Source organism: Python bivittatus, unplaced genomic scaffold (assembly GCF_059951505.1).
Source record: "Python bivittatus isolate LINGU-HERP-01145 unplaced genomic scaffold, Pbiv_v1 ctg000700_np1212, whole genome shotgun sequence".
Lineage (NCBI taxonomy): Eukaryota > Metazoa > Chordata > Lepidosauria > Squamata > Pythonidae > Python > Python bivittatus.
Window position 1 is genome coordinate 12,647,709 of NW_028277098.1, and position 72,089 is coordinate 12,719,797.

The window sequence follows — 72,089 nt, forward strand, 5'->3', positions numbered from 1 at the left end:
AAACAGGCTCCCCCCCACCCCCAGTCAACTGGAAACTTTAATTTTTCTTCCATGCTTCTCTTCTATCAGCAATGCCATCTAGAGAAAATTTCCTCTGATGTTAATGTTGAAGAAAGGGAGCTGGAAATTACACATTTTCATCAGATTTGGTTTCAGTTCAGAAGTAAAAGGCTGTTTGCATACGACAGGAGAAAATTGCAGGCAACAAAGTTGGAAAAGGGGATTTGTAGATTGTCTTTGCAGCAGTAAATTGCTAAGTTGAGTTTAGTAAAATGTAGGGTTTCCTGTTTTTTTTTTTTTTTTACTTTACAGAGTTTTTTAAAGAAACAACTTAAACATAAAGTTTAAACATTAACATTTTTGGATCAGGAAAGAACATAAACATACAGCACATAAAGTTGTATAATGTGAGGAAATAAACTAATGTCTGTTTTGTTTTGTTTTTTTAAAGAATTTGTAGGTACGTTACACGTAATGATGAAGATAATAAGCATGGAATTACACCTCATGCCTGTTTACACTGCATTTACTACATTTACAGATTTGAAGCCCCTTGTCTTCTGCATGACTTACCCCCTTCAGTTACTCATAGCCCTCCATCAGTCTTCTCATGGCTAAATATATCTATTTTCCTAAGTAATTCTGCACATTGGTAACCATAGAATTCATAATAGTTTTGAATAGATGCCTAAGGTGGCTTTCTAGTAAAAGGAACAAGCTATCAGAATGATATATAGCGTCCACCTTCCCTTAAGCTTCCAGAGAAGGGAAATAAACTTGTTACATTATGTCATGCTCCCATGTATGGGGTAAAAGGAACAATTTTACAACACAGGAAAAATAAATCATAACTCTGTCATCTGAATGTGTGAATTTAAACTCAGCTCCTCATTCTGCCTCAAAAGTAGGTTTTACTTCTATGAAGACACAAACTATGGCATTTACTAGTTTTAGCACAGTATTATAAACACTTAAAGCCAAGGCGAGAGAAGGAAAAAACAGTATAACGAATTGGGAAAATAAAGAAAAGGAACCTCTCCATATAGGTAACATAACTAATTTTTGTAATTTGATGGGAAATTTTGACAAAAGATACATACCTAATGGAGATTGAGCAGGGGAGAAAGTTGAATGTCATGGGACTTTAAGCAATGATGAGATTTCATATGCCCATGAAATTAGTTAGAACCACATCAGAGGCATAACTTCAGTTATAATGAACTTATTTGGAAAGAATATAATGCATTTTCTTATTTTTCCGTAGCCATGAAGAGATATGAGAACGAGCTTGATCGTGAATCCAGAGACTCACTGTCTTTTCATTGTGTATATTCATTTTTGAAGAAAGATGTAAGGCAAAGGCCAGGATAAGCCAATAGATTTGCATAGACTTTTATTAGTACTGGGGATGTGGTAGCAACGAAGAATGAAGAGGGTTTTCCCACAAAATAAGCTAACTTATCCTGATTGGCTTTGCTTTTGGCATTTCTAGTTATATGTGTGTATATGCATATAAATATGGTATTTTGATGGCTAATTTATGTGGACTGAATTGGCATATGAAATTTATATGTGCATTTGTATGGGTTCGCATAAAATAATCCATGCATTCAGTTCATCAATAGTGCTTATACTATTGATCCTGGAACTGCTGGAGAAAGCAAGAAGCAGACTTTTTTGCCTCCCAGATGTGCCAATCTCTGCAATATCTAGTTTTACCTTACTGAAACAAGTAGCAGAGGTTGATTGCTGCTTGTCAATACTTTGTTGATTGCTGCTTGTCAATACTGGATCTAATTTAGGCAGAATGAAGCATTTATTATTGTACCTCAGGAAGCAAAATACTTGGGGCCATCTCTGCCTAAAGATATGGAAGAAGAAAAGGCCCAAATAAAGATGAAGTTTATACCTTTTGGGTTTAGATTTTCTTCTATTATGTTCCACAGACATAAAAGATGTTACGATCAACTTCAGATGAGCCTTTGATGGTTTGCCCCTACTCAACCAGGTGTAGCACATGCCTTCTGAGAAGATCTTATCAGTGATGGCATCTAATATGGGAAATGCTAGAACTTTCAAGCACTGGATGAAGACATTGTTACTTTTCCTTGGTTTCAAATGTTTAGGTTCTTAACCAATAAATAACTGCCATACTTTTCACATCTATTTAGTCTTTTGCTAGAGTTATTGTTGTAACACTTTAAGATATTGTGTTACATTTTGTATTTTATGGTTTTAAGTTATGCATTGGGAATAGTGTAGTGCTCATCAGATTTTTTTAAGGAATGTATATGACACTTTTAATGAGTTTGATCATTTTTAATTTTCTGCCTAGGAACTCATACTGTTTGTGATATGTATTATATATGTGTATCAATGTGTGTAATGGGAAAATAAGCATATATACTCTGCTATAAAATAGTGGGGAAGGCAGACAGATTCTTTTGAGAGTTCAAGATGTAAATTTATAAACCTCTGCCAACTCCGTAGCTGAATTTAGCAGTAACTCTTGATCTATGTCAAATTATTATTTTTTTTAAAGAGAGATTTCAGAAATACATGACATTTTGCCACCACTACTGTCCACTACCATATGCCAGGCACAACATTATCCAAACAATAGTAAGAATATGTCTGCCTAAAGTATGATCATACAGTATGTTAGAGTACTTTGACTCAATCTGAACCATTATAATTATTTTAAAATGTATTATCTGCTTGTGTATCATACATTCTCTGAGTTAGTGGTAATTGTTCTTTACAGGAATTGCATTCCATACAGAATGATTTATGAGGTACAAAACCTAACTTAGAGAGAGAGAGAGAGAGAGAGAGAGATGTGAGTTGTGCATTTTCTAAGTGCTCAGCCTTCAATATGAATTTCATACTGTTTGAAAGAAAATACTGGTGCCCTTGATCTTTGTATCCTATGAATGTCCTTTTGAAGAAGTACATGTAAGAACATAATGAAATGGTTACCAATTATAATAAAACACAATATTCTATCTGGATAAAGCTGTCCTTGAACAGTAATCAACAGGGAAGGCATTCAGGCTCATCCCCTACCATCCACCCTCTCACATCGGATAAAATGGCTAACAACTTCCATATTACATATGCACTGCTGCATGTTAGAGTAAGATCTACAGAACACCAAAAAGAAGTGAAAAGTCAGTGCTGTGACCTTGCTATTGGTAAGCAATGTGCCTGTAATAAATAATGGATGTTAAAAATATAGTTCGTGGCCTTATGGTTTTTTTCTACTTTTATTTTTAATGCTCCCTGCAAAAGGCACTTTCCGTATTTCCAGCATAAAAGCTAATCTGCAAAATCATCCGACTTCCTGTTTAATGAAAGTTCCAAAGATAATCTCTCCTATTAAATCAAATAATGTCCAAACAATAAATGCCTGCATCTTTGATTAGGCTCTTGGGCAGCCTTCTAAATAAATGCCTCTGAATTTGTAATAAGTAAGAAGTTTTCCGAGCCTATCTTTCCACTGATACCATTCTTTGTGCTACATTAATGCCTTGGAAACATATAACGAACTAATTTTCCTTCGCTGCTTGCTCATGTGGAAACAGAGTATTTACTTGCCAGAGATTATTAGGCTAGATAGAGACTGTTCCAAAACAGTTGAATGGTTATTTTTGAGACATGTTATTTTTGAGATATATTATAGGAAACTTACTGCTAGTTCTTACTGCAAGGTAGATGTTATATTTTTAGATGATGATGATGATGATGATGATGATGATGATGATGATGATGATGATGATGTACACATCAACCTGAAATCACAGCTACCAGTTCTTTAGCTGGTGTCGGCCTTCATTCGCATCAAGTTCTTCCCAAGAACCTAAGATGTCATAATGTTTCGGCATAGTATGTGTGGATCCAAGCAGTGTGGCCTTTTGTAATTGACAGATGGAAATTTTGTCAATGTGCAGAATTTCTGAGTGTTGTTCAAAGCGTTTTGTTATGGCTACCAGTGTACCAATAACCACTGGGAGCATCACTGCTGGTTTATGCCATAATCTTTCTACTTCAATTTTCAGATCCTGATACTTCGTGATCTTCTCCAATTCTTTGTCTTCTATTCTACTATCCCCTGGTATTGCCACATGAATTATCCACACTTTCTTCTTTTCATCCACAGTTAAATCTGGTTTGTTATGTGCCAAGTGTAAGGTTTGCCCCGTTCGACAGAGAAACTCTCGTGACACGTGTGGTTCACAAAGAAGGTTTACTCATGCATAACGTAGTAGTCACAAGCAAAGCCAGGACTGGCTTGGTACAATTGCATCACTTGTTATATTCCCCCCTTCCCGCGCTTTTTTCCCGCCCCGCGATCACGTTGCAGCTGCGGATTATGGGCCCCCAATAATCCCCCTTGATTGTTCATGATGGCAGGATCGGTCAGGGTCTATTGTCCTTGATTGCCAGTCCCCCTCTGGCTGGGTTGGTTCCTCCCCGTTACGTGCAAGCCCGCGGGTTCTGTGCTGCGTTGCGATCTTGTTTCGCTGCCTGCGGCCCCGTTCATTGCTGGCGCGCGCCGTTATCAGTTTATAGTTAAAAGCTTCCGCTGCGGTTTTCCGGTTTGGCTGGGCGCAGGTGGCCCGTTAATTAGCGGCGCTTTCAGTTCCTCTTTTCCCCGCTAGCTACCGCCGGTGGATTCCGCGTGGTCTGGCTGCGAGCTTCCCTGAAGCCCCGTGCTTCCCTGAAGCCCCGTGCTGACCGAACCTGACATACCGCCCCCCTGAAGACAATTCCCCTCGGCTCTATTTCGGCTTCCCGGGGTATTTCTTGTAAAAGTCCCGCACTAGGTCCGGTGCCCTTATGTGGGTTTTACTCACCCATTCGCTGTGGGACTTGGGAAAATGTTTCCATTGCACTAGGAGCTGGGTCTGCCCCTTGTGCCTCCGGGCGTCCAGTATCTGGTTGATCTCGAAATGCTGCTCCCCCCCGACCATGATGGGTGGTGGCACTCCCTCTGTCTTGTGCCAGGCGTTCCCCGGCTGGTGCAGCTTTAGCAGGCTGCAATGAAACACCGGGTGGATCTTTCCGAGGCTTTTCGGGAGCGTCAGCCTGACGGTTACTGGATTGATGACCTCTGCAATGGGGAACGGCCCCACAAACCTCGGGCTGAGTTTTTTCGATGCCTGGTGCGTTTTTAGGTTTTTGGTTGACAGATACACCTGGTCCCCCACTTTCCACTGCTCCTCGGGGAGCCTCTTGTGGTCCGCGTGTTTCTTGTAGTCGGCTTTGGCTCTTTGCAATGCCGCGTGCGCCGCTCGCCGGGTCGCGTCGATTTGGGCGAACCAGGCGTCCAGGGAGTTCATCTGGGATTCCGGCTGAGGCAACTCCGGCATGGGGACGAAGTCTCTCCCGGTGGCTACTTTGAACGGAGAGAACCCGGTACTCTTGTGGATGGCGTTGTTGTATGCCACTTCCGCGAATGGTAGTAGCTCTGCCCAATCGTCCTGTTGGTGCCCCACGTAGCAGCGCAGGTACTGTTCGAGCCCCCCGTTCCGTGGCTCCGTCCGTCTGCGGATGCGCCGCGGAAGAAAGGGCTTGTTTCGTCCCCACCCGCTTCAGGAACTCCTTCCAGAACCGCGCGATGAAGTTGCCGCCCCGATCACTGACGACCCATCGGGGTGCGCCGTGGAGCCGGTAAACATGTTGCACGAACAGTCTCGCCAACCCCTCTGCCGTGGGGACTCGCCGGCACGCTACAAAGTGCGCTTGTTTAGAGAATAAGTCCGTAACCACCCAAATGGCGGTCTTCCCCTTACTCTCCGGGAGCTCTACTATGAAGTCCATGGTGACCTCTTGCCATGGGCCATCGGGTTCCGCTACCGACTGGAGTAGCCCTCTAGGTTTGCCTTTGGCCCCTTTCGCCGTCGCGCACACCGGGCAACCCCCCGAGTACGCCTCCACGTCCTTACGGAGCGTGGGCCACCAAAATTGCCGCCGGATTAAGTGGAGCGTCTTTACGAAGCCGTAATGCCCCGCGCTCCGGCTGTCGTGGGCTCTTTCCATGACCTCCCGTCGGCAACCCTCGGGCACGTACAGCTTTCCTTCGTGCCACCACAACCCCTCTTGGCTGGTTAGCGCCTCTCGGTTCTGCTTGAGCCAAGCGTCCCGCTCCGCCGCCTCCGCAAACCCTTGCCTTACTTCAGGCGCCGTGTCCTGTCGCTCCCCCTTGGTCTGGCTTCGGGTCACCGCCTTTGCAGCCAGTCTGCTGGCAGGGATGATGGAGTCCACGATCTCCTCCTGTAGGCTGGCGTGCTGGGGCATGCGAGACAGTCCATCTGCTAGGAAGTTGCGCTTCCCGGGGATGTGTTTTAGTGTGAACCTGAACCTCCCGAAGTACTGGGACCACCGCGCCTGTTTGGGGGATAGCTTACGCGGGGTCTTCAGGGCCTCGAGGTTCTTATGGTCCGTCCACACCTCGAACGGTTCAGCTGCCCCCTCCAGTAGATGCCTCCACGTGGCCAGTGTCCACTTGACTGCGTACGCCTCTTTCTCCAACACCATCCACCTTCTCTCCGTCTCGGTGAATTTGCGGGAGGCGTAGGCGCATGGGTGGATGGCCCCCTCCGGGCTGGGCTGGAGCAGGACTGCCCCCATTGCCACGTCTGACGCATCTACTTGGATTATAAGCCACCGATCTGGGTCAGGATGGCGCAGGATCGGCTCCGCTGTGAACCGCCGTTTTAGCTCCTCAAATGCCCCCTGGCATTCTGCAGTCCACGCAAGTGCCATGCTGGGCTTGGGGGGTTTCCCAGTGCCCTTGGTCTTCAGCAGGTCGGTTAGGGGAAGGGCGATTTGGGCGAAGTTCGGGATAAACTGTCTATAGAAGTTCGCAAACCCTAGGAAGCTTTGGAGTTGCCTCCAGGTTCGCGGCGCTTCCCAGCCCAGGACATCCTTTACTTTCGCCGGGTCCATCTCAATTCCCCGGCTGGATATTCGGTAGCCGAGGTAGTCTAGTTGCTCTCGATGGAACTCGCATTTCGATAGCTTCGCGTACAGCTGTGCCTTCAGCAGTCTCTGGAGCACCGTGCGCACCAGGCTCACGTGCTCCGCCAGGGTTTCGGTGTAGATGAGGATGTCGTCCAGGTAGACCAGGATGCCCCGATAGAGTAGGTCATGCAGCACCTCATTTATTAGCTGCATAAATACCCCCGGGGCCCCTTTTAATCCGAACGGCATCACGGAAAACTGGTAGTTTCCGAGCGGCGTGTTGAACGCCGTCTTCCACTCATCTTTTGCGCGGATCCTGACTCTGAAGTAAGCTTCGCGCAAGTCCAGTTTTGTGAACACCCTCCCCTTAGACAGATGCGACATCAAGTCCTTCATCAGGGGGAGGGGGTATTTGTACTCCGTGCTGATTGCGTTCAGCCCCCGGTAGTCCACGCACATTCGAAGCGAGCCATCCTTCTTCTCCCGGAATAGTACCGGGGCCGCTAATGGTGACTTCGCAGGTTGGATGAATCCCCGCGCCAGGTTCTTGTCTATGAACTCCCGCAGAGCCCCCATCTCTCTCCTTGACAGGGAGTACATTTTCGGCTTAGGCAGGGTCGCCCCTGGCTCTAACTCGATGGCGCAATCACTGGGCCGGTGTGGTGGGAGCTGGTTGGACTCCTTCTCCCCGAACGCTGCCGCCAGGTCTCGATACTGCCTCGGGATTCCGCCGCCCATCGTGGGTTCCCCGGGCCCGGCCTCTCTCTTTGCGGTTGTCTCGCCAGTCGCCGCTGCCTCCCCACGCCTCGGGATCGTTGCGGGTCTCCAGGGTCCCGGCGCTGCTGCTGCTGCTGTTGCCGGCCGGGTCTCAGGCTCTGTCTGCTCTCGCCCCGTCTCCCGGTGTCCCGGACCCTCCACTTGCCCGTCTGTGGTTGCGGCCGCACCCGTCTCCACGGCTTGGTCCCCTCGGCTTTCGCACTTCGCCGGCCTGTCGACCCCGAACCGCACTGCCTCCGCCGTCCAGTCGACCCGTGGGTTCCATCGTCGTAGCCACGCCAAGCCGAGTACCACCGCGTAGTCGGCCACCGGGACCACCACAAATCTCAGTTCTTCCCGGTGACTCCCGATCGTCATCTGGACCGGCTTGGTGTAATACTGAGCTGGCCCCCCCCCGCCAGCGTGCCGTCTAGCTGGCTGAATGCAATGGGCTCCCGGAGGCGCCTCAGCTGTAGTCCGAGCCCCGAGACCACAGCTGGGTGCATCAAGCAGTGGGTGCAGCCTGAATCCAGTAGCGCCCGCAGCTGTGCCTCCCCTCCGGATTTCACCCCCCGGATGTGTATTCTCACCCGGAACGGAGGGCAGTCCTCATCTCCTATTGGGTCCGCGCGCCTCGACTCCCCTGCTCGCACTGGGACACCGTTCAGTGCGAGCGCGGCTCGTTTCCCGCCGGCTCCGAGTCCTCTCCGGAGGACGCCGTCTCCGGGGTCGACCACCCCCCGCGTCCTTTCTCGGTCACCGCCGCCACTGCCCCCTTCCGCGGTCGGTCGCCGGCCCTTTTCCCGGTCGCACGCGGGGGCTTGACTTCAGGCCGTGGTGAGGCTCCTTCCCGCTCCGTCGGGCACTGCGCCGCTTGGTGGCCTCTGCCTCTGCACCGGAAGCACAGGTTCGGGGCTCTGGTCGCCTCTCGCACCCCGGTGGACTGCCGCCGACTGCTCCGCCTTTCCTCGGGGGTTCTCTCCCTCGCTGGTCCCTCATCTGGTCCCGTCGCCTCGCGCTCTGTTGGATCTGCCGCCATGCCGATTCCGCCGTTCCGGCCAGCCAGATCCAATCTTTCACTGTGGACGGGTCGTCCCGCCCCAGTGCCCGCTCCAGGATCTCTGGATTGAGCCCCCTCTTAAAATACTTCACCCTCAGGGACTCCGGCCAGTCCGTGAGCTTCTCTGCCAATCTCCGGAACTCCAGGGCGTACTCTGATACCGACTTGCCCCGCTGTCTGAACTGCAGGATGTCATCCTCTGCCCACTTGGCGCTCAATGTGTCCTCGAATCTGTCCCGGAGCGCCTGCATGAAGTCCAGGAAACTCCGTAGTTCCGCCGCATTGGCATCGTATAGTCCGATCACCCAGCTAGCTGCTTGACCATCTAGCAGCTCGGCCACGTAGGATACTCTATCCTCGTCCCTAGCGAATAGGTGACCACCCCTCTGCATGAACCCCCTAACGTGCGTCAAAAAGTGCGGCAGCTGTTCAGGGTCCCCTGAGAACTTCCCAGTGATACCTCGAAGTCTCAGGGCGTCTGCCGCCCGTCGGTCCACCGACCGGGGCATCGTGGGCGGTGCCGGCTGAGGTGCCGGACCGCCACCCCTGTTGCTCGCCCCCTCGCTCACCGCAGGTGGTCCCACTCTCTGTAGCAGGGTCTGGAGCATCGCCTCCATGGCGTCTAGGCGCCGCTCGACTCTCTCCTCTAGTCGGGTGAACTTCTCGTCCCACTCGCAGTTCCGGGACCCTGAACCTCGGGTCATCGTGACGCCTGAACCGTCTGGCCCTTGGTTCACACCCATCGACCACCGCTCGGCTGGAGGGCGCCCGGTCCTGGCCGCTGTCCCGTCGCTCCCGGGTGGCTCCGACTGTCCCTCCTCGAGCCTGGGTTCCTCGTGCTCCAGCTGACCCACGGATTCCTCGTCGCTGGTCATGCCTGTATTGGAAAAGGAAACGCTCCTCGGTGGTACTGGGTAGCGCTAACGGTGAGTCCTGGCTTTAGGTAAGGTTTGCCCCGTTCGACAGAGAAACTCTCGTGACACGTGTGGTTCACAAAGAAGGTTTACTCATGCGTAACGTAGTAGTCACAAGCAAAGCCAGGACTGGCTTGGTACAATTGCATCACTTGTTATATTCCCCCCTTCCCGCGCTTTTTTCCCACCCCGCGATCACGTTGCAGCTGCGGATTATGGGCCCCCAATAATCCCCCTTGATTGTTCATGATGGCAGGATCGGTCAGGGTCTATTGTCCTTGATTGCCAGTCCCCCTCTGGCTGGGTTGGTTCCTCCCCGTTACGTGCAAGCCCGCGGGTTCTGTGCTGCGTTGCGATCTTGTTTCGCTGCCTGCGGCCCCGTTCATTGCTGGCGCGCGCCGTTATCAGTTTATAGTTAAAAGCTTCCGCTGCGGTTTTCCGGTTTGGCTGGGCGCAGGTGGCCCGTTAATTAGCGGCGCTTTCAGTTCCTCTTTTCCCCGCTAGCTACCGCCGGTGGATTCCGCGTGGTCTGGCTGCGAGCTTCCCTGAAGCCCCGTGCTGACCGAACCTGACACCAAGACTTTATTAGTTTGTATTCAGAAATCCCACAATATTTTAAGCTATTCATTTTGGACTACTTTTTCAACTATATGTTCCCACCAATTTTCCATTACTGGGACATGATTATTATTATGGTTGGTCGCACAGTCAGCCAGATATTTAGGTTGGATTTGGCATTTTTATCCATCTATCAAGTCCTTCCCAAGGACGTGGGATTTTTATTATTATTATTATTATTATTATTATTATTATTATTAAACAAGAGTTGGGCAAATCATTTCTGTTTTAATCTGTAGTGTAAAAAAAATATTCTTAAAAAAGTGTTCCACAAATATGCATTTTTCCAATCAAAATATAGAATGAAATGTGCACTTTGTTATGCTTATGTTTTTAAGCTCTCTACTGCAACACTGAGAGAAATGAGAAACCAGAATTTATTGTTATCTGGTGATAACTATGATCCAACCCAAACGTTTAACCAGAAAGTGCAAAGCCTATAATATCTTCCCAAATTTACCTTTCAGGACTCTATAAATCTTCACTACAGGCCATTCTTTAAGCACCCCCAGCTAACATAGGGAGGGAGGTGGTCACAAAAACAGAGTTTTTCAGTTATAAATCTTTAACTGTGAGTGCTTTTTCCACAAAGGACGGTCAGGGTCTTTGAGAACCAGTTGAAAGCCATTTTACTTTTACAGGTTTAAAATAAAACAAAGCATAGTGTTTTGGGATGTGTTTTGCTACTGTTTTATATTGTCAATTTATTATGCATTATTGTTATTTTTATAGCTGCTAATTTTTTATGCATATTGTGCTATTTTCTGTGCTGGCTTTTCTGTGGTTTTTATATTGACTTCTGATAATATGTCCTAAATGTTCTAAATTCTATATCAAGAATGCCTGTTACTGGTACTATAGCTAGATAAATTTCACAGAGGAACTTAACAAAAACAATTTCCTAAAACATCCCTTAACAATGAAAATTAACATGAAATTCAATTTATTTCCCATTCCAATAGATAGCAAAAAAAGGATCACTAATGTCATGAAAGGTGATTGTATAATGAGGAATTCTGAATGGAAAATGGCAGATGATGGAGCCATCATTTCTATAAAAGGAAATATAACAAAGGTCAGTGAGATAACAGCCCAAGTTTTATTAATTTAGGACAGGATCCAATAAAACCCAAAACACCCTTAGAAATGATCAAGCCACTAGGTCCACAACAGCTCATTCAGAAAACTAAGTACAATGGGCAGAATTTCTATATCACTAAAACCAGTCTTGTCAATGAAAAATACATTTGGCTGTGAGCAGATGAGCAATGCATTTATAGTCCCTAAGGTGACTATTTCATACGTGTTCTTTCTTTTTTTAACAAGAAGCAATACAAATGAGAACAAATCCTACACAGTCACTATATCCTCAGTTCTTGATTTAATGAGGAATCCAGCAACACATAAAGTCTTATCTTCTAGTTCCACATGGGAAAGACTCAAAATAAATTGACTAACCATTAATGACCACAACTCCTTAATATATCCTTGTAAACCATCTGCTCTTGAAAGTGGAGGAAAGGCAATCTGTCATCTTCCATGCATTGAATGATAAGGCAATATAGAAGTGATGCCACAATTAATTATCCAACTTCTGCTTTTATAAGAGATGCTGCTGTGATTAGGACATTGATCTCACTAGCTTATTGGCAATCACACCAAGCTTTTCCTTCCATATAAAGTTATATTATTGTTGAACTCTGAGGATTTTATTATTGTTGTTCTCTTGCTATCTTGGGTTTTTATGTTTTATTTTCTTCTGTTTTTCTGCTTTTTTATTTATGTTTGTTTTATGGTTTTTACTGTTTTTATGTATTATACGCTGTCCAGAGTAATGTTTTGTGAAATGGGTGGCTATATAAATTTGCTAAATAAATAAATGAATAACCAGATAAGGGATGGGAAATATTTTATCTTGACGACATGGCAATGACTAAACCCTGAAATATAAGATGAATATTGATTATGGTAAATATATACTTTGTCTAGGTTATCACAAATATTTCAAATTTTCTAATAGCTATTAATACTGTTAGTATTAAAATTTGGTGTCCATTTTTATACAGGTAGTCCCTGGGTTAAGAATGCCCAGTTAACAGATAACCCATAGTTAAGAATGGAGCCTACTGTAACAAAATTTGAATTAAATACACAATGATTAGAGTTAAATACACAAAGGTTTGAGTTCAGTACCCAATACTACTTATGCAATATTATACAATAATACCGTTCTGGCTTACATACAAATTCAGCTTAAGCACAGACCTTAGGAATGGAACTCGTCCTTAAACTGGGGATACCTATAAATGGAATTCCATAAAGGTTAATAAAGTACATATTGGAATAATATACTGACAAATCTCTTACTTAGTATAGGCAATCTAAATGATTTTAAACCCAATCTTGATAATTGCAAAATAACTTTTCTCTATGGATTTTGCAACTACTAGTTGTGCTAGCTAGGGATTGTGGGACTTGAAGTCCAACATATCTGGATGACAATTGCATGGGGGAGGAACTGATATGCTAGTTGTTGCTGACCCCCCATATGCTTCCTTTCCTTACCAGGAGATATGTAACTTCCAATCAAATTATCCAACTTTGGACAAAGTATGTAAAGAACAACTGGCTCTTTAGAGAAAGCTCTAATGCTGGGAAAGGTGGAAGGAAAGAGAAGAAGAGGATGACCAGCAGCAAGGTGGACAGACTCAGTTATAGTGGGGATGAGTGCACTATTGGGAGACCTGAAAAAACAGAGTAGGGATAGATAATCATGGGGAATATCTATCTATGTGGAGTCAAAAATGACTTGATTGCTCATAATCAATCAATCAACCATATAAATATTAGGTCTGTGTGGCACTACTTCACTTTGCAGAGCACTTTGAGCATAATTGCTGAAGCTAAGTGGCACCATGAGATGGGAAAAGCAAGATGTTGTGCCTTCCTGACATGGCTTTGCAGAGCTGCATCAAAGGGATGTTTCATCGGACACTCAATCAAAACAAGACATCCCTTTGAGGCTTCACTCAGGTCTAATATATATGTCTGTCATTATACCAATGACACAATGGTGGCTTCCTGAAGCAATAAAAAAAAACAGTAGGGGTGGCATCAATGTTTTTCATAGTGGTATTTTGATATTAAAGTCTGCTGGTGACTTTATCTCATCACAGCTTCATCCTTGGGCTTTAAACAGTAAGGCTTGTAGTTTTGACAGGAGATGATAGGTTTTCATATCCATGGTATATTTCAGTAATTTTTATATGAGTAATGTGATCTCTTCATACTAGGAACAGGAAAAGAACCTCCCAGGGCTTGTATAAATTTGTCTTGCCATCAGAATGTGGCATTATAAAGTCATGACATGGTCTCTGAGGAAACAAAGTGACACAAGTCTGTTTCCTCTTGACCTGTTACATGTAGCCAATTTTGAACTTGGTTTGCCATGCTCGTGATTTACATAACTGCGAAGTTTAGGAAGAAATAGGGGAATAAGTGTTAGAGGGTGGCCTGAGAGGGAGGAAATTATTAGTATACATTCTGTGAGATGGGTGGCTATATAAATGTGAGGAATCAATCAGTCAGTCTTTGGGTATGCTTACCAATTATTTCGGAAGAGGAAGCCAATTTTTTTTCTTTGCTTTTAGATCTAAATTGCACAAAGAAGTCTGTAAAAGCTGTCATTCTGAATTTATGAAAGATTTCTGAGAAATCCATCCAAGTGAGAAGATCTCCCAATTTGTCCACTTCATTGATATTTCCCCACAATATTTATCTGTCCGTCCATCCATCCATCCATCCAAGCACTGAATGAGACTCTCTTAGTTCACAAGGGATACAATCAGGCACTGCCCTGCATAATGCATCATATAATAGAGCTAGAACAGAAGGTAGAAATGGATATGCTGGTGCATCTCAAGAGCTTTCTAACACATCTGGAAGCATTTGTGACTTTAGATTTCTTTTTTTAAAACAAAAGCAAGAAAAAAGTAACTCTGCCTATAAGGTACTAAGTCTTCTTCAAGACAAGCTTGATTTATAGTGATCTCATGGCTGCACACATCCAGATTCCTTGGCAGCAATATGGAAGAGGTTTGCCACTGCCTTCTTCCAGCATGTTTCTTCAACTACTCCATCTAGTCAATAGCCCTGAGGTTTTTGGATGGTCTCCTATCCATGTACTTTACAGATCTAATACTGCTTAACTTTCCAAGGTTACTTAGATTGGTGAAATTATACTGCCAAAATAATGAGAAACTGGGTGTAAACTGGGTGTAAACAGGAATCAAATATTTCATAAAAGGGTTCCATTCATTTCTGGAATGCAAATTCCTGAGCTAGAATTATTTGATTCAAAGTGTACATCCTTTTTTCTGCACCTCGTGGATTTGAGAACTTCTTGTTGTTGTTGTTTTAAAGTGAGTTAATCCCTGCTTGGAACTCATCTCAGAATCTTTCACATGTCTCAAGACAGGAAAGTCCATTTGTACGAGGTTCTCTTCAGCAAACACCGTGCTGTGCTAATATGTGATAACATTTTATCTATGGCTTATTTATTAATCTCATTTTGATTGCTTCTACTACTATGTTTTGTTTTGTTTTTTAAATCAGGTTTGAGGGTCTTGGCAAGGCCTTATTTCCAAGTGACCTATTCATTCCACTTTAGTAACTTTCTCTATTCTCTTTTCCTTGAACAACTGAGTTATATAATGAATCATTTTATTTGCAAAGATGTATTGTGTTTAACTCTACTTTTCTTCTAGCTACTCAGAGCAGGAGAGGCAATTCTCTCTTCCCCTTCATTTTATTTATTTCCCTGAGAATAACACTGAGGTAAGGTGGACTGGAGTGGGAGGAGATAAGGAAGCACTTTGGTGCAAGCTTTGTTAGAACTAAATTTCAAAGGAATTGGTGGAAAACACAGCCTAGTCCCTTTCAGCGATTCATTAATTATCTGAAAACTTGTACCAATTTCTCTTTATTTGGTTGTGGTAGATCTGCTTGGTCAGGCCAATCATGAATTTCCTTGTGACTTTCTAATGGCAGCTGGCCACCTTCTTCAGATTAGCTCACTTGGCTGGAGAAAGAACGCTGCTCACATCACCACATGGCACATGTAGGCTTTTCCATTCTTTAGGGCTCTTTCACAAACTTATGTGGTAAGCTGACTCCAGATTGAGGAGGAAATAGAACTACCCCAACCACAAACAGTGCACAGTCACTGAAGCAAGCTTTGAATAGTCTGTGGGTAGCATTCATGTCCAGTGGGACAATCTCCACAGAGATTGTAAAAAACCATGCAGAACAGAGATACCAGCATAAGCTACTAACATTTACATCACTTTATGGACATGTACAAACATGTACATGTGCACGTAAAGCATATACCTACTTCTCTTTTGGAGGCCACATGCCTTAACCCGCCTACATGCTATCCAACTTATCCACAGGACCGTTTACATACAAACATGTCTATGTATGCTATGAGTGCATGTGAGCTCCAAGGAGTGCATTCTTCTTGACTTAACTGAGTCAGGAATACAGCCCACAACTATCATTGGCTGTACATGCATGATGATAGATATAACAGGGGTTGAGGGAGGGTGGGGATTTTTTTTGGGGGGGGGGAATGTTTGGTGCAAGGATCAGATAAACTTACATGGAGTCTCTTCCAGTGTGTGCCTCTCTCAATGCTTACTCTGGAATTGAAAGAGACAGCCAGGTGAACCATGTGGAGAGTAGAGGGCATAAGAAAGGCTTCCTCCAGTGTGCATCTCTCAGAAGGCATGAGTCAGGGGCTCTTCCCAGTATGATTTACTCCATATTGTGATCTAGTGAATGGGGTCTTAGGCACTTGCCCCTCACCATTGACTATATTTGGGCAGTATACAAACTATTGCCAGTGAAAGAGCTAGCATGCAGTTAGTCACCAGTGGCAGGTCAGGGAAGTCCAGCAAAGGGAGGTTCATCTTAAAAATGGCAAGTTGCTCTACCAATCACTATATCATCTTTCTTGAAAAACACTTTCTCACTTGGGATGCTGGTGGATGAACAAGAGTCACAATGCTGGTTAGCGATTGCCAGGTCTAGCCAGACCTTGGCACTGATTGCCCCAAACTGTCATCAGTTCCCTTACCTTCCATGGCTTTGTTTAGCTAGCACAGAACAGAGCATTGTGCACTGCTGGCCAAGCCAACAAACAACCTCTTTCCTCTTTTACAAGATGCCAAGATGAGGATGGTGCTCTTGGGTCTGCCAGAACAAAACTGAGGTCCTGGTTCCTGCTGCTGCTGCTACTTCTGCTGGGGAGAAGCATCTGAGGGAGAGACTGTCCCCTTCTTCCAGGCAGCAGCCCAGGTTTTGCCCTTCACTTGGACTATTTCCACAACCAGGAGCAATCTCCTTCACTCATGGGTCACACAGTTTTTCAAGCACAAATGCTTTGCTCAGAACCTAAGGGTTTAGGCTACTGCACCTACTCCAGCCTGACTTAAAGAGAATTTGAGTGCAGTGGTTTAAGTGCTTTTAACTTTAGCTATTAAGGTGATTTATATCAACAAAGTGTTCCCTGTGTAGAAGAAAGTGTTTATATTAACTTTTTTTTTTTTACTGTGCAACAGAAAAAAAAAATGACTAAAGAAAACAGATATTTCCAGTATAATGGTTGTAAGTGACATGACTGTTAAACTGTCTGCAGAAATTAGACTAAGTAAAAGGCATGACAGGGAAATGAATATGCATTTGGAGCAATTTTCAAGCTTTTTTTTTTTCCTCGCTCTTGTTCAAATGGAGAGAAGCTTCACGAGCCACAGAGCAGCCGTGAGGAGAGCACTGAAAGCAAAGAAATGAGCATCATGTCATCTGCCTGCACATTTCTTTCAGCAACTTCCACCTCATAAATATATACTGTCGGTGTTGGTGAAGAATTCAAAGGGAAGGCCAAAAAGGAAAATGGCAGCAAGAAAAAAATGCCATTTACAGGCAACTCATTTCGACATCCCTAAATTAACCCAAGAAATATGGCCAAATGGTGGTCCCCTGATATTAGATAGAATTGTCTCCTGATGTGCTATTTAAAGTTGACAATCGGGGTGGGCTGATCTGGGGGCAAGGCCAGATTGGGCAATCTTCTGCCCTCATCACAATGCTCTCTCCTACCCAAAGATTGCCAGGACAGAAGAAGCACCATTCACTGTCCTCTTGTTTACTTTTATTTTTTTCAAGTAAGAAATTGATTCTTCGTTATAGCCAAAGGCCAACAAGTCAAAATAGCTTACCGCATTAAAACAGCCAGGAAATAAGCAGCACGTTCTAAACCAGATAATAACACAAAAACAGGAAGAGATTATTTGCTGCAACTATTGAGGAAGCTGGATTATGTTTACTGCTCCTTGCTTGCCACCACACACCACATTGAAGTGCTACCTTAGAGGCTCCAGCTGACTGCCTGTCCGCAATAGAAGGGTGAGTAGGAATTCATCTGAGTGGCCTGGAAAGTTTGCTAACAGGGACATCATAAGTTTATGCTGTAGGTCCCTATAATGTTTGCCTTGTTAAGAGGCCATGCCTGACTTTTCCAGCCAACTGTGCTCCATGTGGACAGGTGGGCTCCTCATAAGGAGTTCTATTAAATCTGCCTTCCAGCAGAGTAGATGGAAGAACATTCAGTGAGGCCTAAGCAAAGTCCCTGCAATAACTAGCCAGTTCCGAGATAGTGAGAGAGTTGGATGGCTGCAGCTTCAGCTTCAGATTACAATACATTTCTAGGGCTTCCAAACCAAACCAAATCAAACCAACATCCAAAAGCCTCAAACTGTTCACAATGGGCAACAATTTCTTTGGACTAGCCTAGATAAAACATATGGCAAAAGAAGGGACAGGCTTTGAGTCTTTTAGATCTGAAATTTTCCAACCTCACCCTGCTCTTCTCCCAGCATACAATCCACCCCTTCCAAAAAAAACAACAACAGCAAAAAAAAAAAAAAAAAGCCTTTCTGGGATTAGGATTTCCTGATCTTGAAGATGATCATAAATAAATGGGTTGCATGTAATTGTATTGAGGCCCTGTCTATATATTTTTATCTATGATAAAAAGAACCCAGCATAAACATTTTGCGTTATCATTTATTTTTAGATTTTCTGAAGAATCTTGTATATCACCTGGTTACTATAATATCTGCATCTGCAACTCTACATGTATCTATTATCTACCTCTACCTCTACCTCTACCTCTACCTCTGTATGTATGTATGTATGCATGTATCAATCTGTCTGTCTGTCTGTCCGTCTCTCTCTCTCTCTCTCTCTCTCTCTCTCTCTCATCTAAAATCTGTTCTAAAATAAGATGAGCATAACTGAAATTATTTGCAGCCATTGGTTTGGATTGAAGTACATTCTCACTTCAGACCTAATGGGAAAAGTGGCAAAGTCTGAAAGGGTCTAGATGGGGGTTGGAGCAGGTGGGTGAGGGAAGGCTCAGGCAAGACAAAGTGGCTGTTGATTCAGAAGCTTACTGATTGCTGTGCTGTATCAATGTTGACCCCCAGTGGGGTTATGAGAAAGCAGGCTGACAACCCGGGGGTTCTTCTGAACTCCTACTAGAAGAGCAGGTGAGGCCCTGGCCAGAAGAGCTTTTACCAAGATGTAGCCTTATCTGGAAGAGAAAGCTTGAAGACATTCATTTATGCCCATGCAATCTCCTACCTTGAAAGACTGATTATGTCCCATCAAGTCGGTGTCAACCCTTAGCAATCACATAGATGAATTTTCTTCATAATGATCTGTCCCTAACCTGGTCTTTCAAGCCTTCTAATGGTGCACCCATTGGCACTGTAACTGAGTCCATCCACCTTGCTGCTAATCATCCTCTTCTTCTCTTTCCTTCCAACTTTCCCAGCATTAAAGCCTTCTCCTAAGCTGTATAAATTACTATAATTCAATTAATTCTACAGGAAGCTGCTGGTCCAAAGTGGAGCACCCTGCATGTTTACCAATCTCATAACTGCTATGGTAGCTGTATGGCTGAATGTCATGCTTCCAAGTGTAGTTCAAGTTGATAGTCACTACCTTTAATGCCTTATGGGACTCATGGGTCAGATAGCTAAGTGACTACCTTCTCATCTAGTTGCTGCCCACCCAACCTGGATAGTTAGCCAGTACTTCCTAAAGGTCCTTTCCTACCAGACGGTATAGCAGGAAGGGGGATGATGACAGGCATATTCTGTGAGGGGATCTTTTCCTATAGAACAGCCTTCTCCCAAAGCAAGGATGTCCCCCACTCTCCTGGCCTTCTTGAAGCTGGTAAAAATCTGACTTCCAGAAGACCTTTGAGACTGATTGAGGAACCATTAATATCAATATTAGTTTTTTTTTTCACTTATTTATTGTACTACTTGGAATTGTTGTTGTTGTTGTTGTTGTTGGTCCCACAATCAGCCAGATGTTTAGACTGGATTTAGCATTTTTATCTACCTATCGAGTCCTTCCCAAGGACCTAGGATAGGCAGATATTGTTGTTTGATGATGTTAGAGGTATTGTCGCAGGATATTAGATGTTCCAAGTAAAGTTGCCTTTTGTAATTTACTGATGCTGATTTTATCAGTGCCGATTGTCTTCAAGTGGTGCACCAGGTGTTTTGGGATTGCATCTAAGGCACCTATAACACTGGTACTATATTTGCTTTCTTTTGCCATAGTTGTCGTACTTCTATTTGCAGGTCTTTATATTTTGTGATTTTTTTTTCCAATTCTTTCTCCTCTATTCTGCTGTCTCCAGGTATTGCAATGTCCACTATCCAGACTTTTTGGTCTTTCTTATCAACAATTGTTAAGTCTGGTATTTGTGTGGCAGGTATTTGTCTGTTTGAATTCTAAAGTTCCAGAGCACTTTAGCTTCTTCATTTTCTATTACTTGGTCTGTTTTGTGGTCCCACCGGTGGATGGGTGGATGGACAGATGGATAATGAACTTTGCTTTTGCTTGCTGTTTCTTGGTTTGTTCTCTTTTGATGAGAGCAAGCTTCATTTTTTGTCCCACACCTGGCAACTTTTTCACCTTCTTTTTGTGTTCTCCCTTTAGATTTATTACTTAAAGAAGGGTTTCTTCATGTCCTCACATAAACAATGTCAAAGCAATTTAACAATGGCTGTTTAACCTTGGTCACTCATTTTAATTGCTATGCAGTACCTTGAGACCTATTAACAATCTCTTTCCTCTCAAGCCATCTGCTGGCTGACAGTGTGTGTGTGGCATACAGCTCAGAAAGGATACTTTCCATACAGCTAGGTCATTCTGACATGATGTTTTATTGCCTTCTCAAACCTCTGTACACACAGCAACTGTCCTTTGCTACCTAAAGATTAGAAATTATCTTAAGAAAAATCTAAATTTATAGGACAGGTTCTGATATGGAAATGCTGAAATAAGTACCATGCATTCTTCATATCTGGGCATTCAAAAAACAAAAACAAAACTTAAAATCTTTGGAAGTCAGATTATATGAAAATGGAAAGTTTCTTTCCAATGTTCATTTGATAGATCCATTTTTATAAACAAGTAGTATTAAGAATGTTAAGCATTTCTGACAGATCCTGCCTGTTCATTGATATTAAATACAGTTGTTCTTGGATTCTTAATACAAACAAAAATTGGCCATAAACGTAAAATAATTTGGAGCAATATAAATCAGTAGTACTGGCCTTGTTAAATTAGGTTGTGTTTCATAAATAATTTTTACTTCATGACCTCATGATTTGCAGGCCAGAGCTACTGACATCTGCAAAAGTTTCATAAATATTCTCAAGGCTACCAGCAGGAAGTCCATATCTTCAAATTTTCATATTTAAATACATTTTCAAATGCAAATTTTCCTCCCATTAAAAAATAAATCACACATTCATATGAAAACAGAAAAGAATATAGTTGTGAGATTCATAACTGTATAAATACTCTTAGATCACCTTCCCCAATATAGCTCCCTCCAAATGTGTTAGAATTACAATTCTCATAATTCAAAACTTGCTTCTCTTTTCCCTCCCCCATATGGTTTTAGAGATCTTTTGCAGTTCGCCTCATTAGATCACTGCATCATGCATCCCATCATGATTTAAAATGTTCTGTTTGGGGGATTTATAACAAAAATAAAACAGGGAGATGGTGAAAGTGACAGGAGTGAATTAAAGAGGAACAACAGGCCAGTACAATATTACCATATGTGGTGCTTATCTATGGTGAAGACATGATTTTAAAGGGAAAGGGGCATAAGTTTGATGTAGCCTTGCACTTTTTGTGGCAGATTTCCTTACAAAACATTTCTCCCAAATGGGGCTTTATAGAAATGGTTTGGTTGAATTATACGTTTTTGGGACAAGGAGATAAAACCTGAAAAGACAGGGTGGGAGAGAAACCCTCAGCTCCTCTCCCCTATGCATGCCCCCTTTGCTTTAAAATCAATCTAGTTTGGCCCTTAAAAGTACGTTTGAAATTTTCAGTTACCCTCCATATTAGGGCTCTCTACTGCAACAAGAATGCAAGTTTTCACTTCATGGTGGTAAACATTGATTGATTGATTGATTGATTGATTGATTGATTGATTATGTGCCATCAAGTTGTTGTTGAGTCTTAGTTACTACATATATAGATTTTCTCTGTGATGATCTGTCTCTAACCTGGTCTTTCAGCTCTTCCAAAGGTGCACTGTAACTAAGTCCATCCACTTTGCTGCTGGTCATCCTCTTCTTCTCTTTCCTTCCACCTTTCCCAACATTAGAGCCTCTCCAGAAAGCTAAGTCTTTGCAGAATGTGTCCAAAGTAGGATAATTTGAGCTTGGTCACTTGTGCCTTGAGTGATAACTCTGGGTTGATTTGTTTGATCATCCATTGGTTTGTTTCCTTGGCTGTCCATAGTATTCTCAGGAGACTTCTCCAACACCAAAGGTCAAAAGTGTCAATATTCTACCTATCCTGCTTCTTCAAAGTCCAGGTAAACATTAGCATATGCTGATTACAGGAATGGAGACTGCTGTTCAAAGGCATCATTTCAGAGATTTTCTGATGAAAAGTTGGTAACTGATTATGATTCATATGAAAGACTGCTGTGGAAACAACTTAATGTATTCTAGGGGCCACATATGGAAGAACTAAAGACACTAAAGGATAGCTTTAAAGTTGTGGCAAAAGCTGCTACAACTGCTTAATCAAACTGGCCACCCCATCCCCAAAGCTGCCTAATACTTAGAAGGTTGCTAGACCAGATTGTAGCTAACATCAAGTAATCAGTTTATTAGAGAGTTTAGCCACTGACAAAGTTAAAACCAGGTTGGAAAGAAGGAAGTCCCTATACTTTGGAGGGAAACTAGAAGGAAAGGGACAATAGGCTGAGAAGGCTGTGTACAAAAAGATAAGCTGAAGTTGCTTTAATAAATAAGTCTATTATGTGGCCTCAATACCTGTTTTTCATCTTTGTGTATTCTGCATAACACATCTCTAACCTGTATAGACTTCATACCTTTGAGCCAAATGGCTATTTGAAGTAGAGCGTGCCCAAGAACTCTTGCAGCTGATGTTAAAAACCTGACCTTATGGTTGGTAAATGAGCCAGTTGTTCTAATAAAGGTGATTAGTAGTCTTCACCTGCAACAGTACAAGTAGGGAGACTCCTAAGACAGTGTGGTGCAATATAATGCTTTAGATTTAGAATGTCACTTTTTCATGCTAACCTCCAGCTGAAAAGAAAGCTGTGCCACAAAACAAAACTAAACACTTCCCTATATACTTGTCAAAGATGTAAAGAACATTTTTCACAGATAGGTTTTACCTTGAAATTTTGTCACCCACCAAAGTCAAGTTGCCCAAAACATAGAAGATGGCCACAGTGAGATGAAATTATTGGCACCCACTGTTCTTGCCAAGGAAAGTTTAGGTTCTAGGTTAGATAGATGTTATTTAATGATATGTATTTGTCTGGCTCCCTGCTCCCCAAATCCCAATATTCTATATGCTGGTCATTTGATCATGGCCCTAAACTAAGCTATGTCTAGAAAAACTCATTCAGACTAACTTACATTTAAGAAACTTGTGTACATTTGCATTCGTTGTGTGTGTGTGTGTGTATTTTAGTATTAGTGTTAACACTAGTGTGCGTGTTTTAGTGTTAACTAGTGTTTAACTGAAATTTACAAAAAGGAGATTATATTTTGGAAAGAAGGGCAAAGTAGAGAAGGTTGTCATGAAGACAGTATAAAATAGAAATAGTTATGTAAGAGGGGAAGTATATTCCTGTAGTGACAGAAGTGAGCTGGAAACATACATCTATTGAAAAAAGACATGTTCAATCTATGTGCAAACGCAACTGCAGATTTTTCAGTTGTTTGTTTTTTCATGTTTGGCTGAGAAATTAAAGGGAATGGAAATATATGTGACCATTTACATGCTTTTTTGACAAAGGAAGGATATACATTGGTCCTCAGATCCCTAAAATCTTGGACAGTATAGAAAAGGGCAGATCTCTCAATTAATTCCAATAATCTGCTGGCATTTTTTAATTACAAAAGGAAGCAATAAAAAGGAAGTCTAGTCCAACTGCAGTGTCAAATGGTATCTTTTTTTTCTTTTTTTCATTTTGTGAGTCAGTCACAGTCCCCCCATCCCATTCTTTTGCATGTGTAGATTTAGCAAAAAATATAATCTACAGAGAGTAGCACTGCTCTGATTGCATTGGCTTCTATGCTGCTTTCTTTCTTTCTTTCTTTCTTTCTTTCTTTCTTTCTTTCTTTCTTTCTTTCTTTCTTTCTTTCTTTTTCTTTCTTTTTTTTTTTGGGGGGGGGTCACTGGATAAGATTATATGTAACATCAGCAATATAACAGCAGGATAACCATGCTGTTCCAACAGGTGCCTGCAGGATGATTTAATGCGGGGAACCTACACTTGTGTTGCTCTTGACTTTAGATTGATGTGACCTCCTAAATGAGATTAAAATGTAGACAGTATTTATTCCAAATAAGAATTTATTTCGATCACTTTCAAGTTCTTGCAAAGGTGAGAGAACCCATTACTGAAACATACTTACACCACTTTTAAAGTAATTCCATTCTTCAGTTTCCTTGTCCCTTAATCTGATTGTTTTTTTTTTTCTTTTTGCTTGCTGTATTCTTGGTCTTCACATGCTGTGTGTGTATATGTCTAATCACTGAAGAATGCTTCTGCTGTTGAGAAGATTTGAGGCCCTTAGCAGATTTCACTTTCTATTAGAAAGCTTGACTATGCACCTGTTTATTGATTTCCAGATACATTAAGGAGTAAGAGGTTAACGGGCATATGTAGCTGAACTAAAGAGATTTCTCTATGTTGAATAGAGAATACTTCTGTATTCTGTAATGTTTAAAGCAGTAATTCTCAGATTGTGGTCTGTGAACTTTAGGTAGTCTTCAACTTACAACCACAATTGAGACCAGACTTTCCACTGCACTTAGCCTTGCTAGGGTGACAAGCAGCCTCACAATGTGGTCATAAAGCAAGACGTCATGTGACTGTATCACTTAGTGATGGCAATCCCAGCACTCCCCATTGCCGTCATTAAATGAATTCCACTGGTCATTAGCCGAGGACCCACTTCAATGCAAGCCATTCCGGGCTTGGTCCCTCCCAGTCTTGAGCCTCAGTTAGGTAAGGGACTACCTCAAACTCCCCCCACCCACCTATCTCCCCCCCATCTCTACCCTTTTGGCCACCCTGCACCCTGCCTTGCAGAGTGGCAAGCAGCCTCAGAATCATACAGCTCTGGGGCTGCTTGCCACACTGCAGCTCAGGGGCTTCTTGGCCCTCCTTCCCTTTTGGTCACTTGCATGCACCATGCCTTCCTTCTTTCCTTTGCTCACTCGCATGCACCAGCACCCCTTCTTCCCCCATAGTTTGCTCCCATGCACCAGTGCCCTCCTTCCCCCTTCACTCGCTCACACACACACACACACACACACACCATGCTCTCCTTCCCTTCTTTGCTCACTCAAGGACTCTCCAGGGGTGCTTAAAGCACTGAAAGAGTGCTCCAGGAGTGCTTCTGTGTGCTGAAGGACTCTCCAAGGGTGCTTCTGGCATGCACTCTACAACTCATGTTGGAAGCTGCTGGCCATTTGTGAGGCTTTCTCTTTCCTCCTGCAAAGCCCCAAAGCCGCACCTAAGAATGAAGGAGGTGCAGTGCATGTGTGTGTGAGTGAGGGAAGGATGGCGCAGTAGGTGCGTGCAAGTTGAGCGAACAGGCAAGGAAGGTGCTGGTGCATGCAAGTGAGCAAACGAGGGAAGGAAGGCATGGTGTGTGCATGCGAGTGAGCAAAGGGGGAAGGAGGGTGCAGTACGTGCAAGCAAAGAAAGGCCAGGGTGGGTGGGGGAGACTTACCTGAGCAACTTGCAACCTCCCCTGCTGGCTTCCCCATTGACTTTGCATGTGGGAACCCGGCAGGGAAGGTTGCAAATGGTGATCACTTGAATCTGGGATACTTGGCAACCAGACATAAGTGCGAACAGGTTTGCCAAGTGCCCAGATTATGATCACATGACATGGGGGCACTGCAACAGCCATAACTTTGGGGACCAGTCATAAGTCCATTTTTTTTTTAGCACTGTCATAACTTTGTAGTTGCTGAATGAATGGTCATAACTTGAGGACTACCTGTATTGGTGAGATGTGGAGATCCACCGCAATCTCCCTGAATTCACTGCCAGTTAGATGGCCATGCCAGAACCCACTCCCTTAGTCTGTTCTTCCCAACATTCATTAACATTCATTTGGTTCACAAAAAGAGATCAGAGCCTGAAGACTGGTTCACTAAAGTGTACAAATAGAAATATGAAAAAAAAAATAAAATCTGATAATAGTAAACAGGTCTCAACACAGTTACAGTTTGCAAGCCCACATGCACTACATTAGGTGAAACTGTAATTTCATGCAATCCACCCAAAAGCAAAAGTGCAGTAAAGAAATATGATGATGAATATCTAAAAATAGGATTAGAGTGGGTTGGAGAGTCAAAGAACCTTAATCACTTAGGTCTCAGAGATCTCTTTGGAGGAACTTTCTTGACCAGTAACTTGGTGCTAAGATTTATTGTTCTTGTATCAAGAATACTGTAATGGAATGTGAGAATGATGCTGGAAGATGGGAAGAGATTCTGCCTAGGGAATGATCAGATAAAAGAGGGAGAAGCCTGCAACTGAGTAACGGGCAGAGATAGAAACTTAGAAAGAACCCGCTTTCACTGATCAGGTAGTGAAAAGAGATGACAGGAGATTTGCACTTTCAGACTTGCAAGATTGATGTCAGCTTCCCAAGTAGACCAGTCAGGAAATGCAATAAGATGAGCTAATTCTACTTTATTGTAAGGCTACACTAAAAAAAATTATTCATCAAAAATGTGAATCCCACAATCTTAAGGACAAAAATAAAAAGAGGGGGCTGTTCTTTTCATTAGCTAGTCTCTGCATTTTCTGAATGTTTATTTAGTGCCCCATGATTACTAGAAATTTGAAAAACATTTGTTTAGAGGCATATGATGCTGAATTGGAGGAAGATGTAAGGTTACAAAGAAGTTGAGCCAAAAGTAGCTGTGTCTGTACTGCTTTGAATCTCTCAGAGAAAGGATAGACTAGAATGGTAAATAATAAGTAAAATCAAATATTGTAGAAAAATAGGCAAATGATATGCCTGAATGCATGCATCAGTCAGGCACATTAGCAGTGTAAAATTATTTATAACATGAAATATTTTAGGCACATATTTTGAAAATGTGATATACAAAGTTTTAGATAATCATACAAGATAAATAACATAATTAAAATAGCATGTCCATGTTATTAACTTTTTTTTTTCAACCTCTTGCTGTGTATTGTTAACCACCTAATACTGGAGTGTAAATCTTTCACCTCTTATATGTTTAAACACTCAAAGCTAAATCTTTCCTCTTTGTACAACGTAAATCTCCTTCACTTGACCCAATAAAAGATATGTCTTGTCTGTGATCTGTTCTCAGCCTTCTTATGTATGCTTCTGAAATATTATGTCTTCTAATATACTATGCAGAGCAGAGCTTCTGCTATTTACTCATACTTCCTCACGAATATTACTGAATTAAAGTCTCAGCCACAAAGGTAGTCATTTTCCCCAGGCTGCTTTGTATAGTATTCATAAGGGCTACTATGCTCTTGAATACAGATTGGCAAATTACCAATCTAAGAGGCAGATGTAAAGTGATCCTTGTGCACAATTGGGTGGGAAGGGGGGGGAGACACATCTGTTTCCACTTTGTGCTTTACGTTTGGTAAAGGTTGTGTGCAGAATTATAAAAGCAGGATGGTAGCATGTAGTGGGGAAATGTGCTGGTGGAAAATAAACAGTTGAACAATTGCTTTAGGTCTGTAATGGTATGTGGGAAAGACCTTGGGAGACTAGGCAAAGAGATGCTGCCAAGGGAACAGTTAGATAAGAGACAGCATAGCCCACAGCTGGATAGTGGGTGGGACAAGAGGCTCAGAAGAGACCATCCCTAGTTTCTTGGACTGTATAGGAGATGGGGGGGAGGGAGGAATTCAGACTTGCAAGATTGATGTCAGCCTTGTGGGGTAAACCAGATAGGAATCACAACCAAATAAGCTAATTCTACTTTATTATAAAGCTACATTGATAGAATCTTGCAAGTCTGAAAGTACAATTCTCCCCCTCCCCGCCAACTCCTATACAGTCCAAAAAACTAGGGAAGATCTCTTCTAAGCCTCTTGTCCCACCCACTATCCAGCTGTGGGCTATGCTGTCTCTTAACTGACCATTCCCTTGACAGTAACTCTTTGTCCAGTCTCCCAAGGTCTTTCCCACATACCATTACATCATCTCTCTTTGTGGAAAGGTAGAGCTGCATCTTGTTATATCAAAGCATAACAATCTAAGCATTACAAAAATTAGATCAAAGTAGAGGATTGGTCAAATTCTTTATCAACAGGACAGAGGGGATCTCTAGATACAATGTCCCTTTAATATCCCTAGCACAAACCTAAGTCATTTAACTAACTAGTGATTGTCTAGACATTCCAAATTAACAGGAGATTGGTAGCTTCTCTGGAAGCATCTGTCAAGTATTAGGGGCTCCAGACAACAGGCAGTACAAGAACCAAGGGTGGATCAAGTTAATATCTACAACATTCCTGACTTCCCTGAAAGTGTCTAGGTTCCCATCTGTGAATGTCATATCATGATGAGCTTCAGAAGACCAACATTTCAGGCTATTCTAAGAAGTACACTGATTGGACAATTGTGTGATGAGGATTTTTTAATGTTTGGAAGGGGAGGTGTTACATCTGATATGTAAAAGTCCACTCCTGTCTCTTACCTTTTTATGTCTTTTCTACAAGTTTACAAAAAAAAAGGGGGGGGATATTTAGGGAGACCCCTCAGATCTCCCATTGGGAACTAAACATGCTTAAACAGCATGGAATGCTGACTTTTCAGTGCAGGAGAAAGCCATGAAAGGAAAGGAAAGGAAAGGAAAGGAAAGGAAAGGAAAGGAAAGGAAAGGAAAGGAAAGGAAAGGAAAGGAAAGGAAAGGAAAGGAAAGGAAAGGAAAGGAAAGGAAAGGAAAGGAAAGGAAAGGAAAGGAAAGGAAAGGAAAGGAATCCTGAGATAGGACATGACTGAATCTGAGCACTCTGTATTTCAACATTTTGTTGCAGATTTCATTGGCTTCCTACAATTGTTGCCCTATGAAATGTCTCCAGTTACACAGAATTATGCATCAATATTTAAATGTTATGAGATACATCAGTGAATCCAATGATTTCTATGCCCACTGATTTGCCTGTAAAATAAAGTGCGTGCTTAGGAGCTAATGGAATTACTAGAGAACCTGACCCATGGCATAGCCACTTATTTAATAAATTCCCTATTCAGTTCTATTAACCCTGTGACAAAAGGACTACTAAATAAATGTCCAATTATTTTCATCATCGGAGACAGTGATTTAGTATATACAATGTTAGCCTTCAACGTACTGTGATGCTATGCCATTATAGTTACTTACACCTTTTGAGCCATTTCTGTCAGGGTCATTTAACTATTCTTGTCACTGACCAGTTTCACTGAGAAACTGACCTCGGTCTTTACATCCAGTTATATATCACTATAATTAAACTGTTGATAAAATACAGACTTAAACAGAGTTGGCAGCCAGGCTGGTGACTGCAGCTAGATTGAGTTCAATGTTTAGTTTGCTCGATACTAAAGCTTTGAGATGAACAGTCTCTCTATCTCTCCCCTATCATCTCTCTCTTTCTCTCTCTCTCTCTCTGTCATCTATCACCTAACACCTACCTACCTACCTATCCACCTACCTTTCAAAACTGTTAACCTAATTTGTAACTAAACAGAAACTGATGCAGTTTTCTAATAACTTAGAGATCCCTAAGAATGTTATTATTTGGAGAACACTTCATTAGGAATTACAGAACAGCCCTGGATGCTATCCTTTGTTGTTATGTTGTGTTATGTTGTGTTGTGTTATGTTATGTTATTTATTTTATAGCAGATATAGAATGAGAAAAAAACACCTCATAGTAGTTAATCAATTTCTTGTGGTGTTAACAATGGATCTATTCTTTTTGTCCAAATTCTGCCATTCATTTCAATCTGTTCTAAATAATGACCAACATTTTCTTTCAATCACCATTGTTGTAAAGGTACACAACAAATTCTTCCCATTCTCCATTAAAATTGCAAACATTCATTATTTTGTGTTATCTTCAGAGTGGGGTAAAACTGCAAGCATCCACAGTAATGTGGAAATCTTCAGAGCTGATAGCAGCATTTGGAAATGGCTTTAGCATACTGAACAAATAGCAGCTTATCCCCTTCAGTGCACAGAAGGCACAGAAATTAAAGGTGTCCCCCCCCCCCTCTTCAAGTCAGTGTTGATTCCTGGTGACTGCCTGGACAAGTTCCTGCAGTTTTCCTGGCAAGATTTTGGAAGTGGCTTACCATTGTCTGATTCCTAGGGCTGAGAGAGAGTGACTGGCCCAAAGTCACCCAGCTGGCTTTGTGCCTAGGGCAAGACTAGAACTCATCGTCTTCCAGTTCCTAGCCTGGTGTCTTAACTATTACAGCAAACTGGCTCTCAATACACCAAACTATCTCTAACTGTATATCTATCTATATCTATAACTTTCACTGAAAATGAATTCAGTAAGAGCTCACAGTGAGGCTACATTGAGATAGGACTAGGCTGAAAAGGAGACACTTTTCACACAAAAAGCAGCATCAGAAAGTTTCATCCTTTTTTGGGGATGGTTGGTTAAAAGTGGCCAAACAGATTTTCCACTAGATGGAAGGCAAGGCTTTTTGAATTATGTATTTTATTTCACTTATTCATGTCATCATGTAACAAATATGGATGGACACTGTGGTTGGCATTTTCCTATTCAATGGGTTCTTTCTCATGGTTCACTAATCATGCTAAACATTTCAGAAATACATTAAAGGATGGCATCATCTTCTACTTACTCATGACTCATTGCAATGGCAGTCTGTACTTATCTATTCTTGTTTCATTCTTAAAGTTCTATTCTCCACCTGCTGCTGACTCAACCTTGACACTAGGACTATCTTACCTTCTTGTACTGAGCATCTGAGGCTGCTGAGGGCATACCTCTATCTCTGGAACCTTTTGGCAGCTGAAGAGTCTGATGTCTCCTGCTGTACCAAAGGGCCATCTATCCCATTTCTCCTGCCAGATCTCACAGCCTATTCCCAGGCTTCCATGTTTTTTAAGGGATGGCAAGTGAAATTGGGGGGAGGGGGGAACCACCATTCTCCTATCTACAGAAGTATTCTGTGGTAACGTAGAACTGTCAGGGGAAGATAAGTGAGGAGGAAACAGCCCTTTGGACAGACCTAGCCTCGGCAGAGCAGATACAAAAGTAGCAGGGCTGTGTGTGTGCATTTTTTGACATTTGTCCAGTGTTTTCCAGAAGATCAATGGACATGTGTTAAAAATGCACTAGCACTATGGTGTGGACAACTTTACATGGAAGGAAGGAGAGAATGGTTCTAGTGCTGCCAGATCTCCAATCCTATGGAGAGATCCATGGAATTGGAGAGCTGACACCAAAATAATAAATGAGCAGATCATTTATTATGATCATGAACAGATCCTAAAATTATCATCCATGGGCTGCCAGTAATGGGCACCAAAGGAGGTTTTTCCCACCCTGTCTCTCTCCTCTGCTCTACTTGTTGTGTGGATAGAAGGAAGAAAAGGGGTGAGACTTCATACAGAATATTTAAATCCAGGATACTTTCCTGCCCACTAATTTACTTTGGAAAAACACTTCAGCATTGCAGTTTGGAAGTCTTCTATGTCTAATACCCAATCCACTAGGATAAACAACATGATTGTTCAAGGGAAGTATTGTCCTTACTCCCAGTTGGCTTCATTTTCTTTCACAGATGTTTAATAGTAATATCTAATTGGCTCTATAGCATTCTCATTATTTTTTCCCCATTTGTTATGTGATCCCTAAAATTTTGAGATTTCTGATGAATGGAAGATGATAAACTAATGGAAAGGGGAGAAAATGGTGCTCCCATAGCAATTGCAGTTAACAATGGCAGCAAACAGGCTGTCAAAAAGCACAAATGTTCCCATAAGTCAGATATTGGATAACAGTATTTCAGCATCAAAACTAAATACATAGTTCAGTTGGAAACACCAGAATATGAATTCAGCAAACCAAAGAAATGAAAAAAATAAAAACCTGAATTGAAAATGCTCATCTAAAAAATGCCACAATATATCTGCGGGCAACAAAGGTCTTCAGGAGTAGTTGGGCTGACTTTGCTTACCTGTCAGATGTTTTAACAACTTACTTTTTTTCACATAAACATTAAAGATTCTAGCCATACCAAAAATCAGACCAGAATCAAATAGCACAGAATCCTAACATTTAAAAAACATAAACACCCAGTCATTTGTACACATACTACCATCAAAATGACATTCTCAAGTGGCTATAAGTAGGCTGATGTTTAAATGATAAATGAAATTGCAGTAAAATAAGGTAATGAAGCAACAGCACCAGTAGTTAGAAATGTTTCAGATTTAAATATACTTCGATTTTTGTCATGCCTCAAGGGAGGCTGGTTCTTCCCTCCTCTCACAATGCTTCAATAATCAGAGTGATCTGCTCATTTCATTTTATAATAATTGTGTTTCACAGAAACATTCAAGTTATTCAGCTGCTTCCAACCTATCTGATATATCAAAACAGGAAACGGGAAGGGTATTGTTTCAGTGTGCTTGAAAGGGTTTAAACTGGACAATATCATGTCAACTTAAAGGAGGACTCAGATGATGTCCCTTGCTCCCCAAATTGTGCATACTGGGTATCAGGAAAGGTGATGTTAGCCTAAACTAGTCCTTGACTAAAAGGAAAGGAGACTTCCTATGACAAAAAGCACTTGGACAATGGAACCAATTACCCAGAGAGGCATTCCCTGCAATGATGGTGATAACAATTTGGTCAGATATCAAAGTTGTAGAGATCTATCTAATAAACCAGGCTGCTATACATTCTTACGAAATGCAAAAACCATTTTTAAAAATAAACAAAAGCCTGGAAAAATACATTGTTCATGTGTGGATCTTCCACATATTTTTCTGTAATTTTGAAAATTTTGTATGCCTTCTATGATTGCATGTATATTTCGTTCTGTATAAAGTTCCCCCCCAAATATTTTTCCTTATGCAGCGCTCTCTCTCTCTCTCTCTCTCCCTCCCTTCCTCCCTCTCTCTATACACACACACACACACACATACATACAAACATACAAACACACACACATACACATATGTACATACATAAACACATACACATACATACACATATACATACAGTACATACATACAGACATACTGTAGTTTCTATGACACAGTATAATTCCCACAGAGATTGTATGGGAGAAAAGAAAATGAAAGTTAGTTAGCTTTCCTAGCTTGCCTCCGAATGGAGCTGTAGAGATAGAAAAGAGCCCAGTGTTGTGAAGCAATTTCTCCCATCAATAAAAAATATAACAAAATAATAATAATAGAATCCATTGTTTTTGTGGAGAACTCAGCTTTTATAACACAGATCAGTGAAATTCATTATTCCATTTATGTCCAATGTTTCATTTACAGAGTGTGAGATGACACTTGTGGGATAATCTCGCCTTGTATTCAAATTAGTTTCTTGATGTAGTATATGTTGAGAGATAACTGAGTTTACCATTACATTAAGCTGTGATTTTAAGTATGGCTTTTGGAACAACCCACACCCACCTGGTTCATAAATAATACTCATCTATAAACCATGTTAATAGATAAACCTTGGCTGTGGTCACCTATCATACTGTCAAAACCTACCAGATGACAGTATTGATTACCATAATATATGAATCTAGATGATGACTGGCCTGAAACACCCCTGGTTTGAATGTTAAGGATCTAATCTAATCTAATCTAATCTAATCTAATCTAATCTAATCTAATCTAATCTAATCTAATCTAATCTAATCTAATCTTTATTGGCTCTAAATCAAGACTTCAAAATGGCCTTCTGAAAGGGTGTTAAGACCTAGCTCTACCAACCTGCATGGGGACCCAATGGGGGCTTGCAGCCATGGGGGTGGCTGGTAGCGTGAGGATACCCTCTCCACTTTTTAGTTTGCATTGTAGTTTTAACTTTTCAGCTTAATTTTAACCTTTTGTAGTTTTTAACTTCTATATTTTTTTCTAGGATTTTTTAGTTTTTTATTTGTAATGCCACCTAGAGTCACTTGTATAGTGAGATGGATGGTATATATAAATTTGAAAAATAGATAGATAGATAGATAGATAGATAGATAGATAGATAGATAGATAGATAGATAGATAGATAGATAGATAAAAAAAATAGTAAACCATCAAATAAAATGTAGCCCACCAGCAATGTATTCTGACTACCCCTCTGCCCCAAGGAATTGAAGTCTAGATGTTTGACTTTCTCTCCAAGCACCAAATAGATGCTATAAACTTTTCCTAACAACTGCATGCAACCTGATGTCATTTAGCTGTAGGAAATGTAGTCCAAAATATTACAGTTTGAAACAAACTTTCATTTTCCTTTACATCTGGAAACATCAATCTGTGCCCTTCCAGATGTCTTTGGAGTGTAAGTAGTATCATTCCAATCCATTGATCATGCTGGCTGAGGTTGTTGGGAAGTGAAGTTCAGCAACATCTTCAATGGGTGTTTTGCATCCTGAGTTTCTTAACTGCAATTTTAATGCTTTATTCTGATAATTTGCATAAAAATATTTGATAATTATAGTTCTGTCTTTTTATTAACCCTCTTCTATGGTGCATAATGTGTTCAGTTAACTCCTAGTGTTTAGGCTGTTGATGTATATTTGCTGCATGGCACTTTTTTCTTACCCCATTCCCCTCCCCTCTCCCCCTTGCCTCTGGTCTCTGTTAATGTGATTCTTTTTGCAACAAATGTGCTGAGTCTTTCAGGTTATGAAAGTTATTTGATGAATAATTTTAAAGGCTTATTTTAATATCTATTCATCTTATCCTGATAATGGCTTAGCAGATGGTGTATTAAATCTGTTATCTGCTGACCATTGTTGCTTTGCACATCTCACACCTGTTTTCAGACTAGACCTTCTTTCAAGTTGGCTCTATTGCTCACGCACTGCCACAAGACTGATTTTATGCAACTGAAAAGTGGTGCAATCGTTTTCTTCCTTCATGTAGGAATGAAATATACATCAGTTGAAAATGATAACCTTATTTATGTATAATAGACACTTATAGTCAAGGGCCTTTTAACGTCATGTGGCTGATTTAGATTTTCTTATAAGCACAAACTGCAGACTGAAAAATGCTTCTACATGGGCAATGCAATTAAACTAATATATGTCACCAGTTTCCCAGATAACTCAGCAGATTTTCTGTCTTTTCAGATCTGGACTGTATCTTGCCCCAATGTGCTTTTGTGTCCTTCTTTTTGTCATCCTAACTTTTTAAGATGATGACTGTACAGCTACTACAACTTAAGGGACAATCCAGCAGTGGGTTCCATTGTAACAAATCAAAACAGTGAATGGTATAGAAAAGGGCACCAGTCTTGCAAAGGTGATCTTCTGTGAATTAACTACAACAAAAGTGATGTTCAGGTGTTCAGATGCTGATCATTGTTACAGTTCTTCATGTGGTTGGACTTAGGAAGAGTTCTAGAAATATGAAGAGATCACTTGAACTTTTCTCAGGTAGTTCCTCAATTTGTATAAATGGTCTGGGCATATAGCTTTTCCCAATTCATTCCCACTCTGAAGCATTATTCAGGAAAACTAGAGTTCTATCCTCTCCTTATCTAGCAAGGGAAGAAAGGCTTCTTGGCAGATATCACTTTTTGATATTGTATAAGAATGGGGCAGCATATGCTAGAAAGGTAGAATAATATAAAGGGCGAAAAACTCCCACTTTTCATAGAATACAGTGAATGGGTCTTGAAATTATATTATTTTATACCTGGATAATAAAGGTATCCATAGCATTTTTGCTGTTCACCAGAAGGGGATGAGATCAGTTGGAAAGCATGACAGATACAAGGAATAAAATGTGTTCAACTTATGTGATCTTTTGACCTTAGAAACTGCTTGTTCAGGCTGGTTATATTCCCAGTAACTTTGCCAGGGCAGTTTGAATGAGACTTTTCTGCCAGTACTCACTCTCTCCAGTGACACAGTTTAATATACTCATGCATATGCATAACACATATGCTCACATGCACATATCCATATATCTGTAGGGCTAAATGTGACAAGGATGTGGAATACTGTTTACAGAGACCAAAGGCAGAAAGCCAGATGCATGCTATGTTACATAATTAAAATATTGAAATTAATAAGTAATACATGATTTGTTGGAAGGTTAAAAATGTGAGAGGAAATTAAGTTAAAAACGATTACAACCCAAAAAAATTATTATTTTTAAACACAAATAATTATTTTCTATAAATTTAGACTATATTGAAAGAAGAATAGAGGGAAGGATGGATGGGAAAGAAGATGAATGGAAATTAGATAAATAGATTAACAGAATGATGTCAAGTGAGAATGGGAATGTTATTGAAAAAACTAAATGGATTTTCATCAGAAGAGGACACTGCCACACATACTGTCAGAGAACATATTAGAAAAATACAATTCATTAAGCCTTTCTAGTTGGGCCAGACACAAAGCACATTAAAAGAACAACTTATAAGCCATCTTGGTTGCATCAGCCAGAGTTAATATAGCACTGTTTCTTGGAAGAAATGACATCTCTGAGCATGGCTGTTTACAAAGTAGAACTCCTACATGCTTCTCAAGATAAAGGTCTCCAGGAGGGAAACCCACCTCTGAAGCTATTAGGGATAAATCCCATGGTAGAAGGCTTCTTACTCTTACTATCCCCACACCCAAATCTTGCTAATAATGTGTGTCAATCAAACCCAGAAAAGGACAAATAGAATTCACACAAACATACATATACACACACATATACATGCACACACAGGAAAGATAGAGAGACGCTTGCAGAAATGAAACAGCCCCTTCTTCTAAAACTCTACAGTTGCACTAATTGGAATGAGCTCTACATGCATATTGGTGTGGGAATTAGATTTAAAACTAATTTGGGGTTTATGTATTGGTGTAAAGTCTTCTTATAGCAATTATTTGTGTTATCTCAATATTATAGTTTTTGGGAATGTTTTTCATCCTTTCTGTTAAATTCTCAGTGAAGAAGTAACCGTTCTCTTTTTCTTTTAAATGAATTCTGTTTCCTGAACGTTCTTTGGCGTGGATAGTTGGTAACCCCATACTGAAACCAATATCAGCCCAGCTCATCATGCCCCATAGTAAGGTCTCACTTGAAGTAAATTGTCTTGCTGTGAGGCTAATTCACAGAATGATAACAGAACCTGTGTTATATGAATCAGATAAATAAATAAATAATTTGCACAGTGATTCCATTCCACAGGAGGACAACACTGCAAAGGAAGCTCAGATCCACTATAGCCCTCTGTAGAACCCTGACCCAGCCCTCTGTGCATGAAGAAAAATCATGGTTGTACTTTCAAAATATTTTTTTCCCTTCATATTTGAATGGCAGTTGATGAACTGATGCATATGCCTCTTTACATATAAAGGATTTTCACCCTTTTAAGAGATCCTAGAACAAGAGGCTAGCTGTAACAATAAATATGTATTTTAAAAAAATAATTTGATAAAGTACTGACTCATATCTTTGAGCATTAGAATAGTTTCCCATTAATTAAATAACTATAGCGCTGTTTCCATGTATGGTAGAATTTATGAATATAAAATACAGCCTTAAAGAAATAACCACATACCGTAGTTAGCTGTAGCTGCCTAGCCCATCCAGTTCTCTCTGAGAAACCTCCATTTCTCAGAAGGGCCAAAGGCCCTTCAACTCTTTGTAGAGAAGTTTCTCAACAAGATTTGACTCACATCTTAATCACTTCACATTTGAAAGAGTAAATTCATTTTAACCATGAACAAACTGTTATCCCAGAATATTCAGCTGAGAGGTATATCTGGCCTTTAAGCAAATTACAGTGGTACCTCGGGTCACGAACTTAATTCATTCCGCGACTCTGGTCGCGACCCGAATTGGTCGCGACCCGAATCAAATTTTCCCATAAGGTTCAGTGTAAATACGGTTAATCTGTTCTGAACCATATGTATTTTTTTTAAAACCACAAAAATATGACACAAAGTACAGTACAGTACAGCATGAAGAGAGAGAACACTAACCTTGCTTGAGGTGACTTCTGGCGTGGAGGACAGGAAGGTGGGTGGGGAGGCAGTTATTGTTTGGAGGGAGAGTCCCCCTCCCTACAGGAAGCCACGACCATGTGTGTCAGCAGGGAAAATGGCCATGGATCCTGTTCATCACCCGATGCGGAGTTCGTGAACGGAAGCAAAATTTTGCGAATGGTGCTGTTCGTGACCCGAATTGGTCGTGAACAGAAGCATTCATGACCCGAGGTACCACTGTATCGTTGATTTTTAATATGTATGAGCAATTTTCTTGCTTTACTGTCCCATTGTGGTTAAGATACACAGAATGTTCCTAGGACTAGCAGGTAGCAAATGGCCTTACTTAAGCTTAAGTAAAACAAAAAACAAAAAACAAAAAACAAAAAACAAAAAACAAAAAACAACAACTAGACTTCATATTTCAAAATTATTTGTGTTGTCCTTTTTAAAGACTACTATTTGACATTAAGAATCAATTTACTTGATTTTATTGTTTTAATATCATGTTGGTGTTTTCTGTGGCACCTTGTTTATAATTATGTCTTCTATAACTATTACATAGAAGTATGTTAAACATCAAGTAATTCAAATCTCTGAACAGTTTTTGAGAGATGCCAAGTACCAGATAGGCATGAGAAAATATCATGATGTTAATTCATGATAGGGAAATACACTGAGTGGATGTGTTTCTTCCTAAATCTATCTCAAATGGTTATTTCCATTCACTTTTCATAAAACATTTGAACTTTTGGTACTATCTATAAAAACAAGACTGATGGGAAATCTACCCACAATCTACCCACCATTCATCTGTGGTTGGAAATATGTTCAGAACTGAACCTGGAATCTTTATATATAAAATATGTGCTTTCCTACTAGATCCCATTTATTAACAGTCTAATCTATACAGAACAGAACCAGATTCAGAATCAGGATCTCCCAACCTGGGGCTCAGGTGCATTGGGCTACAAGCCCCATCAGTGCCAGACAACATAACCACATGACAAGTATTTGGAGGATCATGGTAATTTTAAGTCTAACACTAGAGCCAGTTTAGTGTAGTGGTTAAGGCATCAGGCTAGAAACCAGGAGACTGTGAGTTCTAGTCCTGCCTTAAGCATGAAAAACAGCTGGGTGACTTTGGGCCAGTCACTCACTCTCAATCCAACCCACCTCACAGGATTGTTGTTGTTGTGGGGAAAATAGGAGGAGGAAGGAGTATTAAGCATTTTTGCCACCTTGAGTTATTTATAAAAATAATAAAGGCTGGATAAAAAAAAATCTAAGAAAAAAACATATCTGGAGGATATCCCATTGGACAACACTAGACTATCTGAATATGCTGTAGCTTTGAAAGCTGCATATAGGGTTCTTCCCAAGTCATGCTAGTTGTAATTGTTTATTTTTGGCATCTCTGCAGGATCTGAGCTACATCAGAAGATTTATGTCATCATAATTTCTAACATCAGATATTCAGCAATCCCAGAAACTGGGTATTATTATTATTATTATTATTATTATTATTATTATTATTATTACTACTACTACTACTACTACTACTACTACTACTACTTTCTCATAGTTTTGAAATTATGATTTAAGATTGCTGCATATTAACCTATCAATCATGAAGATCATATTGGGCATATTTAAGCAGATTAAATGTAAAGCCTCTTTATGCTTTCTCATTATTTCCTGTTCTTTTCAGGGGGATTTCAGAGGATAAATGAACACTGGAAATATGCTACATATCAATATGTGGTTCCACCCACCCATCCATAATAATTGTTTTTTTTAAAAGGAGACAAGCCTACCTTTCAAGGACAAATAAATGCTAAAATCCACAGGGCTGTAACTCATAAACAAGAGGCCATAAATTAAAGTTTTGTCAGGGATTAGTTCATAAGCACTTGTTTACCAAAAAGCTAGTCACCTTTGAAAACAAAATTTCAAAGGTCAACAACTACAAAAAATTGTTCTCAACAAAGCTTGCAGGATTGGCACAGTGAAGAATTAAAATGTGTCATGCTCCCTAGACCAAGCATAATGTCAAGACAAATGTTTGCCATAATTCCATCAAAATTAAGTACTTTACAGTACAATCTAATATTTTTCTACTTTTACTTCTACTCAGAAGTAAGTCTCATCATATTCAGTGGAATAACTTCAGGTAGGTAAATATATGATTGCAGCCTTAAAAACTCTGATTTTAGTGGGTGAATCAGCCAAGTTAGCCATGTTATATTGGAAAACTAGGATTTTTACTAAGGCCAATAGTCTTCTTCCCTGATAGATGTGAAATTAGGATCACCATTCTTAAGAAATTGTACTTTCTTCATCTATTGCAGGTATACATGACCTGTGGCCCTCCAATGTAATTCCCAGCAAGTCTGGTCAGCAGACCAATGATTAAAGATGCTGGTGATTACAGTTTAGCAATATATGCAAGATCACAGGTTGTCCACCTCTGGCCTATTATGAGAGAGGTGAGATGGATAGCTTTTAATTGGCTGCAGCTCATACAAAACTTGGCCTGGTACAGAGCAAAAATCCAGCCACCGGGCAGTCCAAAGCACTGAGTGATGTGCTAAGGCAACAAGGCAAGTGGTAAAAGTCAAGAATGGACTGATGAGACAGAGATGCTAGCCCCTAAACTAGACTTATGCTTTGGATTCTGTTACAAGATCCATTATGGGGGTTTTCCCCAACTTTGGGGAGTAGGATAGAGAAATCTGTCATTTTCACTTGAAATGAACCTAGCCTAACACCATCTTTTAAGCAATGAAATTAACCCAACTTGCCACCAAATCTAAAACATCTGCAGCAAATTAATTAAGTTTCCTTTAGTGTCCATGAACCATATATCATAACCAGCATCTAAGAGTATACATTATGAAGGAACAGTTCCAGCTACTTGAAAGGATCCCAGGACATCTCTTTATTGACTTTTCTGACCTCATTCACTCACATTGGAATCATGGCCTACACCTCTCTCTACATCTAGAAGATCTAAAAACTCTGACTACATGATCATCATATTTGGAAACCTGTCAATCAGTTAACCAATATTCAGTCTGCCTACATGGATGAGAAATCTTTCTCCCCTCTGGGATCATTTTTACACAGCTGAATTATCATGCTGTTTGATGGAAATGAGACAATTACACAGCCTGGCAATGCAACTGATATGCTGTTTATCTTCTAGACCAAGGTAGGTTCCCCTGATTGACAACAATTCAGACCCAGATGCTATGGCAGATCCACATTGATTTGATACCAAATATATCAGAAAGGATTACTGAAACAATGTGAATCTGGATGCATGCACTGTAAGATCAGGATGTTCATCTGCCCATAAACTGAGTTCATGATATACATCCATTGATGTGGCAGCCCTAATCTTACAAGAGGTTTTCCATGCTGAATTCAAAATGTGCAGCAAACAGTCCCAAAACCATTTGAAGATCCAGCATTCCTCAAACAAATGTCCAGTGATATGACTTTCTACTGAAAGTCATAACGTTCCTGCTCTCAGAGCAGAAATAGCAACAGTTATGCAATATATTTGCTTGGGAACTGATACCAGATGCACTTTGATGATGATAATGATGATGATGATGATGATGATGATGATGATGATGATGATGATGACGATGATGATGATGATGATTGTGCTTTCAAGTCAGTGTTGACTCCTGCCTGGACTAGTGCCTGCAATTTTCTTGGCAAAATTTTCAGAAGTGGTTTCCAATTGTCTTCTTCCTAGGATTGAAAGACACTGACTGTCCCAAAGTCACCCAACTGGCTTTGTGTCTAAGATGGGACTAGAAGTCACATCTCCCAGGTTCTAGCCTGGTGCCTTAACCACTATACCAAACTGGGTGTCCCTTTGGAGTTTAGGTTTATCTATTTTGACAGTTTCATTTTAGAAAAAGTTCATTGTTATCGTTATTTTTCTTTTATGTTGTGAGCTTCCAAGAATCTGTGTACAATTGTGGCAGGGCATAAATGTGATAAATAAATTAATTAATGTTCAACATTCCTTTCTTGAGGCTTTAATGGGGAAACCCGATAAAGCCATTCACTATGTTTTGAAGCTAAAACTATCATGCACAAGCCTTCATTACCACTTTCCATCTAGGTATTTTCCTTATAAAGAGAGACTGGGGAAAATATGTCAAGATTTCCAGACATTCACATTTCCAAGTTGCTAAAAAGAAAGAAAAAGTGGATTTCAGTCCATTTCAGGGGAGACTCATTTCAATTTGTACATCTACTAAATCATTCCATATCAATCCAATTTCAATACCAGATGAAACATTTAGCCAAATCTCATGTCTGTTTCTGCTATTTACTTATTGTGTCAGATTAAGGAAAATCTATTACAAATATTACAGCCATGAATTTCCCTTGGTGACTTTAGACTGATTATTGAACTTACAGTTGTGATGATAAAATGGGAAAGATCTATATATGGTACCACGAACATTTTGGAAGAAAAGCTGCTGATAAGTCAAAATGTTTTAGACAGCATAGATTGTATTTTGACATGACCCTGATTATCCTATCAAGGACTATCCAGTGCAGGATCTTGAGATCTAGTAAAGGGGAAACTTCAAAGCAACTGAGTTATGCTGTAATCAAAGATTAAAACAATTTTGGAGCCATAAAGTGTTATTTCATAGGAATAATGGGTGCTTTATATTAAGTCAAATCTATATTAAATCTTTTCTTGATTCTGATTGGCCAAGGCTCTTGGGAATATTGGACAGAAAAAATTCTATACCTATCCCCAAAATACCAGAGATTAAATATGGGAACATCTATTTGCAAAGCATGTGCCCTACAATACGTTTTGCCTCTCCATACAATTTCAGATGAAGTGATAAGAATGGAAAGAGCTATAATTAAACTGCTCTAGCTGTGAGCCTTGTGCCTTTTGAGCAGAGCAAAACAAAATATCAAAGATGTCTCTCCATGCCGTTAAATACAATTGAAATGGATCCAGGAGGTGGCAGTCACAATTAAAATAAAATAGAGGCTGATTCAAGAAGCTATATCCAAGCACATAGGGAGAAAAAAAAATGCCTACAACAGCAGTTCTCTTTCTTTACAATTCCTTTTGAGTTTGATCTGAAATCTAAGCAGTGATTCCATGCAGATTAGTTAATATAAGTTCACAGTGCTGAAGTAAGAACTTTTTTATTTTATACACCCTGCAGGGCTCCATGTAAGATGTGTTTACTCATCTACTAAGTGTTTTGAGCATCTGAAGAGTTGAAAACATCTAAAGGACAGAATACACTCAGGCACATCTAATCTTCTTCTGGACTTGCTTTTTGAAACCCCAACCCATTTTCTATTCAAGTGTATAGGTGCATTCACATTACATGTCTACTATCAAGAGACCATTCTCTCTCACACACAAAATCAAAGTGTCTCAAAGTTGCCCAGAGCCATACATATGAGAAGAGGGGCTATATAAATTTGAATAATAATAAAAAATAAAACATGAAATAATGAACTGTAAAAGGCAGCCATCAAAACAACATTTTCTTGGAGATTAGTTCCAAAAGTGTGGACATACAAATGAGAAAGAGAGAATATTGCACTTACAAGATAAGGGCAAACTTACTGCCTGTCTGTGTCATCCTGGTCACTATCCTAGTGATTATTGTATGAGGTATTGGATAGCAAATATGTCCTGCCAAATCGTTACCGAAGTCAATTCAACAAGGGCAAACTCAAAATGCTACAAATTGACCCTGTTTTTAGGGAGTGGTCATCAGTCATCTGACATATTGGATAAGGATAAGATTTATTTAGTCAGTGTGTCTAAATTTTTAATCATGTTGATTATAATTTCATACTTTCATATTCAATTTTTGCTACATAGTCATAAGATCTCAGAAGGGTTTTTGACTTCATTTTCCTTTCTTTAACTAAGAAACCCTGCAAAAAATCAGGTTTTTAACAGAGGATTGGAAAAAAATGGTCTCAAAAAATATTTCAGAGCCTTTTGGAATGTGGCAGAAAATGTTGAGGAGAAGAGAGGAAGTATAGTACATCAATTCCAAGTACTATGAAATGAATTTTAAAAAAACAAATAACCAATTTTTCGAGGCCTGGGAAAATAAATCCATTTGTAGAAAATGATAACCCAGAGGTTTTCAGTGTCCCTGTCAAGAACTCTTAGCTGAAGAGGCTATTGAGTTGTCATGGACCATTCAAGACATTTCAACTTCCTTTAATTTTATCTTCATAATTATACATCTTCGTTTCTGAATGTTAAAGATACTTGAAGAATTCTGTCTTTGAAAAGGACTTGATCTACATTTCCTAGGTTAATATACCACAGATCAGAACATTTTTTTTTTACAGTATCAGTGTATATCTGATTTTGAGAGCAAATGCATATTTAAATTTGAAAGTTTGTAAAGATTATTTTAATAAAAATATTTAATAAAAATAATTTGGAGATTGATGTAGAATGCAATTTTCCAATGCCATGCGGCACTAGAAATACTAGAAAGTTAGAGCATATCTCCAGATACTAAAGTAACTCTTCCAATTCATATAAATATACATGATTATTCAGGATCTCCAACTGTTTTAATTATAGGCTTGATCCTATCTATAGCTCTTGGCAGAAGTCCTGGCTCCTGTTGGAAAACAATATTGTTTTATACCTCAGTACTTGATATAGAGAAGTGTACTATTGTCGGCTTGACCCTGGCATCCAGGAAAGACAGTAGGACTAAACAGCTTGAATAGCCAGGTATAAATCCCAGAAAGAAGTAATGAAACTGTTCCCTCTTTATCCTTCACTGCCTATATGTTCTTTACTGATTAAGCCCTCTAAAAGTTTATCAACACAACCAGACAGACTTCAAAGATACTTATAAATTGGCCAGTACAGAACTTTGGCAGGAAACAGGATCCAATCCTGAATAATCTTGACCATCTAAATAGATATGCTAAACCCCAAATTCAGCACCCCCTGTTTGGTTTGCCTGCCTTAAACTGACTTATGATATGTGACATTTTAAATTCTCGGCTAACTTTAACTCAATCTACCTGAGATTCTATTCATTTCTTAGAAACAAGCTATTGTTCCTTTTGTTGTATCCCATCCTAAATTCAGTCCATAGCAATTGATCTTGTATCTTTTGAAGTCTGTAAGTGCCCTTGAGTTCAGACACATAGCATTTTTCTCATCATCCATGGAATTAGAAGGACAGCTGGGTATTATGAGGTTCAAACACTGCTTCACATTTGACTTACAGTCTTTTCTACCACCCTCATAGTACTAGATCCTTAGGCTTTAATTGATACATGTGTAAAAGTATCAGTCAATATCTAGTTAGTAATTGGAAAGCGGGGGGGGAGTAGTATTCAGGCAAGAATTTTAGACCCTGAAATCTTTGTGCTCCTTCTTAGAATTTACCATCTCCTACTCTTTTGTCACCCTAGAGGTTTTTTTCTAGATTTAGAAGTTTTAGAAGTTTATCTATCTCTGCATGATCCAACTTTTTTCTTTTTCTTTTTCTTTTTCATATAGATCCATTGTGTGAGTACAAAGAATGAAGTCTGAACCACAAGCCTGGTAATACATGTTTTCTGCAGCTCCTGTCTAAGTATTGTGTGAGTTTCAAAACAACACATTGAGACTTTTGAATTGTCTTCCATATGTGCCATTGATTTTCATTAAATGTAAACTCAATATATGTCATTCTGCAGAGCTATGTTTTGCAGACAGTTAAGTCCAGGTTATTAACTTGGGAGAAAAGAAGAGAGACTTGGGCACTGCATGTACTGGGCATCATCCAGCCAATAGAAAGAGAAGGGTACCATACAAATTTGAAGACTGAAGAATTTCATATTTAAATTTACCACTTATGGTCACTGAAGAACTGCAATGTAAAGCAAAATTTAAGTGTAAAAATGTTTCAATCCCTTTTGCCAAAATGCCCACATTTTCTTTTCTCATTAATTCTTTGCTGGAATCCTGAAGATTTAATTGGATTGTTTATTTTAGTTTTGCTTGATCTGATGCATTCATTAGTTTGGGTAGCTCCCGCATTTTAAAGTGTTTCTCAAGGCTCTTCAAATGTGCCTGTTTTCTTTGTTAAACATTAGTGATAGAACCCACTGTGATTCATTCCCTCAGTTCCTGAATGGAGTGATAGTAAGAGATGACAAACATATATCACCCATTGAAAAATCATGCTGGTTTTGCATCATATGTCATCAGTATGACTGTTATTAAAATAAAAGTAATCAAAACTGTATTTCAGGCTTTTATTTTAGAGGTCACCATGCTAAAATTAAGACTATGATATTGAACAGTGGTTGCTGCTGCTGCTGTTGTTTTCCCCTACATATATTAAGACAAATGTGTCAGGCTGAATAAAAGATGTTTACATTTTCATCTCTTCATCCCTGAAGATCCTTCTCCTTTTTTGCAAGTTGACATAATAGGTTCAAGTTGCCTCTTTGCCAGAGCCCATATGAGATTGGCTTAGTAAGTATTCCAATTACTGTTCTGGCTTGCAGGTTTTATGTGCTTATTCAAAGTTGGTTTAAAATTTTCACTTCATTTTTTTTCTAATTCAAAAGTACAGCTCTTTTCCTTAATCATGGCACAGTGGGGATGCAACTGTGTTGCTTCACTATGATTTAGATTTATGTAACTACATATTCAGCTCCTGCATTCCCTTGTCTTAGATATCATCTTCATGATGCCTACTTGCAAGTAAATGCTACTGAATTGAATTCTTGAACTCAATTCTGAGCAGATATACTTAATTTGGCTGCCGTTAAGTTGCTGTTTTCTATTTAATTCCTTCAGCAAGTAAAGAATTATTGTGTGGGTAATGCGTTACTTCTAAGGCTGTGAGGAACATTCAGAGGAGCATTTTGTGAAGCAAACCAAATTCAGATTATCACGGTATCAAATCCTCTTGAGAGCACTGCAATGTTTTTGAGAAGCCGAAGTGTCTTCTGTGATACTTCTCAAGATCCTTGAAGCAGCAGCACCAACCTCTTGATAGGATGCACTGCCTAGATGTGCAAAGCAGGATCTTTCAGCATTTTGCAAATGCCCCCTCTGTATGCATCCCACATGCCAATCCACTATTATGCATCACATCCACAATTATTTTTAAATTTTCATCAGTTTAGGAGTCTTGATTCTATGTTTTATCCATTTCTCTTCTATTTCCCATACCTAGCAATAATATTTTCATGTTTGCTATGTATTAAATAATCTCACCCAGAAAAGTAAATCATTAGGCCTTTTCTTCCACCCCAACTTGAATATGGAAAACCATAGCTGTTTTCAGAAACCCAAGATTTGATGAATGAGCCAAATAAATAAAAATTCAAAGTAAACACTATATTAATAGATTCATAGTGCCTGTATGGTAAAAAGCTATCCTCATTTGTATTATGTTGGCTTTTGTTCCTGCTCTTTCAGGTTTTTACCTGGACAGACTGTTAGAAAAAAGAATTCCCACAATTCTGAGGACACACGTAGAGAAGAGAAGCAATAGTGGGCCAGAATGGGATAATGTTGGCAGTTATACCTCTCCTCTGATAGCAAGCTGTTCATTCATATCTTATGTTTATATCTGTGTGTGTTGTATTCTTGAAATAAAGGAGTTTGTTTGATCATTCTTTGACTCCTCCATGGATCTATTATACAAAGTTGCACTGTAAAACATTTAAAAGTTAATGGCCTGTCACATACTAGCAAATGTGAAGAGTTTCATGTTTAAGTTAGAATTGTCCTGTCAGTTTTCTGAGTGCCTAAGGAAGAAGGGCATATTAAGTCTGTATTCTTTAAGTACTTCTGTGAAATAAACTATGTGTAATCAATTGGAATACCCCAGATAAAGTCATATCAGGCTAACATCCCAGGAGTTTTTTTTTTTGAAAATGAGTAGAGAAGCTGTATCTTGCCAGTGATTTTCAAGTTCTCGTTTCAGCCTAAGGGCAGCACTGTTTCATTTCATTCAGTTTGGAACATGCAGGATGTATGCGTGCATGGAAGAAAAAAAAAATCTCTGGTTTCACTTGCCCAATCAGAAGTGCAGCTAAGGACAAGCTGAAGAAAAACAATCAATTAAATGGCTGCTAGGGATCAGGCTTTAATGTGAATTTAGCTCATGCTGTGCTCTGAAAGAAATACACAGACCCAAAGCTGTTAGCCTACAAAGTTTGCAATTTCCCAATTACTTCAAATAAAAGATGCAAATTGCATATATAAAAATGCAAAAAGCATAAAGGGAGAAGAACAATTTTGGGGGAGGGGGGAAAGGTATATTGCATACAAATATGCCTATCTTGGGAAAAATTCCAAAGAAATGCCCCTTTATTTTACATACAATCTTAAAAACAAACAAACCAACAAACAAACCTAAGAATGAAATGGTACAAACTGTAGCTCAGAAAAGTGAAAAAGGGAGACATGAATTGCACATTTGGCTGCCTTAAACCCTGATAGGGAGGAACACTTCCAGCCTAGATATTGCTAATGAAAATCTTCCTTTTCCTCTCTTTCCATCTCCTTGGCAAGACAGAAGAAATTTGCTATGAAACTCCTGTTATCTTATTAGCTTTGCTGTAAAGTGAAAAGTCTCAAAACCAGAAACATAAATGTACACCTGATTTGCAATAGCAGCTTGATGACACATCTTCCTTGTCAATACTGGAATTAATCATTTTTTCAACAGATACGCAAGCTAGAAGTCCTTGGAGAAATCTGGTCAAATTTTCTCAAGCTGTTTTGTCTGTGAAAGTAAACAACTTTCTTTCTTTCTTTCTTTCTTTCTTTCTTTCTTTCTTTCTTTCTTTCTTTCTTTCTTTTTCTTCTTTTCAGTTTTATACCAGATGTGGTCTTTGCACTGCTAACTATAAATTCCAGTCACAGAACTGGTTAAAAAGTTACATCATTGCAAAAGGTGAATTTGCTATTTTTGTACCATTACTATATTATTGTTATTATAATTAGTATTCACATTTCGTGGAAGAAGAGAAGAAAATCTAAGTGACATAACAGTGGGGATGGAAATGTAAGAGGCCTATTATACCTTGCAGACTTGTTCTGAATCTAAAGTGAGAAAAGCCCAGATGCACTGTCCTAAAGTCTTTTGAAAAAGGGTATGATATTAATGAAATATCTTACCCTTTTGAAATGCACTGGAATTTTCTATAGTGGAATTTTCTGTTTATAGCCCAGATCACATCAAGATTTTTCCACATGGTCTAGTACAGTACATTGGAAGGAATAAATAAAAAGTTGGTAGGAATACAACTTAGTGGCTCCAGAAAATCCCACAAGACATCCCAAAGCTCTCTTGATCACCCTGGAACACTTCTTTGAACCACTCACCCAATTAAGAGAGGCGTTCCTTTTGTGCTCTGGGGATCTCAAAAGTGCTCCCCAGTTGAGAAGTATTCAGACAGACAGAAATATTTCCACAATTTGCCTTCTCCCCACTGCTGCCAACATATGAGAGAGGCCAGTGATGCTGAAAGCTCCCACACCACAAGAATCATGGGGTTCTTTTGTGCTTTTCCATCTGCTCTCCAATGAAGCACCAGTTCAGATAGGCTGGTAGGAAAAGATGCATCTTTTCACAGTGTAGGCCTCTTCCCAGCAGAAGGCCAATGGCATAAAAGAGCCACAACATCTTATTTGGGTGGTGCTAAGGGAGAATGCTAAAAGAAGCTTCCCACAGGGCTGGCCCAAAGTGGTTTGAGCACATCCAAATTAATTGAGTCCAATCTTCACTCCACGTGAAATCTATCATCTGACTTCCATTGCTGTCACTCACAAAGAACTTCCTGGAGATGAATTATACCTATCCAGGACAAGAAAGAGATTCCATTAAAAAAAAAAAAAAGACATAAGACAGAGACGTTGAAGGAAAATCACATAGAAATGTGGGGAAGATGCAAGCCCTTCCTTCCTACTTATGTTTGTAGAAGAGTATGGCTGGGGAAGATTAGGAAAGAGCAACCATTTTTTCCCTTATGTTTGCTCATTTGGAAGCAGACAAAGTGGGAGATACAAATTCTTGCCCCTTCTGTAAGATGCACAAATGTTCTAAAAGCAACACAAAACTCTGTCCCTTTCCAACTGTCTCAGCCAGCCAGCTAAGAAGTAAAAGGAGTGTGTGTGTCTGGTGGGGTGAAGGCTACAGTTTTTGGCAGAGAAGGATGGCATGAGGCAGCAAGGAAAAGCCAGAGCATTTGGGGACTGAGAAGAAGACAACAAGAGGTAGCTACAAGCAGCCTGGTTAAAGGACAGTCTTGCAATAGTGAAGCAAAACAGAGAAAAGCAATGGCTAGGCCGAGTTGCAGCTTGCCACCAAGTGAATCTTCCAGGAGATACAGCCATAAAAGACCAAGTAAAATCTTGGTAGAAGAGGCAGTGGTGGTGGTGGGCGGGGGGGGGGTATAAGGAGTGAAAGTGAAAGCTGATAGAACACCTGAAGGAAACTCAGCAGTATTAAAGAGACATTCATCCATTTGGCAAAGACTCTGTAAAAGTTTGAGTCATGGGCAGTCTACTACATTCCCAAACTGTAAGCTAGAAAGGAAAGAACGGTAAGCAACTCAGGACACAAAACTAAAGAAAATGTACTGAATATTTTATGAAATACTCTATATTTATAAAAACACTTCTATTTTTGAAATTGCTTAGTGTTAAAAACACATGTAAACCACAACACTGTTTGCTTAATTTTTGGTGCTTGTATTTTCCAAAAACAAACCTGTGACAAGAGTACACAATACCACCTTTCTCCTAAAAGGGAAAACAAGGGCACAATTTCACTTCACAAGGCATCTGATTTGGTGAGATTCTACATCATATTTCATGCAGTGGTAAAGGCAGCCTAGAGTTTGACTTGTATTCATTCTAAAATAATTGTGAGAGTAAGGGGCAAATTACATAACGTACAGAATACCAATTGTGCACTGGGCAGGAGGCAATTAACACATTTCCAACTGTTTTATTAGCTTGAACATGAATCAGTTTATAGACAGCACTAGAACGGAGAGGCTATAAATTAGACAGAGAAAGATCTGCAGAGAAATAATCTCTTACCTGAAACTCATAGCTGATAACAATGTAACTGTACTTATCAGCTATGAGACATAGCCATTGTGTCACAGACACCGACACAGCCACTAAGAGAAGATCCGTTGCAAGCTAATAGTCTAGAGCTGATAATGTCCACAGTATCCAGTCCAGGGAGCCATGGATTAACCATTAAGCATACTAAGCACCTGTTTAGAGCACCAAGGAAAGGGGGGGGCACCACAAAGTTTTTTCCCCCTTAGCTATCAAGCCCTTTACTCTTTCTTTGCCACATCTGACTTTAGTTTTCAGCACTTATTGAGTTTTAATGTCAGTTAAATAATGGAAGGGCCCAGAGGCACCATCAGTTGGCCTAAGTCCAGGGGCCATAAACTTAAGATCTGTTTGCAGAAGAAGGGATCAGTGAAAACCAGGAGAGAGAGATCAGAAGAAAGCTGGTGTGGTAATAAAGAATAATTTCCAACAAGGGCAAGGGAGGCTGGAGCACATTCTTATGTAGTCATAATTTCTGGCTTTGCCTAATTAGAAAAAAATAAATGCCTGGCACTCGCTTAGGGCCAGGGTCAGGCTCTGATCCTTGAGGCCTGAAGCAGCAGCCACCTGTGCTGAGTCTGACTCATCACTCAAAGGTGGCTGGCAGTCTGTTGCTCCCTGAACTGCAGGATGAGTCTCCTAGGTTTCTCCTTCAGCCTCATAATCAGAGGAATCCATTGATTCTATTTTCTTTAACTCCATTGTAAGCAACAGCGGCTGAAACTAGATAAGGAGCTCTGTGCATAAGGGGGGAACCTAATTTCTCCTACCCCTCATGTGACTAACATACATAGAGATACAATCACATATGAATGTTGTTGTTGTTTTTAAATAAACCCATCAATTCAATTTAAAAATTCCTGGACTGGTCCAAGAGGATTGAGGCAATAAAACAAGAATCACAGGGGAAAAAGTCACGTGAGTTACATGTTTTGGGTATTTTAGACCACAGACCTTTCAGCAAAGGCAACTTCGGTGTAAACTTCGGTGTTGCTTCTTCCTTCCTTCTGTGGTGGGATTGATCTACAAGGTCAGCATTCATGGAACTGCGATATACCCATATGGTTAAACAACTTTTCTTGCCAATAACAGAATGATTCTTCCTTTTTATTTCACCTTTAATTGTTGTTGTTCAGTTGTTAAGTCGTGTCCAACTCTTCGTGACCCCATGAACCATATTGCGCCAGGCCTTCCTGTCCTTCACTGCCTCCTGAGTTTGCTCAGTTTCATGCTCATTGCTTCAGTGATGCTATCTAACCATCTCATTCTCTGCCGTCCTCTTCTCCTTTTGCCTTCAATCTTTCCCAGCATCAGGGTCTTTTCCAAAGAGTCCTCTCTTCGCATTAGGTGACCGAAGTATCTGAGCTTGAGCTTCATTATCAATCCTTCCAATGAGCAGTCAGGGTTGATTTCCCTTAAGATTGACTGGTTTGACCTCCTAGCACTCCAGGGGACTCTTAAGAGTCTTCTCCAGCACCACAGTTCAAAGGCAACAGTTCTTTGGTGCTCAGTCTTCTTTATGGTCCAGCTCTCACAGCCATACATTACTACTGGATCACCTTTAATATCACCTTTAATATCAAGACCTAAAATGAACTATCCCTGGCAATAGTTTAAATCTGTATTTTATAAAATGTATGGATTGATGGGGGTGGGGAGGAGAGAAAGAGAGAGAGGTTCCTACTTTGTGCATTTTTCCCCATTTGAGTTGCTTTGATGTTCATTTTACTGATGCTATAGTAGCCAATCAATGTGTTGTCTCCATGTAAATGGATATAAAGTGTATCCACCTCCGAATTCTCACGTAAGGCTTTATGGGCTTGGATTTATTGTGAAAACTGTAGTCCAAGTATTGATGTTCCCATCAGTTTGGAGCTCAGCCTATTATTAATAGCTTGTTTCCTTCCTTTCAAATGGAAGCAATCAAGTTCTAAGCTAATTAAGTATGGGAAACTCATGCATTATATTTTCAAGCAAAGAGAACTTCGGTTCAGAAGTAAATTACACTTTACTTTTTAAAAGAACTACATAGCAGCAATTTCGTATGACATTAGACACTTTTTTTTTTGGTGCAAATAAAATATTCTGGTGCTTTGTTTTTTTCAGTCACCATAATGCCTTTGCAGACAATATTTCTTCCAAGGAACTTTCTGGAAACAAGCAAACTCTGTATGTATATTTGTGAAGATAGCCATGTATATGCTTCAAGGAAAATTAGTCGGTGGCTGCGTATCAGAAATGAGATGTTTTATTTAGAAAGTCTAAAAATATGTACATTTAATATGTTTCTCTGTTTTTGTGTGTTGTATATCTGTGTATGTGTGTGTGTGTATGCACCCCTTCTAGTGAGTCTTGTCTCCTAGTGACTACATGGACAATTCCATGAAGTTTTGTTGGCAATAGTTTCGGAAGTGGCTTGTCACTGCCTTCTTCCTGGGGCTAAGAGGGGGTGACTGGCCCATATCACCCAACTGGTTCCCTGACTAATCTCTTTGATTGCTTTGATCATGTCAAGCTGTGGAATGTCCTTAGGAAAATGGGAATCCCAGAATATCTAATTTTCCTTATGAAAAACGTATGCACAGGACAGGGAGCCACACACACAGCATCTCTACTTGCTGATCAGAGTGTAGGATAGGTAAAAAGCCATATCCTTTTCAGAGAACTATACAACTATATAGGTTGCCTCAATAGTAGCACTCTAATTTTCACCATACCCTACACAAAGTAATTTCAGTGTTCAGTCATCCAAATAACTATAAATTACTATGATCTGTTATTTTAGATCTGCATTATCTTTACTAAGTTTACATTAGAGTTTAAGATTCCCCATTAGCACATGAATACTTAAATCATTAACCCTTTCACTTCAAAAGAATCTGTGGTAAGTATGGGTAATTCTGCTAAGACACACTATTATTATCATAATCACCAAAGCCGAAAGATTCCTTTAGCATTGGTACATCAAAACACTATTTGAGTTCAGTAACATGTCTGAAAGCATGTTATAATAGATGCTCACTTTCACTAATGGTAGAGCATACCCTTGGAATGGCATAGTCCAGACTGGCATACATTGATTTAAGCACACGAATCTAACAAGCAAGCCAAGAGCTCAGTGCTTCTGACCATCTGGACTCCAATGAATCCAATTGTTGAAGAGATCCCTATATAGTCACCCATGGAAGTGGGCAGATCCATTTCTGACCTCAAACTCTGGTAGGAATCATACACAGACCCAGCTTGAATCAACTTGCAGTGAGAGCCATGCATGTTTCCATTTAAATTCATAAATGGAGAGCCTATATACAATTCCAACTAGAGCAAAACCTTGCCACCAGCCTTGTGTATTCCCAGAAGTGACAGCATAAGGCTCAATGTGAGATATAAATTAGCTTTTAATTACCAAAAGTTGAATGAAAGAAGAGAGAAGCACTGCATGTGAATTACTGTGAGACCTCGCATGGGCTAAAGGTGATGCACTATTCAATTGATTGGCATCCCTGTATGAATTAGTTCTGAGCTCCATCTGTTGTTGGATGATGCAAAAGGTATATTTAGCTGACTACTTTTTTGCAACTCCAAACCCTTTAATGATTCCTTAACCTCACTGTTCTGTCATTCAGATAAGGATAAGCTTGAATGATACCTTGAGTGTATGCAGCTCACATTTTAATTCTACTTTATCTGAGAGAAAAGCATGGCACTTAAAAAGCATATAGACATGAGGACATTCTGATATTAGGTGGTTGCTTTTGTCAATTATGCATGAAACATTGGATTGTCCTGTTATAGGATATATTTAGACTACGATTGAAATTGCCAAAATGGTGATTTAAACCTGAAATGATTTTGTAGAATGCTGGGTCAAATGAATTAAATATTGTGATACCTGTTTTTTTCACAAAATATCCTGGAGTTCTATAACTGGATATGATGAGTCTGCTGATGATACTTAGCCCCATGGTGGTTGCCACAGTTTAAATGTTTTGCAGATGGCAACAAACCAGCCTATGCAAACAAATCAATTGGTAGGACAACCAATTTTATTAACAAATGCACTATTGACAAAATAAGGCGTATTGTTTATATGGTTTCATATTAGTTTTTATAATAATTTTATTAAACATTACAATTAAAAAGATAAAAACTAATAAAACTAACAAAAAGAAAAGAAAAAATAGAAAGTGCAGAAAAGAAAAATAAGAAAATCGAAAAGAAAGAAGAAAGAAGAATATAATAAAGAAAAAGAAAAGAAATATATATTATTTCTTATATATAATATATACAGTAAATGTATATATTGTTCTAATATATGTATTAGACATATACATCTATATAAAACATATATATTGTCTAATATATAAATGTATATATTGTTCCATATTTTAGAAGAGTACAAAGACGGTCTTGAAGAAAATATGTGGCAACACGAGCTAAGTGTGGGAAAACAGGAAAGTGTGAGAAGGAAACTCAGGATTGCCCTGCCTTGATTCTCATTGTTATAGGAGGGAAGGAAGGGGAAACACTGCCAGGCTTTCAAGATTATGTTATTATAGTCTATAATAATAAAGTGGAGCTCTTGCATTTCTTGTGGTATCTGACTTGGCGCATCTCGAAGGGCTAACAAGTATTGAATGAGTTATTATTTATAGTGAATTTACATTACAAAAATCTTTCTGATTTCTTAAGATACACTTCTGATATTTCAAGGAGTCTACTTTTCATAATTATTGCGTTTCTTTCATTGTTTACCTTGTTCTTACTTTTATTTTCTCCCAATATTATCAAGGTGCTTATTTTGATTACTTCTCCTACACACCCCACCTTGCACATTAAAGTTCTCTCCACTTTTAGTTCACTAAACAGACTTTTAGAGAGCCAGTTTGGTCTAGTGGTTAAGGCATCAGGCTAGAAACATTGAGACTGTGAATTCTAGGCCTGCCTTAGGCACAAGCCAGTTGGGTGACTTTGGGCCAGTCCCTTTCTCTCTGCCTTAGGCAGTGGCAAACCCTTCTGAAAATCTTGCCAAGAAAACTGCAGAGACTAGTCCAAGCAGTCACCAGGAGTCAACATTGATTTTAAGGTGCACACATGCACACATGCAAAAAGACTTTTAGGCTGTTTGCTCTCTGCCTTCATCAGCTATTTCATTCAGTTAACTTTGCAGAAACAGAGACTTGCCAGTTCTCTCTTCTGTGGTCATTGGCCTGGTTTTTCCTCCTCTCTTTTGTCTCTGGGATCTTCAGCCATTGGACTGAAAAACAGCTGCAGGACCCTTTTGGGAAGTCTTCCAATCTTCTTCAGGCTTTGAATCCTCTTTCTTCTGCCACACAGACATACTATACTACCTTCTCCTCTAATTAACAGCACTTTTACACTTTGCAACAAACTTCAGCTTTCACTTCTCCTACAGGCAGCAACTGAAAAAACTCCTAGGAGTACCATGCTTCTCTTTAAACGTTCTAATTTTCACCATTCATTTTCTAGAAGGGTAAGGTATCAGCATGCAATTCATGCAGCTTAGGGTCTGTTTGACGGGGCAAGCTCCCGTGACTGATTACCTTGAGGCATTGTGTCACACTGACAGTTGACCTTGCTCAGTGGCTTCATCTGGAATATTAGTCAGTCAGTCAGTCAGTCAGTCAGTCAGTCAGTCAGTCAGTCAGTCAGTCAATCACCAGCATAAAATAATAACAAGAAAGAAACAAAAACAGTAAAGTAATGGGGCAAGCAATAAAAGAACACATACAAAGTGGAGAATACCAGACCCATGTAAGCTCTCAAACAACATTTGGATATAGTACAATAAAACAGACCATTATTTAGACTAAGACTAAAACTCAGTGCTAAAACTAATATTTTGAGCCTGTCAGTGAAAAAGGGGAGAATTATTACTGTGTTATTGGGCTGAGAAATTGACTACAATAGTTTTAATCGAGGAAGAAAATTCAACTTAAAACACTGTTGATGGCAGCAATAGTGATAACAAATAAAAGAAAGGAGAATTTTCCATGTGTTTGCCCATATCCCAGCCCACTGACTATCTCTGTCAGAAAATTTAGCTACATTATACGTAATGAACAGTTTCCTGTCAGACAAGAAAAAATCCACAAGCGGACTTTTGTTTTGACCTACATAACATGGGAGCAGGGGGGACATGATAGTCTGATGCATGTCCTGATAATATAGGTAGTAGAATAGCACATATGTGGTATTTCAATGGCTACTGTACATCAAAGTTCTTTGATGCTATGGGATTTTAGCAAATCTTCCATTAAGTACAGAAGAAGGAAGCACATTGAGCCTAGCTCTGAAAAAAGCTTTTTTGGGCAGGAGAAATTAGGATCATTAGATCTGCCTGATTCCCAGCTAGGGTGCGTTATGTGGGTACTAATATGTGCTGGAATGCTACTGAACTCATTCTGATATTCCACGTTTAGAACCTTCTCTCTAATTTTATTTTTAGCTTGGGTGTAATCCAAAAGGCAGAGTTGTTCAAATGATACCCCATAGTGGGTGAGTTTCCCCACTATTGCTTGTTGTCAAGAAAATTGGAAGTGATCTGCAAAGACTAAGAGAATCAGTGCTAATAGAAAAAATAATGGCATTTAAGCCAGTAGGAGAAAATTAGAAGCCCAGCCCTCACTTTGACTTTTGGTTGCTCTGCTTCCACTCTGAGGGACACATTAGCTACAACATCTGGATGCTTGGAATCGTATTCACAAGAACTTAGTTTGTATAATCTCTAGGGGCCTGTAATGTGGAAATGGCCCCAACTGAGCACCATAAAGTATCTGAGACAGGGCTTTGCAATAAAAAGTTTCAGAGCTGCTTGTATGCAGTCCCTACTCTTTATCTGTGTGAATTTCATGATGGCTACTGTACTTTTTTGGGCTTGTGAAATGACATAATTAATATGGGCCTTCCAAGCACCAGTATTCTAGAGCACTTCCCCCAAATATCTGAAGCTTTTCACCTGTTTGATGGTCCATTTAATTATTATTTTTCCCCCCTAGCGAAAACTGCCACTTTGGTTTTCTGATCATTGATTATCAAGAAGTGCTCTTGGCAGTAATCAGCAAAAGCCTTTCTACCTCATCTAAGGCTTGCCGGTGTTAATGAAAGAATAGCCACGTCACCCACATATAAAAGAACCAGGATGTCCACCCCTGCAAGTTTTGGGGGATAGAGACTTGAATTGGTTAAATTACCAGCTAGGGAGTTTAGATAAAGACTGAATAGAATAGGGGCTAAAATACTGCCCTGTCTAACTCCTTTTAGCACTGGAATTGAAGTGGAAGAAATACTTTGGGAATTACACCTGATTCTAACAGTGGTGTTATAATAAAGTTGTTGAATTAAGAAAAGGAGAAACCTGTCCATCTGGAATATTAAATAGTGGTGAGGAAAGGCCTAAGTCCGGTGACACCTCACAGTGAAGCACCTCACCACTTCCCCATGACTGGTACTGACTACTTAGAAAGGAGAAGAACCATTGTAACACACACTTCCCACATTCAACCCTTGCATCTGTTCCAGGAGAATACCATGATTGATGATGTCAGTGGCAGCTGAGAGGTTCAGCAGGACCAGGTGTGTCACCCTATCCCAATTCTACCCCATGAGAGAGATCCATGAGTCATCCATGAGAGAGAGCAATGTGGTTTCAGTCCCCTACCTCAGCCTGAATTCACACTGGAAAAGGTCCAGATAATCTGCTTCATCCAGGAAGTCTCTGTAACAGTATCCATACCTCATTCACAACAACCTTCTTATGTCAGTGAACTTTCCCTTTGCTGAAATTTTAATTTTCTCATTAGGAATTAGGAAGATTTGAGGGGGTGTGTGGATGCATCCAAGCTGGTTGTTATCTAATTTGAACAACACCTCTGCCTAGGACAATATCTAATTGGATATTCATGATCTCCCAACATCCTCTGACAACAGTCTATGTTTTTTGTGTGTGTGTGTGTATAAGAGAGAGAGAGACTGTCTTGGAGAGACTGCAGACAGACCTGTTCTCTGACATTGAAACTTTGTGACTAAAGGACAGAAAACAAGCTGTATTTTGTAGGTGAGCTGGGAGTGGGCAAGAATTCACACAGTCCAAAGAATCACCAAATCCTGCAGACCCCTAAAATAAGAAATAATTCTTTTCTTCATCTAGCTAGAATTGCATACATTGCCTTTTGAGTGGCTTGGGGTGAAGGAATGTAAGGCTTTCACATTTATCTTTGAAAATGTATCCCAAGTTTTATTTTTCACATTAATTCCCCCCACCTCAGAAAGAGAAAGGTTCTGATTCCATTTATTTATATCTTCATGTCAGGATATATTTAATACTGAAATGCCTTGAGAGATCATCTGAAACATGGATTAGACTATTTTTCAAATATATATATATATTCCCTTGTGTGATTTCCAAAAGCAGCATGTTTTTCTTCAATTAACCTTTCACATGCTAGCTTCCAGTGATGATCAGGAGAAACATTTTCCTTGTAAAATGCATACATACATACATACATACATATACATATGCATATGCATGTATGTGTGTGTGTGTATACACACGCACGCACACACATGCCAACACAAGTACAAAAATAAAGCACCAGGAGTCTGATGAATGCATCATAATGAAAATGATAAATACTTCTGTGATCATTTCCATTCTTCATGGGCCTCCATAACTTCACACAATGTAATGCTCTGTAGGACTAGAAGTGCTTGAGTACTGTAGAAAATGCTGCTATTAGGGCACAATGTTTTTTTCTCTAAGATGGTTACTATTTCCTGTGGGTTTGCTCTTGCCTGCTTTCTATGCTTCTTTATTCTTATATATGTGGAGAAAATCACATACGTGATGCCCTCCATATTTTTTGGACTGTAACTCTTACAATCCTCAGCCACCATAGCCATTGGCCACATGGCTGGGAAGGTCAAATGTGTCTTTAGCAGATCTGAAGGGTCCCAGGTTGTTCATGTTGAACTAAAGGCATTTGTCCCATTCATTTCTATTCATTTTAATTCTCTGATATCAAAGCCATGCACAGCTATTGAAATATGGCTATATAGCCCAATAGGTAATGTTTCTGGTTGTTGTAGAGCCCCAAACCCTTGTTGTGACCCTCAGGGCCCTCCCCAAAATTGCTACCAAATGCTAAATTGTTATGCCAGAGAAGGGGGAAGAGGATGCAACTTCTTCATTCAATAAACAACTGATTGACCACAAGTCTCCCATGGCAGTCCTGATAGGCAACCCTCTTGCCTTGTTGCTATTAGCATGGACAAAGGGCAAAGCTGGCTGCATCAGATTTATTGAGAAGACTCTTAAAGACCATTTTCTGGGCACTGATAATAACTACACCATTACAGCAAACATCTACCCAGCATCAAGTGGGGATAAGCTAGGCAGAGGGAAAAGCAGCTGTGGACCCTAAATTGCCAAATATGACACATGTATATTTTCTAATATAGTCCTAATTATTATAGGCTTAATCCAGAATGCAGCTGAAATTAATTGATTTCAATGAGGTTTACCCTGCCCAGCCCCACACGCAATTCAATGGATTCCTGGTTGAATTGGATTACGTGTTTGTTCTTTAAATGCAGAGAGCCATATTTAAGAAATGAGATTTGATAGCATTCACCTTAGTCATCCTTTTTTTTTTTTTTTAAATGCTGGACTTCAGGCAAAAATCTGAGTGTGTCAGATTTTGGGTGTGTAAGTGTGCCTATAGGTGCATAGGGTGAGCTAGAGAAGTACAACATTTTGATGTATAGGAACTTTATTATCTAACGTAAAGCTGCAAAATGGGTACGATCATATAATATGGCAGGATGGGGCTGAAATTTTCCATTTCTCTTCTTTTTCATTCTAGTTTGCATGTTTCCTACCTCAAAATGATAAAACGAATCTACTTTTGCACTGTTAAATTTTGAAGCAGGTTTACAAAAGCCTTTGGGTGGCAATGGCTGGCTAATTTTGCCCGGCTCTGGCAGATAATTGGGATCAGACCTAGCTGGAGTTTGGATGAGAAACTACCAAGAAATAAAGGTTAGACTAGGAAGTCAAAAACCTCCTGAAAGAAGACATGCAGAACATTTCCTAATTGTTGCCAGGAAAACTGCATGGATGTGTCTGTGTAGTTGCATAAATCAAGTTTCTCTCATGGATATCTTTATCATCAAGAGCTTGGGTTCTACTTGAACTGCAGACTGCCTGTGCCTGACCCCAGTCTAAACACTATGGATTCACAAGTTCCCAAAAAAAGTAAGCAGATTTCAGAAAAAAAGATTATAAATAACACTACTGACTTCCAGGTGGACATTAGTTGTAGCACTTGGAGGTGGTGGGGGGGAGTTTAATACAGTAACTCTTTGAAGTCTGATAATTCTAAAATAAATGTAAAAAAAAAATGTTTGTTACTGTGCTGAGAACATGGGTTAGATCATGACTCATTGGTTTAATTTCTTAATCTTCCATGGATTAGCATATCATTGGGAATGAGGTGCATGATATAAAAACTGTACAACTCTCCAGTTCTGTGAACTTATGTTCGAGGTTTTCTTCTCTAATGAAATATAAATGAGAGACCTTTAAATTACCAGCAAAAAAAAAAAAGTATGAATTTGTAAGAGTCACACAGTTCCATTTTTGGAATCCAGGTAATGGGAGTTTATTGGAAAATCATGACCACAGCAAAAGGATGAGCTATAGATAGGACACTAGCCTTGTTAAGAATCAATACCATTTGTCACATACTTTTGAAGTTAATATGATTGGTACAAAGCCAAGGAGCATTAAAATGGCACTAAGTAAAACACACACAGAGACAGACAGGTATTCCGTTTCATTTAATATGTGCTTCTCATATCTGAAATTAAAGATTTGGGTTGAATACATAACAGCAATTAATTCTGGAATCATTTACAGTTGATTTAAAAAACAACAAGTCAAATCTTTGTTATATATAAACCAGTTTTGGAGCTATTGGTATAGTGAACAATAATTCCATCTAATTGGAGTGGCATTTTCTGAGATACCTTATGGATAATGTTTGTTATAAGAACATGATAGAGTTCCATCTTGGTAAAACATCAAAGGGTATTGGTTCTTGTGAAAATCAGATATAGTTCAGTGCATATGTACTCATTTTTATTCTATTCCATCTTTTTTCAGCAACACAGATTTCTTAATTTTTGTTTTAAAAAGAGAAACAATTCATAGCTATTGTCATATGGACTTTGTGATTTCTAAAATGTATACAGTATTACATGAAATTTACATAATATTATCTAAAATATTGTAATTTATACTTCACATAATTATTCTTTGTTTTCTGTCCTACCTTCTCTAATATGTTTTATTGAAATGCAACTAGACTAAATACAGCACATATTGTTACGAACCCAGTTCTTCGCCAAATATACAATGCACTGCTGTCACAAACATCATACTTTGATTCACTTTTTCAATAGAGATGGTGGGAATGGATTCCATTTGCTTCTGATTTCTGCCCAAATGCAATTATTGGAAGGATCAGATTATATTGTGTTAAAAATACAGTCCAAGGCAGATTTTTATATATCCTTCGATAAGGACAAATATCTCTAACGGTCCCAATTTTAGAATAGTATTTCTGAATCCCTGTTGTTGTTGTTTTTAAGATGGGCAGGAATACGAATGAAAATTATTTGCTTTGCATTTTAATTTAAGGTTCTTTGTTTTACTTCAGCTTGTTTGTTTTGCTAATTTCAAGCTTAACATACCAATTGGAAAGCAATTATTCTCCTATTTTCATATTTCTCTAGAGAATCACTCCTATGATTGGAAAAATTGAAAAAGTGTCAGGGCATTAATCCATCCAAAGGAATGTAGTGGCCGTGATATGCAAAAAGGACACTGTTGGTTTTTGTGCTCATCTATAATCTAATAAGCAATGGCCTCATATCTATTAGTTAATCGAAATCCAGTAAACATCAATGTTATATAAGTGTATGCATCTACTATGAAGGCAATGAAAAAAGATATTGAAGGTTTCTAAGATAAATGACAGAAGATGCTAAATGCAACATCAAAAAAGAATGGACTCATGAGTGATTGGAATGCACAAGCTGGAAAAATGGACATTTACTGTCAAAACCTGCCTCATGCAACATAATTACAGACCCTATACCTGGACATTATCAGATGTGCACCATCAGAATCAATTGGGAAATGCAAGATGAAGATGTGTGATATGCTAAAGTGGAAGTGAATCTTGCTGGATGGGTAGAGTCAAGTCAGAGAAAAGGGACTCGCTGATAAATCCTCTTACCCAAAGTCAGATGCAGACAGCACTGTCTGCAGGATCGAAGGCTTGAGCCAGAATTATGAAACCAGAATCACAAAAAAGGGCAAAGTTTGTGTCACAACAGCCTCCCTCTGGAATGAAGTTTTGCCCAAGATTCAAACAGCCCCCATCCTACTGGTGTTTCAAAAGGCCCTAAAGATCTGACTCTTCACCTAGGCCTTTGGCGAGGGTGATTCAAGTCCCCTTTAGATTGTGGTTTGTTGTTGTTATTGTTTTGTAATTGTTGTCTTCTTCTTCTTCTTCTTCTTCTTCTTCTTCTTCTTCTTCTTCTTCTTCTTCTTCTTCTTCTTCTTCTTCTTCTTCTTCTTCTTCTTCTTCTTCTTCTTCTTGCCATTTCCTTGTTTTTAAATGTTTTTACAATTTGTAAACCACCAGTTTACAACCAGTTTACAAACACCAGTTGCTGGAAGTTGGGTGGCATATAAATTTAAATCATCATCATCATCATCATCATCATCATCATCATCATCATCATCATCTGGATGGGTTTGGATGGGAAGAAACTATCTCCAACTCAATCTTACCAAGACTGAAGTGTTTGGGCTACCCAGATCTGGGTCTATTCCATCTCTGACCTTGGATAGGGTAGCACTTCCCCCATCAAGATTGGTACACAATCTGGTGGTCTTCCTGGACTCACAGCTTCTGCCTGAACAGCAGGTGTCAGCTCCCTCTGTTGCACCAGTTGCACCTTTTCCTACATTCAGGGGGCCTTCATCCAGTCATTTAAGCCTTAGTCACCTCGTGGCTTGACTATTGCATTGTGCTTTACATGGGGCTGCCCTTGAAGATGACCTGGAAGCTTCAGCTGGTCCAGACCATGTAACACCTCTGCTTTGCAAGCTGCACTTGTTGCTTCCAGGTGCAATTCAAGGTGCTGATTGTTACCTATAAAGCCTTACATGGCATTGGGCCTGGTTACTTGAAGGTCTCCCTGTCTCCCATAGTATCTGCCTGTCTGATTCTATCCTGCAGGGTTGGTGTGCTCTGGGTTCTTTTGATTAAACAATCTCATCTTTCAGGACCTCAGAAGTGTTCCTTCTCTGTAGCAATGCCTGGTGCTCAAGGATAAAACAATGTCCCTCACTCACAAAATAAACATATCAGCATCAGCAGACCTTATCTAACCTCCTGACCCAAAATGTGGGGAAACAGCCAGGACTTCAGCGCCTTATGAAATGCTAACAGGGTTGGGGCCAGGTGCTGCCACTGAAAAGGTACAACTCCAGGGTCCAATAAAATGACATTGTTTGATAGAAGGAGCCTGGAACATGCCTTCTTTGCTAGATCTGGTGGGGTGAGCAGAGACAATGGGAGAGAACCAGTCCCACAAATAGACCTATGCCATGGAGGGCTTTACAGGTGATAACAGCACCTTGTCTCATACCCAGAAGCCTACTGCAAGCCAGTGCAGCTCATGGAGCAGTGGTGCTACATGGGCATAATGAGAGATGGCAAAAGCTGCCAGAACATCTGCATTCTGGACCAGCTACAGTTTCCAAGTGTTCTTCAAGGGTAGCTCCATGTAGAGCATGTTACAGTAATTCAAAGGGGAGGTAACTAAGACATGAGTCACTGTGAACAAGACCTCCTGATCCAGAAATGGGCACAATTGGTCCACAAGATGAATCTGTGTAAAGTCTCCCCTGGCCACACCTGCCACTGCTCTTCAAGCAGAAACCAAGAGTCCAGGATGACCCTCTAATTGTATATGAACTCTGACTGGGGAAGTGTACCCCCAAGCAAGTTAAATATGAAAAATCTCCAGAATAGGGGCCTTGAAACCCACAGCCACTCAGTCTTGCCAGGATTTATTTATTTATTATTTGAGCAAAAGTCTGTTCTCCCCTATCCAAATCCTTAAAACCTCCAGGCACTGGAAAAGGACCTTGACAGAACTGGTTGATCAGCCTGGGGTAGAGATGTATGACTGGATATCATCAGCATATCCAGAAATACTTTTTCACACAGCACATAACTGTGGAATTTGCCACCAACAATTATAGTATGGCAGCTAATTTGGATGGTTTTAAAAGAAGATTGGACAGGTTTATAGAAGAGCAAGCTACTAATATTGATGGCAGTTTACTGCCTCCAGAAACATAGATGGCATGCTTTATAGATGACCAACAGTAGAAGGAGGATTTTGTAGTTTAGTAGATGCTTGTCAGTTTCCCAGACACATCCAGCTGGACACTGTGTGACACAGAATGTTGGACAAGATAAATGTACAAATTGATCCAGCAATCTTCTTATGTCTTATGAAAATATAAGATTTACCATCTTGATTACAGCAAGTACTTTGACTAAGTAGATCATGTGAAAAATTCACATACTTTGGGTATATCAGGAAGTGATGGTGTGTGTGTGTGTGTGTGTGTGTGTGTGTGTTTGAATATACTGTCTATTCACAGAAGGGAAGACAACAGATATGGTAGATGGATGGGACCAAAGAGATTACTGAAAAGTTCTTGGAAGAGCTACAAGTAATCACTGAGAATAAGTTAGGATGACAAGCATTGGTCCATACAGTCACCAATAGTTGACCCCAAGTGGAGGGCACCTCTTTGATCTAAAAATGCAAATGCAAATGTATATATACAGGAAATTTAGTAAATAATGAACACAGAAAGGAAAATAGCATGTAGTAGAAAGCAGAACAGGAGAAGGAGAAGGAGAAGGAGAAGGAGAAGGAGAAGGAGAAGGAGAAGGAGAAGGAGAAGGAGAAGGAGAAGGAGAAGGAGAAGGAGAAGGAGAAGGAGAAGGAGAAGGAGTTGTTATTGTGCATGTGATAATGTACTAAATTAATTAGAGCAGGATTGCTAATAACTGGCCATGCTTCTGGGTGCTGCTGATAGGAGTGATAGATTAACAATCTCTGAAGAATGATAAGTGTTCAAACTCTGCTCCAGAAAGATCATTGTGTCTTTGAACAAGGTTCCAAATGCAAGGCTAAGCATAATTAAAGTAGTACCACAGTCACATTCTCTTGGAAAATATTTTTTTGTCAATAATTGTTACAAATGTGCAAGAATTCCATAGAAAAAGTGCACAAGTTATCCCTAGTTGGCCCATTATAATGATGTTATCAACAGGTAAGATGCTTTACATCATAATATAAAAAGCATTTTGACAGTGAGGATAACTGAGAGATAGGAAGGTAAAAACTGGGAAGAGATGGTGTAATAAGTGTTGGGATATGTAAATGCAGCATTTACCACTTGTTTTGCTTGATTGACTTCTACATTTCATATGCCATTCATCTTTCATGAATATTAGAATAAGGTTTAATTTAAACTTCCTTTTTCGTAGTGCATCAGTTTAAAGGATAAGCTTAAGACTTGTGGACAATGACCCGAAACACGCTTGTGGGAGTGAATCCATTCTCTGTTCTCAGTAATAAAGTCTTCCAAAATTGTACTTGTTTTTGACTACTTTACATTCAAGAAGAAATTATAGGAACAATAAAATAGGTGGGGGGGAGGGAATAGTAGCAAATATTAAGAAGAACAAAGTTAGGAAAGAATGCTAGGCTTGGAATGGTGATACATTTAACGAATGTATTTGATTTATTTTCCTCTTTCATCTGCCATATGGCCCAACACAGTGCATAAAATAGCCTCTCCATTTATGACTTGATTATACATAATCGATCAATGCAACAGCTTCACCTGCATGGAAAACAAGCATTGTTGCATGGTTTCATATTCATATGTGGTTCATTCATTCAGACTAAAGCAATGGGAAGAAAGCTGGAAGCTTTCAAACAATTAAAAGGGTAATCAGCCATCTGGGAGAGTGTACTTTGTAGTGAACCCAAGTTCACTATGGACAGATGGTCACTGTATATGGGCTGCATAAGGGTCACTGGAGCTATTCAAATCTCCATTTCATATTCATATATTGTTAAAGATGTCATAGAAGCTGGTTCATGTATATGTGAAGGACTTTTGGCGCACAATGACTCCTTTAAAGCAGGGCATCATTGCCTGTGGGAAAACAGAAGCTTAATGTTGCATATTCAATCCTTAGCATTTCTATTTAAAAAGACTCTATTTAGGAATACATTTGGCATCCTATATGCTTTTTAGGGGGCAGGCAAAACTGAGTGATCACATACAATGCAAATTTGCACAAACACAATGAAAGAGTAAGAGAAAAGAAAAATAGCCTAAAGCTCATAGATTTCAGTGAATTGAAGGTTCACAAGGTTGTTCTGAAATCTGGCAGCGGCGGCATTATTATTATTATTATTATTATTATTATTATTATTATTATTATTATTATTATATTGGACATTTCAGGATGCCATGCATCTTGTTCTACATGCCCATAGCTATGAAACTACCCACCCTGGAGAAAATGTTGCATAAGTATTCTTTAGTATGATATTTCTGAACAGTGGGATACTTCTGAAAAATCAGACAGAGGAGATGATTTTACAGGGCCAGTGTAGCTTAAATGGGGTCTCTGCAATAGTTGAATGATTAGCCCACTCTTCTGAGCAAAACAAAATAATGTTAAATTCCATTAACATTTTCTTCCTGAGTACCAAATATCATCAACAATACCATCTGAAAAGAACTGTGGAAACTTACAATATTTGAAGCAGCCAATTAGTATCTCTCTTCCTCTGTAAGTCTTTCAATATTCTTCTTCCAGAATTTAGCCTTTGAAATTGCAATTGATTTGACCTCCTTCATTACATTTGTCTTCCTGCTTTTGTTAATTAATTCTATAATTAAGGGGCTTGGCACTGGATGGTATACAATCAATCTCCTCAAACATTTACTCTAAGAATGGGCAGCTGGTGGTCCCTGAGCTTCCTGAAGCCATCTGAAAGAAAGAGATCTGATGTCCCCATAGTTTTAAGGAGACCAATAATATATTTCAGCCTTGATTGATTGACAGATTTAGTGATTTCAATTCCATCTTTTTCTGCTCCTGCTGCAAATTATCCAGTGCCCCTTGAATGTGATTTAGAACACACTGAAATTTACAGTATTATAAAATATAGACCCAAGTTGCTCCATTCCACATCCTGGAGGTTCAGAACCTGAAAACTAGAGCTGTCAAAGACCCAGCTGCACTTGAGAATGGCAGTCCCAGAGCAGTGTGTATAGGTGGATTTGTGGCAGATTTTTTTTTAAATTTATTTATTTATTTATTTATTTATTTGTGTGTGTGTGTGTGTGTGTGTGTATACACACACACATACATACAAATACATACATACATACATACATGCAAAAGAGATTTAATTCCTCAGGTCTGCTGAGCACATAACATAAATGAGGATGGTGGTGCTGCTGCTGCTGCTGATGACGGTGACAATGATGATGTCACCATTATCAATACAGTTTTGTTTTAGCAAGTTAATGACAATGATCTTTGGGACTGAAAGGGAAAGTGGCTCATTCTGGATTAGGGTTATATAATTAAAGTTTAAGTAAATAATTGGAAAAAAAGATGAACAAATGTAATAAAATATATTTGTCAAGTATCTAATTGAAGAATTAATTGATTAATTGACATGGCTGACATACAGAAATGCATGAAGAATTTAGAGCTGTATTGAAATGAGATGTGTTGGTGATGCCCCCTAAACTACAACAAACACTTTTCAGGGCAGTTTTCCTCTAGTTAGGATTGTAGCCCTCAACATATTCCAGACAGTTAATTTCTTCTTCAGGCTGACAAAGGTTGCCCGCCCTTGGTTTAAACACTTTTGTGTTTTGCTGCTTTCCACTGCTTCCTGAAATTGATCATATGAGCAACAGAAGAAAGGGAGGAAAGGAAGAGTTTTCCTTCCAGCTCATACAGAAGGCTGAATAAAGATCAGTCTGCCTCTTTCCAAAATAGCTTGCCAGATTGCCTATTGTTTCGTCATTCCCCTTTTGCTATAATGTGGTGGAGTCTTTTGCTCACTTAAAAAAACACAAAGAATAAAAAACAGGTCCAATGTCATTTTGTTATTCAGAACTTCAAAACATGTCATATAAGAGACTGGTGGGAGATCAGAGTTCACAATAGTACCTTCTAAAACATTCCTCTCTAGATATTCTAATGATTACTTCCTTCTATCTTCTGCACCAGTTTGGTGTGGTGGTTAAGGCATTGGGCTAGAAACTGGGAGACTGTGAGTTCTAGCCCTGCCTTAGGCACAAAGCCAGTTGGGTGACCTTGGGCCAGTCACTCTCTCTCAACCCTAGGAAGTAGGCAATGGCCAACTATTTCTGAAATCATGCCAAGAAAACTGCAGGGACTTGTCCAGGCAGTCTCCAGGAGTCAAGACTGACTTGAAGGTACCTCCCCTCCATCTCTGCCCCTGCTTTATCTCAGATGTCTGTCTGTCTGTCTGTCTCTCTCTCTCTCTCTATGAGACCCAGTTTGGTGTAGTGATTAAAGACACTTGGCTAGATCAAGGGAGACTGTGTTCTAGTCCAGCTTTAGGCCCAGCAGCCAACTGGATGACTTTGGCCCACTCTTTCCCTGTCAGGCCTAGGAAGAAAGCAATGGCATATCACTTCTGAAAATGTTGCCAAGAAAACTACATGGAGTCAAGTTTGACTCAAAGGCACATCCACCGTGTGTGTGTGTGTGTGTGTGTGTGTGTGTGTGTGACAGAAAGGGAGATGTGTGTGTATGTGAGAAAATACTTTTCTCAGAAACATTTTTTAAAATAAATGCATTAAGTTGATCCACTACTATTTGCCAGAATTCCCTGAGTCCCAATGAAAACCTGTCTGTTTTTCATTCCATGGAGCTCTCCAGTACTGAGAGAGGCTGGAGGCAGTTCTGCTCAGTTGGCATCTTTGGAATATTGGAGACAGTATTCTTTTTGGCTATTGTTATTCCCATATAATTTCTTTCTTTTCTACTTTTTTTTTAAGTTTCATCCTCATATTTAATGTATGTGCTAACAAAATCGGATCAGCAGTTTAGCTGCAAGAAACTTAGCCTAACTCAAAGTTAGTTGCAGAAAATCCTTCACATATGCTGAATGTAGCATAAGGTGGATGTAACATGAAAAGGAGTGTGGGCTGCGATATATCTATTGCTAAAAGTAACAGACAATGTAAGGCAGGCCTAAGCATGCCAGTTTTGACTCAGAGATTTCATTTCCTTTACTTTCCTGCCTTGGTTTGAACATTAGAACAAGGAAACTTGGTTTATTTGATCAAGGTTAAAATAGATATGTTGCTATTTTTGGTTACCCTTAATGGACTTTTGCTGACACCAGGACTGAAATGACGATGCTTTATGGATTTGTTAATAAATAAGAGATGGGATATAGGAAGAAGAGATAATTTGTTGTATTTTAAGAGGTGATAAGTTACTAAAATTGTTTATACTTGTTGCAATGAACTTCTTTATATATTTATTTTCTTTTTCTTTACTATATTCTTTTTTTTTCCTATTTCTATTTCTGTTTCTATTTTTTTCCTTTTTTCTTTCTTTTTTGCACTTTCTACTCTTTCTTTTTATTCTTCCATTTATTTTTTTTTTAGCTTGTATTAGTTTTTACTGTTGTAACTGTAACCTTTAATAAAATTACTATAAAAAATTCTGGAATCCAGTCATTCTTTGTCTGAAAAGGGACATTGTATTAGTCTAGATAAGCAGAAGATCTGAGAAAATGTTGGCTATATGATTGGGTTAAATGGGTACTTCTTGCAAAGCATACTTAAATTGCCTTTAATATTGTGATAACTTTGAATTATCTTCAGTTTATTTTATTTTGCATTTTTCTATCTTTTAAAATGTTGTTCGTTGACTTGAGCATTCCATTGAATGGAAAGTTGGAGTATAAATAGAATTAGTAAACCAGGGCTGGGCAACTTTTTTCAGATGAAGTCACATTTTCTATTTAACATTTTCTTTGCTTTAAATCCTAAAGCCACCATATCTGGGCTGCAAAAATCCAGACCACTAGATACAAAAAATTCAATCTCTTGGTTAAGTCCTCATGTATTACATTTTTTGCTGTTCCTTTGAGCTATTCTGCTATCATGTGGTGGCACCACATCTATAATAAAACTGGCTTTTTTTCAATTACTCTGATATCCAGTGTGCTGTATTCGAGATGTGATTCTGTCTGAATTTGCAAGTCTCATCATTTTTTTAGATGGTCATTCTGGAGTACTTTTTAAAATGTTATGTTCACACCAATACTTTGGGGTGTCAAATTCATACTTTTTTACATAGACTCCAATGTACCTGCGAAGAGAGGACTCTTTGGAAAAGACCCTGATGCTGGGAAAGATTGAAGGCAAAAGGAGAAGAGGACGGCAGAGGATGAGATGGTTAGATAGCATCACTGAAGCAATGAGCATGAAACTGAGCAAACTCAGGGAGGCAGTGAAGGACAGGAAGGCCTGGCGCAAT